The sequence below is a fragment of the Tenebrio molitor genome, chromosome 5 (genome assembly GCF_963966145.1).
Source record: "Tenebrio molitor chromosome 5, icTenMoli1.1, whole genome shotgun sequence".
Lineage (NCBI taxonomy): Eukaryota > Metazoa > Arthropoda > Insecta > Coleoptera > Tenebrionidae > Tenebrio > Tenebrio molitor.
In genome coordinates, this window is record NC_091050.1 from 25,584,233 (window position 1) to 25,656,321 (window position 72,089).

The following is a 72,089-nucleotide window of genomic DNA, read 5'->3' on the forward strand; positions in this document are numbered from 1 at the left end:
CTGAGGCTAGCTAATGTATTCTGGGCGCCAGCATGTAACAGTTTCTGATATAATCAATTTTGTGACGGGATCTTCAGCGGGCAAAATAATAAGAAACCGTTGATTGAATGAAACAGTTGAATTTTTGAATCGGCCATCGACCCGTAGAACACCTTCAGGATCGATAAACGGATTTAAATACTTTAGCTTGCTGAAGCTCAAATCAACGCATATCGTCGGATTATCCTTGACTTAACGCAGTAACGCTATTTCTCTAGGAAAATAATGATTTTGTAAAATTCTAGCAGTCAAACTTATAGCAGCATTGAGTTCAACGGTACTTAAGGGTCTTACGCTTGTGATTGCATGAGTGAGATTGTTCAATGAAGATTTAGGCAAATCGCGAATGTTCTCTTTACAAATGCGAACCTTGACTATGGAGGTAAAACGTAGGACAAAGGCTGGAGTGCGTTGCAGACGTGGCCATTTGGAAAACGAGTGAAGTTTCTCCAAGAGATACGATTTGTTAGTAGACTTGACAGTGGTTGAATGTGAGACGACTTTCTTCTCGGGTAGGTCTATAACTTTCGTAGACATTTGGGTGGTTTGCCACAATTCTTCTGGTTTCGATAACCATGCAGGTCTTCCCACCATAAGCTACAGCGATCTAGTGATTTTGAGGTTAGTCCTCGACTGACAAGAACAGCTGGGTTGTCGGTTGATGAGACATGGCGCCAGGACCGTTTATCGGTTAAATCTTGAATCTCGGCAACTCGATTTGCCACGAACACGTTCCACCAAGCAGGATCCGACTGTATCCAAGATAGTGCAATCGTAGAATCTGTCCAGCAAATGTGTGATGTCACGGTCATATGAAGTTCGCGTAACGCAGTCTGCATGAGTCTAGCTAGCAAGAGGCTTGCGCATAGTTCTAAACGGGGCAAACTAGTGGGCTTTAGGGGCGCAACTCTTGACTTAGAGCATATGAGGCGAACCATTGACGTTTTGTTGCTCTTATTTGTAGCTCTAAGATATATGGCGCAACCATAGGCTTTCGTTGAGCTGTCTGCAAAACCGTGACATTGAAAATCATCATAATCTTGATGAAATATGACCCGTGGTATTTTTACTTCTCTCAGTAGAGTTATTGTTTCGACAAACGAATTCCAAGCTATGGTGATGTGATCGGGTACTGGCGAGTCCCAATCCAGTTCCTCTTTCCACAAGGATTGCATAATAATTTTGGCCTTTATTACAACTACACTTACCAGTCCGAGTGGATCATAGATTTTCGAGATGTTCATAATTTCACCCGGAACTGTAACTTGAAACACGTCCGATGTCGGATTCCAAAACAACCCAAGAGTTTTCAATGTGGATGAGCCGTCTGGAAACTGAAAATTGCAACTTTCTCTCTTTTCGTCTGATATACGGTTCAAGACTCCTTGATTGTTTGAATGCCACTTGTGCAATATGAAACCGCCCTTACCAAGTAGGGAGATCAGCTCGTCTTGAACTTGGACTGCAGAGCTTAAATCATTAGCACCGGTAATTATGTCGTCCACATACGAATTGAGTTCCAGGTCTTTCGAGGCGAGAGGAAATTGTTCTCCTTCGTCGGTAACGAGTTGCATTAGCGTACGAGTCGCTTCATAGCTTGCTGAGGCAGTGCCGTAGGTAACGGTACTTAGTTGAAAACATTTCAGGTCGGGTTAGCCCAGTTTTCTCCACAATATTCGTTGCAATGATTGATATTTTGGTTTCACATTAATCATTCTGTACATCATGGCGATGTCAGTAGTGATGCCGATCAAATATGTCCTGAACCTTAGGAGAATGGCAAATAGCGTCGGTTGTACGACAGGTCCAACGAAGGAAACGTCCTTGAATGATAGTCCTGTGTCGCTTTTGGCTGATCCATTGAAAACGACTCTAAGTTTGGTGGTGGATGAGCTTTCCTTCATGACGGCGTGATGTGGCAGGTAGTACTCTAAGTCGTGGCTGGGAAAATTCTTGACCTCATGGGCATGACCTAGTGCTATGAATTCGTCTATAAACTTGCTGTAATTTCTATAGAATTCAGGGTCCCTGTGAAATCTTCTCCCCAGGGAGCGAACACATTTGTAGACATGACCGTAAGAATTCCCTAAACTTTGAAACTTTATGGACGTCTATTGGCAGGTCGACTTCGTATCTAGCGGTCTTGGTTCTAGGTACTTAATTTTGATACAGTTCCTCGCAAAGTCGTTCTTCGTAGGTAAGAATTTTCCTGGTAGCTACTTCTTCGAGTCTCCAAAACTTTGTCAAACTTCCGTTTAAATTTTCTTCTTCGGCGGAAGCGATTGTACAGGTAGAAATGACGTTGTTCGAGACGTTGCGTTTGGCCCGATCGTTCAACAAACCACCAAAAATCCAACCTAGAGCTGTGTTTTGCAGAACCAGGTCGCCATCGAGTAAATTTATTTTTCCCTTTTCTAAAATCTTGTAAAATACTTCGGTCCTAAGAAGCATATCAATCTCAGAACAAGTGTTGAAATTTGGATCAGCCAGACGTACAAATGAAGGCCATTTCAAAATATTTTTTTCAAATGATGACTTGGGGAGCTTCTCAGTGATGTGGTCAATTACTCCAAAACTGGCTTTGAACTTAAAATTACTTACTCGGGATTCAGTGTTTAGATCTACAATTTCAGAAATAGGAACTGATTTACCACCAACTCCGCTTATCTTCCAGTTGGACTTGTAACCACTTACATTCATCGATCTCAAGAATTCGTTAGTGATAAAATTCCTTTCGCTAGCATTGTCTAATAGAACGCGGCACGGGAACTGAAAACAATTGGGATCTAACACATGAATCAATGCTGTTGATAACAACACGATATCCCGATCATAGTTTGCAATCGTATTGTGACAATTATATCGAGTGTTCAAATGAAATCCTGGGCTGGGAAGGCGTTTGGAAACCGTCAATTGTTATGCTTTTTTAAAGTGTAGATTGACAGTTATAATTCAGTAATTAGAGCATGTTGACAGCTAACCTAAAATGTATAAACAAAAAAATATTTCTGTTTTTGTTCGTTCTTTGCAATGTTGTTCACTAAAAATAGCGTAACAAACGATTCCAATTCTCAAAGCAAATATCTAAGGACATCCTTTACTGAAAACAAACATGTTCAATTATGTTCCGAATAAACAGATCTGATGTTCCAATTAGGGCATTTTCAAGCACAGTGTCTGGGATTTTATGAAATTGTTCATCTTAATGCATATGATGGTACCCATGAAACGAAACTTTGAAATGCCAAAACTGTACCTACACGTGCACAGCGTTTCCTTTCCAGTGGTTCACCATGTAAATTGTCGCGTTTTAAAATTGGATAGTAACCCACGAAGTCAGAAATTATAAACATCAAATACGCGTCTGGAGATTATTTCAGCAAGATTTTACGAATTTTGGGAAGTGGAGAACTTTTTGGTAAATTAATTACCTGGAAAAATGTTCAGATCTAAATAAAGCACAACTTGACATAAATATGAGTTTTTATTGCAGACGTTCACAATAAATGCTGAAAATGTGCACCCTCTTGTTGTAAGCATAGCGTAGCCCGCCTTCTAACTCCATTTCTGATGACATGCTCAAGAACCACTGGATCTTCATTTATTTGATCCATTCTCATCCGTATTCTGTTTGGAAGTTCTGCCAGATCATTTATGGGGGTGTTATAAATGGAATTTTTCAGAAATGGCCACAAAAAAAATTCGCAGGGTGTGAGATCACAAGATCTGGGAGGCCAGTTATTGAGTGTGTTTCGACTAATAAGCCTGTCAGCGTAGAAATTGGATAAGAAGTTTATTGTAGCGCCAGTTGTATGCGCTGTTGCGCCATCTTGTTGAAAATACCCATAAATTAGTTCATCATCATGAAGTTCATTTAAAAACGGTGTTAAAATTTCAGCACGATATCTTTCTCCATTGATATTGCCTGCAAATATGTTTGAGATAATAAACATGAGTAACAAATGATTACAGTAATTTACCTTGGAAAAAATATGGGCCAATAATCCTACGTTGTCTAATAGCAGCCCAAACTCCAATTTTTTGGGGGTAATGTGGAGCTTCAGTAAAAAAATGTGGATTTTGTGAACTCCACATTCTCATGTTTTGTGAGTTTACGTAGCTTGACAAATGAAAATATGCTTCATCTGTAAAGAATGTTTTTTCTAAAACATCATCAGCTATTGTGTTTAAAAACCATTGACAATAGTTTAGTCTTTGGGGCAAGTCATTTACATGTAACTCTTGGACAGCGGTAAGCCGATATGAAAATAAATGCAGATCTTCTTTTAAAATTTTTTGACAAGTTCCAACAGAAAGATCAACCTGTTGTGACAAATGCCGAATTGAAGTTGTAGGTGAATCTTCCATTATTTGTTGAACATTCCCAATTACTTCCTGAGTACGTTTCTTTACTTGGCCACTTCCTTCTTTTCGTACAATAGTACCACTTTCTCGAAAATTATTTAAACAAAGATGGAGAGTTTGTCGAAATTGCTCATACACAATTGCAACAATCGGAAATCGTTCCTGGAACTCCTCAAAACATGCACTGACAGAATATTCCCAGTTGCCATCAACTTTTGTTCCGTTTCGAAAGTAGGCTTCCACCATGAAAACTTTATGTTCTCGTAACAAAACCATTGTAAACACACCTTGGCTGGGTTTTAAAAAAACCGAAAATCAAACTATTGAAATTCTCGAAAGCACTGGGAGACCACAAAAGACGAAGTTCGAAAAACCACAAACGTAGGTCAATGACATAAACAAATGTCATTCATGTCAAATGGCGGGAAATTCAGACTACACTGTTATACAAACGGTTTGATTTTTCCAACGCCTACTCAGCCCAGGATTTCATTTGAACACACGATACTCTGGATCCGCACTGTCCTTGGAGTTTCGTTCGACGCCGTTTGTAGTGATTTTAGAACTTTGACCAACACAAGCGGTTAAAGAAGGAACTTCAGGTTTGTCGCAATTTACATGAAGCAGTTCATGATGCTTTAGGCTGCACCGATTGCATCCGCGGTAGGAGCTGTTGCACTTGTCAACTTTGTGTTTCGTGCTTAAACAAAAGAAGCAGAGCTGCGACTTGTTTACGAATGACCGACGGTCCGATACGTTCAGCTTTTTGAAATTGAAACATTTATACAAGGGGTGAGGCTCCTTGCATTACAAACATTTTAATGAATTTTGGCTAGCGTTAGATTTGTCGTTCGTAGTACACGATACAGATCTTTTTTGGTCTTTGTTATTTAACAGCAGGTCGCCACGAGAAACAGTTTCTAAGGCACGGCATTTGTTGTTCAAATATTTTTTAAATGAATTCACGGTAGGGAACTCTTCATCTCCCCTTTGAAGTTCAAATTCTTTCATCGTTTCGATGTCCACCTTTTGGGACAAAATATACACTAAGAGAAGATCATGCATGTCCGGGATGTTTAGCACGTCTAAACAATCATGATGTTGTGAGAATTCATTTAATAGTGTTCTAAGACTCGACACGGAATTTTTCGTAACGTATTTTATTTCATACTAAAAGTCTCTTGTGCATCATTATTTTATTTCAAAAATTAAAAAATCGCATTATATTGTGACAATAGCATCACCTTTTTTCCTGTGGCAACGGCCGTTGCTATTGTTTTTTTAGATCGAATATTTTTTGACTTTTTCACTTTTCAATGTCAGATTTGATGTATAAAAGGAAAACAGTCCGGTAGGTGTTGCTAAGTGACACTTTCCGGCTCTGATACTGTTATAACTCACCTACCGGGCTCAAATTGATGATGCAATCGAGCATCTACCGGACAGTATGAAATAAAATAATATTTTTTTTTGATGTCCGACAATTCTTGATTATTATGCACTAAACTGACGTATAAATCTTTGACGCGGAGCCATTTAGTATAATCTGAAGAAAACGTAGGTAAATTTATTTTTGGCAATGATCACGACTGATTGTGACATGCGTTTGAATTGTGCGCGGGCAAGGGCCTGGTGAGATCGGTTTCCGCTTTGTCCGCCTTTAGCTTAGACATGACTGAATGTATTCTTTTGTATAATTCATAGTGCTTATTAAGAATTGCAACACCCTCTGCAGCATATTCTTCTTTCTCAATTTCTAACTGAATTTGAACGGGTTCAAATTTGGCAAGAGCGTCATCTAGTGATTTGATCGCGACTGCAAGTTTCGATAAATCAGAAACTGACTCTATATCTCCTAATGAATTTTCCACGACCTTATAACCGGCCTGTTCAAAAGTGTAATTTGAGTGATCCCCGCAGAGCGCTAGTGTACGGGCGCTTTTTGGGGATATTATTCATCTTAAGTTTTTGTCACCGAGAGTTTTTCTCAAAACAAAAACACAAAGATACAATTGTATTCAGTATTGTTTTAGAAAGAAAATATGAACTTACTGTGCTCAATCTTAACTCTAAAATCATGTCTAAACCTACTTTTCCGCATTTTTATTCTTCAGAAGCGCCCGTACTGTGGCGCCCTCATCGGCGAAAATTGGCTCTTTCTCGGAAACATTTTCGCAGTGCTTTTTTAATGAAATGAACAGGCCGGTTATTATACAGCAGGTTGCGGAATTTTCAATTTGAGTTATTCTACCCTTTAAATATTTTCTGGTACCCTACAATGATTTGATATCCGCCATTTTGGATGAACAAACGATTTTTGAATTGTTGAATAAAGTCCGTGAACTTATAATGAGACGATCAAATAAATCGCCTAACAAACGACAATAAAAACAACGAAATAATCAATCCGATCTTACTACTAGCAAAATTTCACTTTTCACATGCACTTTAGGAATGAACTTACTTTGCACACTCCGCTAACACTTGACGACGATGTCGAATTTGGCCTGGACTCCTGGAGACTGGAACGTTGTCGGCTTGCCGGAAGTTCCTGGGAGAAGACGCTATATCTTCTAGTTTTCACTCTCCAGTAGATTGAACGATGCACTTTGCGTCGAAATGGATTTGCGGTTCATGTGGTGTTGCGGCTAGCACGTGGTGAATTTCCGTCCACGTGATATTGGGTTTGCACGTGGTTTTACACTTTGCACGTGGTGCTTTTCTGTCCACGTGGTATTGGATTTGCACGCGATGATTTACTTGTACACTACTTTCACAGCTTATTTAACTTAAAAGTGTTGACTCACAGTCCGGTTCGAAGATGACCAAAAAATGTGTGGTACTTGGCGGGGCCCAATTTGGTGATGCCGTTGCCACTTTCTGGGGTTTGATTTTGTGAACTGTATTTTGGGTTTTTAATTAAAACTATAGCTTCTAACACACTGTTATATTAATTTTAAAATTTAACAACTTACACTGAAACAACACTTAAACTAACATGTGGGAAGTAAATCGACTTGGGCAAAAACAAAACGGCAAAGAGGCCGAGGCCTGGGTTGAGGTGCTATTTATAGCGTTGAGGGCGCATTTTGGAAAATAGTTTTGCGCATTGGCGACTTCGAGAAACTGTAGGGTGGTGCTGACATCTGATAGGGGTAGTTACAGTTGCTCGAAGCCGCCAAGATTTAAACGAGACGCTACAATAATGTTAATAAAAGTGGCCTTAAAATCAAATTTGACACTTATATCTAGTATGAGAATTGGTAGTTTTCGACATTTTTTGATCATCAATTTTGAAAAATTGCAGTAGGCGTATGAAACGTAAATAAAATGTCACTAATAGCGCAAAAATTCGGCCCCATCTTTGGAAATTCAGTAAAAAAAATCAATTACCTATTTCCAATGGTTCAGGAGCTATACATTTTTCATGAAGCTCTGCAACCCCGCTTTTTTGCGAAAAAAATGACATACCTTAGGTCAAAAATCATGATAGATAAGAAGGACGTTCTGAACTCAGAAATTAACGTAAAATCCAAATATGAAATCAAAATGGGGTCTTTCCATTTAAAAAAACAAATGTGGCGTCGATTTCCGGTATTTCCGGAAGTGTCGCTATTTTGAAAATATTTTATTTGAACTTGGAGCAGTCAACTGTAGTCGGCTACCAATTTTCTATTATAATCGACGTGTTACCTGAAACACCACTCGATCTACGATCTCATGGTGTTTCCGGGCAACACGTCTCGTATAATAGAGAATTTTCAATCCTCTAGTTGTATAATAACGGGTGTTTTTTTTAATTTGGCGTCGAAGTAGTCGTTGAACTGTTGATTGTGAACGCACTATACAGGTTACGGATCACGGAGCAGCTGTTTAAATCTTACGCTTTTATACGAGTGGTGCGATCTCAATCGACTCTCCAACGCCTACTTGGACGCCAAATTTAAAAAAAACACGCTTTATATGACTATATCATTCATTACTTTATAAACCAATAAGAATCTTTGATTTTCTTTAGTTACCATGTATTACAGCGGTTATTATTTTAGTAACCAGGGAGATTTCGAATATACGAACCTTTGTATATTCGAATAATATACCACCTTTGTATTTTCGCTCGCCGCGCTGCCTTAATTTACAAATTTTTTTGCGCTAGCCGTTACATCAACGTCACATCAAATCGCTCTGCTACTGAATGCGCCCAGTCGGTTTCGGAAACCTGTTTATTTATTTTTTATTTATCTATTTTTTTTATTTATGATATAGTCTTAGAAATTGAGTTGTAATTGATTTCCACTGTTTTTGTTGGTGTAGCGGGAATAAATGTATTATAACCTTAATAGTTATGAATTTCAAAGGCAAAGGTTAATAACACTTGTTATGGCCTTGTCGCCATTTAATCTAAAACAAAAAGCATTTCGTTTAATTTTTAATCTTTTATTTTTTTTCCTACTACGTATCTAGAAAGTTTCATCTACTGTCCTAGCAGCAGACTTGTAATCGAAAGTGAAACCTATCCTGCGTGTGGTTGCTAGCTACGAAAGTAAAATACTTACGCGACTAGGAGATTCCTTACGGAACGAGGAGGATTTTATTTTATTTTGTGACAATTTCGATTGAGCTACCCAAATCATCAAATAGAAAACAGCAACACATTTTATGATAATATGTAGTTTAATTAGTCCAATTGAATACAACAAAGGAAAATTAATCTACTTATTCACATTTATTGTGATTTATGAATTGTTGGAAAGTTAGGTTATATAGCTCACTCAACTTGACAGGCAACAATGAGCCTAACGTAATTCCGGCGGCTCTTTCAATTCCGTCACATTCCATATTTTGCATAAATACCAATAACCACAAACTATCAAACTAACATTATTACGGATTACACGCACTTACACAATTCACGCCGTTTGAAGACGAAAAATAAAATGTTTGTAAAAGCCGTTGCTATGATTTTTGCTTCCAAGATCCAAGGACGGTCGCGATACGGCACGATTTTTGCTATTCTTTTAACATTATAAAATGTTGGTGCTTCGTAGTAGGAAAAATGTAATACAATACACGATGCGTAAGTTTCTTCTGTAACCTCGGAGGTTTCACGGCCCTCGGCTGCAGCCTCGGGTCTTGAACTACCTCCTTGCCAAAAAAAGTTCACTTACGCATCTGGTAATGTAAATAACTATTAATGAGTAAGTATGAAATAGCATTAAACAAATCCAAAAAGTTTAATTGGTTCAAGTTTAAATCGTGCCCTGTTAATTTCAATTCAGTTAGGGTTAATTTCATAACATTTCCTGGTCCACTAGTTTCTCCTTTTGCAATATTAATAATATCATATTCTTTATTTACCACTAAATCCAATAATTCCATTATTTATAGAGCAAAAAATCTTTTCTCCTTTTTAAACTACACGGTATCTGTTTAGAAGAATATAATATATCATAAAAATCTTTGCCTTTATTTACGTTAATTATTACATTTATATTCAGTAATGACCACATAAAACAGAAGAATTCATTTGTAATTGTGTGCGATTCTTAATTAATATGTTTTAACTTTTTCTGATGGAGAAATTCCAAAATATCATTGTTTTGATAAAATTATCGTTTCGTTCAGCTCTAGAAAAAAAATATAAAAACTGTAGATATTTTATTTTGATTATTTACAACGCGCCAGTTTCCATTTCCAGAAGACCACATTGTGCATTCGATCCACAAAGAGAGTTAGATTTGTTAACTAATAATGCAGATAATATTTTTTCAGTTTCTAGTGAGGGTTTTGCTATTGGGATCCACAAAACTAATATCAGATATTTCATAATCATAGTTACCCACCGTTGACTTTAGCATGTAGTATATTTTTCACTCGATTTTTACGTAATTCAATGCAAATTTTTCCATTCAAAACTATGTTACAGTCTCGTAGAAATCGAAAAATTTTAGATAAAGGAATAAATTTTGTAACAGTTTTTCCATCTTTTGCTAACAACCACCTCTATGCTTTATTGAATTCAGAATTATTGGTAATTTTTGAAACGGTTTTTATATCAACGTCTAAATCTTTAAATTTTTCAGATTTATATTGAGATGAATCTGCTGTGTCTAGATGCTCAAGTATCAGACACATCACCTGAAAATTCAAGCAAATTTGAAATTAAAGTAGCAACACCTACATAATTTGTTTCTTCTATACCTCTTCATAGAATAACCTCACATAGTCAAAATCATTTATCCCATTTTTTGATATAGTTGCATAATTATTTGGATTGTTTTTAATTTTAAATTTAACAAAAATATAAGCACCTGATACATAAATGTTTCCATCCACTGATGTTAGTTTCAAGCGTAAAGTCTATTCAAAAAACATCTGGACTGTCAAAATCAAAATTGGAGTTGTTGTGTTGGTTAAATCACTAGTTATTATCTGGTCGGTATCTATGATTTTTTGATTTTTCAAACTAATCATCTGTTTAAATTGACATTGTCAAATAAATTACAAAATTATTTAAGTATATTTTGTAAAAAGGTCAAAATGGGAAATTCAAAACGAACTATGGTGGCGCGAAGAAGAGGGCCATAACAAATTATTAAATTATAAAGCCATACCTTCAACAAAAAAAACGTTTTTTTATTTTAAACCAACTGTGGAGAAACAGCATTTTGCATTGTGAAAATAAAAACCTAATTAAAGCTGATTGGTTAACTATGTGGGTATTAGAGATGTTCCACCTAATATATCCTTAGCGGAATCTGACTCAGACAGGTATGGGAAGCGATTTTCAATTTTGGTTATTGTTTAGTTTTTACCTGTTTTCAGTTTGTCTTGATTAAATTGCTCCAGTTCTTTTAGTTGCTTCATTTCGTTTCAAGTATTCAAAACATTTTTTATTCAATGATTAAAAAGGAAAAGATAACCTAAATATATTTTGTAACTAGATTTTGACGTGGGTACACTCTAGTGAAACATTTTTATACCCAAGTACGGTCAAAACAAGCATTTTATTTAAAATTTAATTTTGATAATCCAGGAGTTTTTTGAATTTACTATACAACGTGTAACAGAAATAAGTATATTAATTTTAACTGGTAATAGAACTCATCAAAAGAGACAACTTTCCTCTCTGCCATTTTGGCGAAAAACGTTGCGTAATGGCTTAAAAAATAGGAAAGATTTTCCTAAAACCGTTCATATCTCCAAAACTAAGCTACCTAAAAACCTGAAACAACCAGATTCTTACGAAGTGGATTTTTTGCTATACGGGTAGATTCCTTTGAATTTCGATTTCTGCGTTAAAACACGTTTTCTGGATGAAAATGGACGTTTTTTTCATATTAGCGCTGATCTCAATTAGCCATTGCAGTAGTTAGTAGCCTAGGGCTATTTTAGTGAAAAATCTCTCCAATTTTTTTTTGGAATTAAACATCGTTTTTCGGCAAAATGGTAGATAGAAAAGTTGTTCCTTTTGACGAGTTCTATCCAGTTAAAATTAATGTATCTATTTCAGAAACACCCTGTATACTGTTCAAGTTCTTTCACATTGATATTACTTTCTCTTATTTCATTGTACCTAAGTATAATTTTTTTTGCGCGATTGTACTTTATTTGGTTGTTTACCACGTCTGTTTCCAAGACGGTAAGCTATGTTTACCCGTTGCTAACGATAAACTCGACGGTAAGTAATTTTTGGTGTTTTAGAACGGTACCTAAGTAAATTTATTCAAAATTAATCAATTATTATAATAATTTTTATGTAGACAGAAGTTGAAGACAAGAAGTGTCTAGGAAGTGTCGAAAGTGTAATATGGTTTGATAAATCGACAAAAGTTCTCGATCGTAGGCGTTGTACGTCTTTTCGGTACTGGTGAGCTTCCTTGAGAAGAATGCTATTGGCTTTTGCTGTCCATCTTCGAACTGTTGCGTCTGTCGCGATGCTGAGAGGGTTGCTGTGGCTGGGGTATGTTAACCTGGTTGCTTGCATCAGGTCCTCTTTGCATTTCTCAAAAGCTGTTTTGTCTCTTCAGTTGGTTCGATAGGGACCTCTCGTCGTGTGCAGCCGTTCAGGAGGGGGTTTAAGGGTGCTTGGGTTTTTGCTGCTTGTGGGATCCACCTCCGATAGTAATTCACCATGCCCAAGAAACGTTGCAATTGTTTCGATGTCGTTGGGAACGTCAAGTTGCAGATGGCCTCGACCTTGTCTGGTAAGGGTTCTATTCCTTCTGGCGTGACCTTTACCCCCAAGAAGTTGATCTCTGATGCTCCGAAAGTGCATTATTACATTATTTATTACAACGTAATGGAGATGAAGTTTTTCTAGTACTTGTTGTAGATGACGGAAGTGTTTCTCTTCTGTGTGGGACGCTACTAAAATGTCGTCTAAGTAGACGTACACAAAATCCAATCCCTGAAACAGTTCAATCATAAATCTTTGGAACGTCTGGGCTGCGTTCCGGAGACCAAATAACCCAAATGGTGCAGTTACTGCTGTTTTTGGTTGGTCGGCTGGGTTAACCGGAATCTGGTAATGGGCTCTTACCAGATCGATGGTGGAGAAAATGGTTCTCCCTCGGAGGTGTTGGCTGAAGTCTTGTATGTGCGGGATCGGGTACCGATCAGGTACAGTTTGGGCGTTGAGCGTCCGGAAATCTCCACATGCTCTCCAAGTTTTGTCAGCTTTCTGTACCAAGTGGAGTGGGCTTGCCTACGGCGATGAGGAAGGTTTGATGATGCCCTGTCGTTGGAGGTTTTCAAATTCTTTTTTGGCGAGATGATATTTCTCCGGGGGCAACCTCCGTGGTCTGTGGTGTGCTGGGGGACCTTTTGTTTCAATGTAATGCAGGACTGTGTGATGCGGTTCGGTTGGCACGTTCGACGACCTGAGTACGTTGGGGGAACTGCCGTAGCAGTTTTTGGTACCTACGTGTCAGCTGCGTTTGTAAACACTGCCCGTATTATCTGTGGGTTCGTTTGTTTCAGGGGACACTGCACTGCTAGCCATGTTTCCGAGTCAATTAACCTTTTACCACTGATGTCCACTAATAATTTGAAATTGTCAAAAAAGTCTCTGCCCCGATGATGGCGTCTGTCACGTCCGCGATTAAAAACGTCCACGTGAATTCTCGTCTTAACCCGATATTCAGATGAAGCACTCTTTCACCTAACACTTTAATACCGGATCCGTTTGCCGTTTGCAAGTTAAACCGCGGAACGTAATGTTTTTGGTCTTTGAACTTCGCGGGCAAAATGCTGAAGTCCGCACCCGTATCCACCAAAAAGTGTATCTTTGACTGTTTGCCACTTACATAGAGGCGACGGGCTGTACATCGTGTGGCAGGAGCTGACTTTACTGATTATCCCTGCTCCGACGTGGCGTTTTTTGGATACGCGCAGGGGTCATTGCATTGCCGTGCTCGGTCTCCGAATTTGTAGTGATACGAACAGTATTTGCCCGTGTCCGTGTCGGGGGTTTCTCGGCTGCGACTTTGGCTGCGCCCTCTGCTTCGCTCCCGCTCGTGACGTTGGTTGCCTAGCTGCTTCAATTGTTGCTCCATCTTCTCCAACCTTCGTATGACCGCCCCTAGAGTGTCGCCCTCTGACGTTGATGTGGACTGGCCTTGCGGGGTGGACGATGTGTTGCGTGTGGTGGCTGCAATGGCGGCCGTTGGGGTGGCTTCCAGGATTTTGTCCGCCACCATAGCTACATGGTCGATCGATCTCCATTACCGCTACGAGGATGGGTTGTATGCTGCTGGGCATCTGTTGCAGGAACAACTCCCGCAAAACGGATTCGTTGACGTACTGCGTGTCCGTCACCAGGGTCCTCATGTCCCTGAGAAGTTGCGAGGGTTTCCGGGTGCCTAACTCCTGTCCTGAAAGGAGTTGCTTCAGTTTCTGGGTCTCCGTTAGCGTCGTCCGGCTCAGAATATCGGCCTTCAACTTGCTGTACAGGGCGTCTGCATCGGGTTTGAGTATGAGGTCGGCTACCTCCCTGTCGAGGTCGGGACCGAGCGCGGCGACCACGTGGTTGAACTTCGTCTCTTCCCTGGTGATCTTGGGTGTCGCCAGGTTGAATTTGGCCTCCACCATGGCGAACCAAAGCTCCGGTTTGTGTGTCCAGCACGGAGGTAGCATGAGCTACGAGGCTTCGACTTGGGGCTCATTCGCGTCGATTCCGTCAGGCATTTTGGCGTTGCTAGACTTCTCTCTAGTCGAGTCAATAAAGCCGAAAAATCGCCGAAACTTCTTAATCCTCAGAAACAGCTCCGATTTTGATGATTTTTTTTTTTTAAATGTGTGTATTTATGTATTATTTGAAATCAGAAACATTTTGTTTGGGGCACGTAAATATTTATATTGTTTAAACAATAATTTGCTATTTATGGAAAAAAATCCGTTTTCCACGATATTTATTTCAAAGGTTTTTTTTATATGGAAACTGAAGTATAAAGAGTAGTTGTTAAGTTAAAATTTCTAGTAAAAAAACAATTTTTACAACAAAAAAACCAAATTCAAATAACATTTCTTACCCATTCGTGTCTTTCTGTCATGGAACAGCTTAAACAATGACATAGTTGAATCAAACAGTGTAGTTGTTTTTAAAAATAAATTACAAAAATATCCTCGGGAAATTCATAGCCATAATTACAATTAAGTAAGTAGTGCTTATAGGCGGCCCGCGGCCCGGCCGCGATTCGAACGGAGCAAACAGTGAAATACATCTGTTGGAAATCCTACACTAAAGCTTGCTAAGTTAATTTCTGGGAATAAAACAGGCTAATGCCTCTATTCCTCCAATTAATAATAATTATTATTATTATTAAAAAAAAAGGCTATATTCTATCTCGTGATTCGGAAGTCACGTTAAGCCATTGGTCCCGGTCTATTGAGTTGGTCATCACGCCCCTCATATTTGTAAACCAGTCCTAGACTGTGTAACAACATTTTGGATATTATTATTATTATTATTATTACATCTTAACCCTCCACCACCCGGCGGCACGGCAATTTTGCCGGAGTACATACACTATTACACTATTAATAGTGCAGTGCTTATCAACATAATTACCGGCGTCTCGCCTCCACATTTTGACTTTTTTGTGTTTTATGTTCTGGGTCAATGTTAAGGAATTTCCTCACGATATGACATAAGTATTATAATATACCTTTTTGAATTTCAACCACCAATGTGTTCTCTAAGTCCAAAATTTTTACATTTTTAAAAAGAGATTGCGGTACTATTCCCGTTGCTGAAATTACATATTATTAATTGGAGGAATAATAATTATTATTATTTTTATTATTAATTGGAGGAATAGAGGCATTAGCCTGTTTTATTCCCACAAGGATTTCCAACAGATGTATTTCACTGTTTGCTCCGTTCGAGTCGCGGCCGGGCCGTCTGTAAGCACTACTTAATTGTAATTATGGCTATGAATTTCCAGAGGATATTTTTGTAATTTATTTTTAAAAACAACTACACTGTTTGATTCAACTATGTCATTGTTTAAGCTGTTCAGAAAGACACGAATGGGTAACAAATGTTCTCTGAATTTGGTTTTATGTTGCATTTTAATTATGTTTTTTGTTGTAAAAACTGTTTTTTTACTAGAAATTTTAACTTAACAACTACTCTTTATACGTCAATTTCCATATAAAAAAAATCTTTGAAATAAATATCGTGGAAAACGGAATTTTTTCCAAAAATAGCAAATTATTGTTTAAACAAAATAAATACACTTCTGGACAAAATTAAGGGACCACCAATAAAAATTACAATTACTTGATGAAAGTGTCATTGATCTTAATAAAATTCACACATGTAATAGTTAAGTGTATATTACATTATTTTTATAGCATGCCATGAAGAAATGAACAAAGGTAATGCACTTTTTTCCAAAATAACAAATGTCAACAAAAAATTGTACTTGTTAAAGATTCAATTTTGAGTTATTACTGTATTAAAGCGTTGATTTTATCATTATAAAAGTAGAAAATCAGTTTTCCGTCACACATTAAACCAAAAGTATGCCTAGACGGCATCTTAGAGTTGAGGAAGTATCTCAAATCATTATTCTTCTTCGCGAAGGATATTCGCAGAGAGAAGTTGCTCAAATTTTGAATACCAACAAATCTGTGGTACAAAGAGCTGCTGCAACACATAGAACCACTGGCAGTTTAAAAAGAATAAGAGGACAAGGGGCCAACAGGAAAACAACCGCCAGGGAAGATCACTACATTGAACTGCAAGCTTTAAGGAAGCGTTTTGTAACCTCTCGGGAGTTAAAAAATGACCTTTGTTTAGCTACTGGAAAAGAAATTTCAACAAAAACTGTAAGAAGGAGGCTGAAAGAAGTCAATCTGATTGCCAGAAAACCTGCAACTGGTCCAATTTTGACAGCCTTACATAAAATAAATCGTTTGTCTTTTTGTTTAAACCACCAGGAATGGAATGAAAGACAGTGGGATTCAGTTCTATTCACTGATGAGTCCAGATTTCACATTTCCAATAACGATCGTCGTGTTCTCGTTTTGCGCATACCTGGTGAAAGGTACGCACAGTGTAACATTCGTGGAGTTGATAAATTTGGTGGAGGATGTTTGATGGTATGGGGCGGAATAAGTTTCAATGGTCGTACACAATTAGTTATAGATGACGGCAGCAAGATATAGGGACGATATTATTGTACCTCATGTACTGCCATACGCTGAAAATTTTGGTCCGAACTTTATTTTTATGCACTATAACGCAAGACCACACATTGCTCATACTGTAACAACTGCTTTGAGAGATGCAAATATTGACTGTCTAGAATGGCCAGCGAAAAGCCCTGATCTAAATCCTATTGAGCACCTGTGGGATCACTTAAACCGACGAGTTAGAAGTGCTCATGCATCTCCAATAAATCTTGAAGAGCTGTCCAACTTGCTCATACAAGAGTGGCATCAGATACCACAACAGATCATTCAAAGCCTCATTAGCAGTATGCCAAGAAAGATACAAGAGTGCATAACAGCCAGAGGCGGAAACACAAGTTATTAGTTTACGTTAATAATTTTTTAGAGTTACATTAATTTCTTAATTAATTGTTTTTCGAATTTTTGTCTATTTTTAGTTTTTTAGCTAGATTAAGTTGAATTTGTATATTTTTTTGACATTCATACCAATTAAATAACGTAAAGTACACTTAACTATTACATGTGTGAATTTTATTAAGATCAATGAGACTTTCAGCAAGTAATTTTAATTTTTATTGGTGGTCCCTTAATTTTGTCCAGAAGTGTATTTACGTGCCCCAGACAAAATGTTTCTGATTTCAAATATAAGTACACACATTAAAAAAAAAAACATCAAAATCGGAGCTGTTTCTGAGGATTAAGAAGTAAAAACCTTCATTGTCTCGACTACTCGTTCGTTTCGCGGTCGATGTCTGCGTGATCACGTCGGGGTCACCAATATTGCGTTAACTGACGTGTAGGGGATACACAGAGGCGATTTAACTTACATACAATGTGTATTTTGCTGTTGAATATTACATTTGTTCACACCTTATGACTACGAGCACGAGCTGCTTCTTACTTCGACGATTGGAGGACGAGAGAGAGAGATTTTTCTCATTCGCCCTCATCTCTTGATCGTCACTGAGTGTGGGGGTAGGGATAGCGCCAGATTAAACCTATAGAACGCAAACTCCCATAGTTTTTTGTGTCCCGACGCCATCTACTGGCTTGTGGTAGGTGCAAAATAACACACAGCCAGCTGGATATCCTGGCTTTTTTATTTATTTTAATTTTCAAAATAATTTATTTATGAAATTGAAAGACTACATTTATTTTGAAGTTTTTATTTTCAATTTTTTTCAATACATTTCCATTGCATTTTTATAAATTTTGATTTGGTGTTTCTTTTCCTCAGTTGCGACAAACAGAGATTATGGCTTCCTCACCTTCAAAATTTTGCTCTTTATTTTGACATCGAATTTTGCATGTAACGTTTTCGGTACATTGCAGCCCGTAGTTGCAGCCCGAATTTTGGATTAACATTCTGGCTTTTTATAATTTTGATTATGCTCAACTTTTATTATTTTCTTTTTGAAACTTTCACAAGAATTTATATCTTTATTACTACATAAAACAGGATTTACTTATAGCGTCTTCAGTAGAAATATCGTAGATCAGTAGATCGGATGAAAATTCTATAAAAAATAGTTTTCAGTTAAAATATACTCGTAATTATCAATATTTTTTTACTATTACTGGAAGTAAGTCTGGACTGGAAAATGAGGGAAGTTGTATTGAGTCGAGGGTACGGCCACATTCAGCAATCTATTGTTCGTGCTGGTAAAATGAAGTCCACACACAGTTTAGCTACAGGGTGAGCAACAATAACTGATTCAGTTGGCAAAAAAAAATTTACATAAAATTTTCAAGACTGTGAATTGTACCTATTTCGGTTTGTTTTATTGACATTATTGACAGCTGGTATACATTTCAAATTTAAAACTCTTGGTTTTTGTAATCGTTTATTAATAAAATGGTTTTCTCGTTGGAACATGACATAAAAGTCACCAAAAATCACCAGAATTTATTGCCAACTCAATCAGTACTTGTTGCTCACACGGTATTATACCTACACTTTAATAGGCTACAAAGTTGATAACTGTTTTTTATCCATTCCATAAAATGCCCAGGATATTTAATTGGATTTGAAAATCTATGGCGAGTTCCACATGGTTTAAATACCTTTGCACTCTGCAAATTTTCGTAACAGTAGATTTATTATTTATGACTTAATATGTCAAAATATATATATTTTTTTAATTTTGGCATAAGTTTCCGCGATTTTTATTTTTATAAAACGGCAGCGTCCCCTGACGGTTTGTGGTGGGTGCGTTTCCAAAAAAAAAAAACGATAAAATGCATAGGAGTTTGCGTTCTATAGGTTTACTGTGTTGTCTATCGTCATTACCGTTCTTTATACTTAATATACGATTTCCATTTCCATTTATTTATTATAAAAACCTTTAAAGAAACGTTAGTAAGATTCGATCTTCGGTCCTCAGATGGCCTGCGGAGCAGCCAAATTTTTAATAATTTTCTTTGATTTTATATTTATTCGATTCTTTGGCTTTACCAACTCGTGAATCTTTGATAAAGTTTTCTTTTCTAATCCGTCGCCTCGTAAATATTCATCCAACGATTTTTCATCCATTTTGTTTAGAATAGGATTTATAATTTCCTCTTTATATGTATGTAGAAAACGGCGGTGATTTTACATACGTAGACGCTATATCTTTAAGACCTGAAGTTACACCTTGAATGGTATCATCTTTATTATTTTTCCAAAAAGGTTTTAGTATATTGCAATTTTTTTATAGCCTTTCCCTTTTCACCGTACTGGTCTATCAGGTACCTTGCGGTCGGCTTTTTTCCTCTTTTTTCTTTTTATGTACGGCGGGGCTCCAGGGTACTTTCCCCGGCGACCCACACCCACCCTCTCTTCTCCTTTTTTCTTTCTGGACAACACAACATGAAATACAGCACAAACATCCATCGGAGGCCCATCCGGCCTGGGATTTGAACCCTGCTGACCTCGCGGTGGTGTCGGGAGAGTGTCGCTCTTCCTTCCACCACCCTACCGTCAGTCCCTACTAGACATACACACAAATCCATGGCCCGGCGGAGGAAACTCCTTCGAAAAAATCCTCCCCCTTCGGTGGGATTCGAACCCACTAGCGCCGGGATCGCGACCTCGGACACTGTCTCCGACAGCCATGCGGCCACCGAGCTACCATATTGCAATATAAAAAGACTAATGCTGGTAGAGCAAATTTATTTATTGATTGAAAAATATTTTCGCCCGTGAATTAATTCAATTAAAATAAATTGTAGAAACATGAACATAAAATCCAACTACCAAAAATTTCCGCTTGAACATAAAACCGAACTACATAAAGTCAACGCTACCTGCGATGGGACAATCATTTATAATAACCCTGTATTTTGCAAGGAAAAAACAAGTTGATAGTGGTTATCTATGTAACTAGCGCATTCTTGCTGATGTATATTTTACAGTTGCTTACCTTTATCAAAACTCTTAACAAGTAGTTTCCAAATTTGCACTAGCAGAACGCACCAGATATGTTCGGTAAATAAAAACCAACGTTTATTCAAAATGCAAGAGACATTTTTCAGAATCCTTGACGTGTCAGCGAATACTGTCGTTTATGGTCTTCTTGAGCTTCATGATCCACCACATGTTGCGCATCAACATATCAATAGCTATAGTCGAGATGGTGGCAAAGAATAACACAACTTCCGCGACCACTGCCCCTCGCTACGACTGGGACGAAGCTCAGAAAAACAACATTCTGGGCTGCTTCTTCTGGGGCTACCTTTTAACTCAGATCCCAGGCGGACGACTGTCGGAATTGTTCGGACCAAAGAGAATTATCGGAGGCGGTCTCTTAACCGCTAGTCTTTTAACCATTCTAACACCTCTGGCTAGCTATTCTAACTACTACTGCCTGTTGGTCATCAGAGTCGTACTTGGTGTTGTGATGGGAATACACTGGCCCTCGACACCACCAATAGCGACCAGATGGATCCCCCCCACAGATACTTCAAGGTTTTTATCACACATGGCAGCAGCTTCTTTGGGAGTAGTAATAACTCTACCTATGTGCGGGTATTTGATAGACAGTTATGGTTGGCCGAGCGTCTTCTACGTCACGGGTACTATAGTATTGACGTGGACATTATGTTGGTTGTATTTAGTTTACGACACACCAGACCAACACCCTAGAATAACTGAGGACGAGAAACAAAAGTTACGAGAGATGATTCAGAGAGATCTAGATCTGCCGAGCAAAACTAGGACACCTTGGGCAAAAATTTTGACTTCCGGTCCCGTTTGGGCTTTCATTGTGGCGAATGCGTGTTCGTCATTTACATTTTTCGTTTGTTTCATGCAGTTACCAACTTACATGGATCAAATTCTTCATTTCAACATCAAGCAAAATGGGTTGTTGTCTAGTATACCACATTTAGGTGTGTAGATTCATAATTAGTCCTGTTAACTCAATAATATCAGTATTGTGTATATAGCAAGATATTTATCAGCCCTAACTTCCTCGTGCATTGCCGACAAACTCAAGAAAACTGGAAATCTTTCAACCACTTGTATCAGAAAATTTTTATGTTCAACGTTGTTCGGAGGGACAAGCGTGCTCTTCGTCATACAAGCTTTTTGGGGCCAAAGTAGTGTCGTTTCCGTTGTGATCTTTACAAGCTCCATGGGTCTACATGGTTTGGCTACTTCTGGTGTCTACGTAAATTCTCTCGATTTGGCATCATCATATTCTGGAACTATTTTCGGCATGAGTCAAGTTCTAGTTGCCATGACAGGTTACCTAGTAACTAAACTAGTTGCTCTGTTAACCATAGAAGATCAAAGTTTTCAACAATGGGTGTACATGTTTTGGATTTTGGTAGGAGTAAATCTGTTTGCTATGGTGTATTTTATCGTTTTTGGATCTGGAGAGGAACAGAATTGGAACAGCAGAAGTAGCAAAGTGGAAATGGAACAATTACGAAATGAGACGTCAAAAAATGAATTGACCAACAAGGCATTAAATTATGAGCAGTAATTAGTTTTTAAAATTGCATTTAAAAAATTGCAACGTTTTAAGTGAACATTCTACAACTTGCGGCACATTCTTGAAACATTTAAAAAAATATGTATTATACGTACAAGAACACCCATATAATTTCATGGCTGGGACTATTATAATATTTGTTATCTAAACTATTGTTATTCACTTTAATTGCATAGTGTGATGCAACGGCATAAATTAAAATGGAACACGTTTTATGTATACTAGTACTCTAAAACAGTTTGCTGTACTTCATAATGCCTAACAGGAACTCTTTTTCTGGTAAGTTGTTCCTTTTATACAATTGTAGGAAAGTTTTTCTTTTGGTTCATTAGTACGAGTACTATCATATGGGCCATAGAGTTTTGTTCCATTTCGCATAATGCAGTACAATTCACTGCCAAGAGAATTAATTAAAATTCCCTGTACCTAATAATAATAAATTTGATAGGACACCAAAAACTCTTGTGGTTATGACTACACCCAATAACTTTCACAAGAAATAAATGAAATATATTTCGTGCAAGAATTGTTCACAGAAAAAGCTATACTACAATGATATTAATTAAATAATTACTTTGTTCTGACCCATCACAAATACAGTGGCACAGTATTCAGGCCGAATTAAATTAATTTTAATTCAGAAGAAACCGAATAAAGTTGAACTTAAGGAATCGAGAGGGGCGTTCACCCACCCAAACACTAACCACTTTGAGTATGGATCTTTCACTTGGTTCTCGAAAAATGATTTCTAGAGTACTTTACGTGCAAGAGGATTCTGTCATGCATCGTCATCCTAGCCTTCATGATTCACCACATGCCGCGCTTGAACATATCCATAGCCATCGTGGAAATGACCGTCCACAACAACTCCAACAACTCTGTTCAAGGCCCTCGGTACCACTGGAACGAGGAAAAAAGAACGAAATCCTGGGCAGCTTCTTCTGGGGCTACTTCGTCATACAGATTCCCGAAGGACGCCTTTCAGAATCGTTTTAGGAACTGGTCTGTTCATCGCAGCGCTGATGATCATCTTGACACCAGCGACCTGCAAGTGGGGCTTCTATTGGGTGGTACTGGCGAGATTTGGCCTGGGAGTGTCGTTGGGGGTACAGTGGGCGTCGGTATCGCCATTGACCGCCAAATCTGTCTCTTCCACGGATACTTCCAAGTTTATGGCGCACATGATGGCAAGTTTTTTAGGTGCTGCTTTGGCCCTCCCGATGTGCGGACATTTGGTACCGCAGTTCGCCTGGCCAAGCGTCTTATACGTCACCGGTACTGTAACTTTTCGACTTCCTTGACCTTTCCTCGATGATTTTTTTCCCTCATTTGTTGTATTGTTGGTTGCCGCATTCCCTCGGATGTTATTTTTGCGGAAAAATACGAAACAAAAAATAATGAGAAAAGAAATATTTATGGATCCTACGTTGTGTTTTATTGTTCATTTTGTTTACTTAGGTTCTAACGAGAGGCCGTACCTTTGGAAGGTTTTTCCAAATAGAATTAAAACGATTGAGCACACTTCACTTAAATTTTATTTAACAAATAATCGAGTGTGGTGGTGTTTGGTCCCAACAAATTATAGAAATAAATAAATGAATTTAATAACAGAAGTTGGTGGAAATTTGACCCAATGAAATTTGACTCTCGGCCCACGAATTGAGATCTGACTCATGAATAAATGACTAAGCTGGGCAAATATATGAGTTTGTGGCGCGAACAGCATTATACGAGTTTGAGATGCGAACTATGTGAATCCGATTTAGATTTCAATTATTTCCCCAATTAAATTTAACCCGACGCGATGCCCTGGAATCTCATAGCTCACCCCGGTCTACTCCGGTGGTCGAAAATAAAAGGGAAAAAAGGTTCTAACAGGGCCAAAGGGTACCTCTCTTCACGTGTCAGCTGGCCTAGTTTGGTCACTGTCCCGTTTACGGGTGACATGGCGGTTTGTGCACTTATGCCGGACCACAGCTAATTGAGTGCGACGGACACTGGCGGTAGCTTCCCGATCTCGAGACTCCAAAACTTACATAATAAGTAAAAATGTTTTATAATGAATTTATACTAGTTCCCCTTGATGAAAGCACGGTTCCCCAATCGGTAAATGCAAGAAGATCACATACTTCGCGATAAAGAAATTAATACAAGATTCTAAAGAGTCACGTGGTCATCCGATACTCACGAAAATAATATAATCTTTACTTTAGAACGATAAAGAACTAAATGCTGGTTGACTAATTAAATCACGACTACAAATAATGTACCAGAATTAGAGAAATAATTTACCTTGTAAATGTTAAGCACGTGGTCACAAAATGGCTGCTGGAAGTACTGAACGTACCTCCGGCTACTTTGGAGATCAAACCCCGAGTGAATCGAAAAAGCCCTCTTTCCCGTTCCGCAATTGGTTTTATCATTTCTGGCGCACCCCACTTTCGCAAACCCTACTTGACCAAAATGACCAATCAGCTCGGTTCTACTTTACGCCGATCGCGACGCCTTTTCGATATCTCTAGAACTTTTGAAATTACAGTCTCCGTTTTCCACCATTAATTTAAATCACAGACAATTAAACTATAGTAAGACACTTCAATCCCATATAATAACGTTGGAATAGCTTCGACGGTGCTGCTCCGCACGCAGTTGGCCAAAACACTCCGTCGTATTTATTCGTAAAATTTCGATTATTACCGTTGTATGGACAATAGCATGGTTTTACCTTGCCTATGACTCACCAGAACAGCACCCGAGGATTAGCGACAAAGAAAGGGAAGCTTTGAAAGTCGAAGTAAATTACAACCAGGTCGAAAAAATAAAAAAACCGGTGTGGCCGGATTGCGGCCGTGGTCATACTTTACCTGTACATGGAGGGCCGTATTGCGGCGGAATTGTAGCTGTAAAGGTAGGGGCCGGATTGCGGCCGGTCGGCGAAATTACTATGCATCTTTTTATTTAATCCGAAAACGTCTATTACTTAGCATAAAAGCCCTGTTATAAATATCCAGCTTTTCAAAACTATGGTTGGTTTTATATCGGGTGTTTTTTAAATTTCACCTCACAGTAGGCGTTGAGTCGATAGTGGACGCACCACTCGTGTAAAACGTAAGATTTAAACAGCTAATCCGTGATCCGTAACCTGTAGAGTGCGTTCACAATCGACTCTTCAACGCCTACTATGAGGTGAAAAAAAAAACGATATTATTTAACCACACAAGTGGGGAAGTGAAGGTGGAAGTGATATTTAGTAAACGTGGTGAAGAGTTCTTTCTTTTAGAGGCTTTTAAATACATACTCCGAAAAAAGTACTACCAATCAAGATGTGAACTGATGTTGCAGATTGAAGAGCTGCAATGTCAAAATCTATGTAAACGCAAGTCGAAAAGTTTTATCACTTTTTCAGGTGCATTTTAAACGGAAGAGTCCATCGCCGCAATCCGGCCCTGCCCCTTTTTACCCGAATGCTATCGCTGTCGCAATCCGGCCATCACCTTTCCAGGTACATTTTAAACGGGAGATTTAAAAGGTGACCATCGCCGCAATCCGGCCCTGCCCAAAAAAACACCTTGGGTAAAAATGTTTACTTCTAGACCGGTTTGGGCATTGATAGTGGGCTACACTTTTTCGTCTTTTACTGTGTTCATTGCGCTATTGCAGATGCCCAGCTACATCAGTCAAGTGTTACACATGGACATCATGGTAAACGGGTGGCTTTCTGGTCTACTCCACGTAACTAGGTAGTACCCCTTTTTCCTTTGTAATTTTATTTTTCAATAGTAAGATACACGTTTGCGGTTATCTGGTCGTATTTGGCTGACAAAGCGATAAAAAGGGAGCGATTTTCAAGAACCACCATTAGAAAAGCGTGCAACACCATTGCATTTTTGGGATCAGCTTCGTTCTTCACGATTCAAGCAATCTGGGGCTACAGTTGGATCGTGTCAGTCATTGTTTTCACTGGTTCTTTGGTTGTGTTGAGTTTCACAACTCCCGGAATTTTAGCAAATTGCATCCACATTGCTCCTGTCTACTCTGGGACTCTCCTGGAAATAAACCACATACCTGCGTGTGTGTTGGGACACTTTTCTATGAAAATAGTAGGTCTCTTTACGAAACACGAGCAGAATTTTCAACAGTGGTCTTATATTTTTTGGATCGTTGTGGGAATGCATTTGTTTGCGTCGATATTTTTTTTATCGTTTTTGGATCTGGTGAAGTGCAGAGCCGGCTTCTGAAAATTGTGAAAGAGGCAGAAATGGACCAGATAAGAAATGAGGAAGGCCAGCCGTTAAAGTTAAAGTTAAATTATACTTAATATGATTAATACCTATGTAGAGCGTGATCAAGAATGAATTAATCTGTTGGTCACAATGAAAATTTGAATGATTTTGGTACCATTGTAATCTAAACGCATTTCCGGTTGTCAGCTTTGACAGGGAAGTTTGAAATTTACCATCAAAGGTTCATTTTTGTGATAGTTTATTTATTAAAATGGTTTTTGGCTTCCTCAACTCTAAATGACATGTTAGTTTATCATAAATAAAGTTCAGTTATTCTGAGACAAGATACCGCTACCATTAATCCGTTCAGTTATCGAAAATGAACATAATTCAATTGTTTTCATATATAATATACCAAGGGACAGATATAAGGTACCTGTTCCAAATAAGGCCCGCTCGAAAATAAGGCCCACTAATGATATTGACTTAGTTATAGAAATCTCCAAATATACGACAACATAAGGGCTTCGTTTAGCATGAGTGCATAAAATTCGTACAAATAACCGTACCAGATATGTTCAAATTTCGCGGTAAAATAACATTGCAAAGTTCACCCACCAGTGTTGTTAAAAAGCGGGAAAAGTAAATGTAAGATTTTAAGGTATTTACCACAAATTTCTGTTTGAAAATGGCATTGCAGTATTCCTTGAAAAGTTCTTTTTCATTGCATGCATTTATTTCAAATCTGCTTTTAGCTTCTTTTCGTATCATATCTTATACCCTTTAATGTGAGCTGGTTTTAATAAGGCCCGGCAAAGGAGTGGGCCTTATTAACACCATAGTGGGCTTTATTCTTGAATTATTATTTTGACAGAAAATCAAATAAAGGAAGTTGGTATCGTCCCTGATGTGACACCTGTGAAATGATAAGTATGCGTATGTGCAAGAATTGTTCCGTTTGGTACCACGAAACTTGTATAGGCCTAATAAAAGATAATGATTTGGATTATTTGTGTGGTTCATGCAAGTGAAAGTTGTTTTTATTTAAGTATTCTAGAAGAAAATGGTGTTTTATTAACTTTTATCGAAAATTTAATGGGTGGGCCTTATTAAGCACATCGTACGCAATAAGGCCCACAAGCAATATTTTTTTGAAAAAGGAATTACTTCTTTGTTATTATTTTTTTTATTTATATGTTTATGCTGTTATGTTAAGAAAAGAATAAACTTTCATTTACAACCCGCATCCAAATTTCTTACTTGTTTTTACTAACCGATATTTGAAAACAAAAATTAGGTGGGCCTTATTTGGATCAGGTACCTTATTGCCGGAAATTTTTTCGAGCAGTCCTGACATACGAGTGTTTGTAGCGAGAAAATTACGCGAGGGCGCTAGCCCGAGGGTAATTTTGAGCGACCAACACGAGTGTTGGACTGCAAGAAAAAATTTCTGGCGATATATATCTGTCCCGAGGCATATTCGGAAGAGAATCGACCGAAAAAACTTTTCCCTAGATAAATTATATCGGAAATTTTCCCTAGGGAAAATTTCCGCTTAATTAAATTGTGATTGGTTGCTATTCAAACAATTCGGAGTTGTGATTTGTCAATATAAATCATGTGACATTTGAGGGCGATTCTCTTCTGAAAAATTGTGAAATCTGATGGTGCCATCTTGTAGTATAAATCGTAAGCATGTCAGTTATCGTTATAATAGATAACTTTCTGGTATTTCATTAATCAAATGTCCGTGACAGGTTTTGCAAAATTATTGGTTACAACAAATTTCAAATTTGAGAAAACGAGTCGTCGACCAAAAAGATTAATATGTACTATCGCGGCCATCCAAAAGTGAACGGTTTTTTTTAATAGTTTGATTTTTACTTTAAATCATAGGCGTCCTAAAATGTCAAAGTTTGACACTAGCGTTAAAAAAATTATTGAAACTATTTTTTTAAAATGCCACATCTCACTCCGATTCAGACAGCTAGGGCTATTGCAAAGCTAGAAGAAAATTGGTCGTTGGCGGCTGTGGCGAGAGAATTACATTGCAGTAAGACTTGCATCTTCAATATAAAGAGGCGTTGGCAAGAAAACAGGCTTGAGAGGTCAATACGAATAGGTGTTGGAAAGGTTTCTTTACTAACGTTTACTTTCATTTTAATAATGTATTAATTACTTCTCAGCCTCATTTTTATTAAAAATTATTTATTACAACTTTTTATTATTAAAATAGTAACGCCTGCTGCACGAACGCCAATGAATACAGCCTGATTTAATCTAACGAAAAATACGGAAATTTCGCAAGCTATCGTTCACTTTTGGATGGCTGCGATTGTACATTACTAATGCGGTAGCTATTTTACATCGCTCGGTTTTTGTTAAAACACTCCCACTGCGCGGTCGTGTTTCAGTCTAAAAACCTCGCGCTGTAAAATGTAGTCTACCGCATTTGTAATGTAAATAACTATTTTAGACTGGAACAAGACATTTTTATTGGGGTGGCGTAATCTCGTACCGGAATTTATGATGTCAATAACGGTTGGCAGTACAAATTCTACCAGTGCCTAATTTTTTTTAATGTGTTGTCAAATTAAAACTCCCTCTCAGTGCCAATCACGAGACAAAAAAGCACCAATATTTTTCAATTGTTTCATTGCCAACAGACTCAGTCATTGTTGATCACCCCGTATATCTTTAATTCTTTATTTTTTACCTTAGTATTTTTTCACCCACGCCTTACATTTTGTAGATTTTCTTGCGAAATGATTGTGAAATTCAAATTTTGTCCTTTAAAGTCGCACATGTAAATTTTATTGTAATTAACTAATTAAATTTTAATAAATAAATAATTTCAATAAAATCGTCTCCCAGACTGGCAAATCCTCAACCATTCTAGTCACAGTTAAATGCCAGATTAAGTGCAGCAGATAAAATAGAGAGCAGGTATAATCTACTATTGTCAAAAAGTTGCACGGCATTTAGTCAAATGTCCACTTGGTAGAGATTGACGAAGAAAGTTTATCCGATTAAGTATTATTTGCAAGATGAAAGGTCTCACATGGATAAATTTTAATATTAGTTTATTTAACGAGTTCGCGTGTAAATTGGACTTTTTTTGGCATGAGTGGGCCTACGAGTGCCAAAAAAGCTCAATTTACACAAGAACGAGTTGAATACAACGTTTTTTTGTTTGACGAGCCTTTACAATTAGCTTGACGTTTCGTTTTGACAAGTTGTGACATTTATCAAAATCGTTCACTCAGGAGAAAATTCTCAAATTCTGACAGTGTCGAACAAAAAATATTTTTTTTTAGATTTACACTAAAACTCTCCGGAACGGAGTTCTTTTGGCTAAAGTATCCACAACCTTATTGTGGGCGTTGTTAAACTGTGACTATTTTGATCATTTTTATGAACACTACTCTTTGGTTTCTTTACATGTTTTTGGTACTTAAAGTAAAACAAAAAAATGTTGATAGATAATCAATAATAGACAAGTTACAGTCTAAGAAGATATACCGCTAGTACCATAGCATTGACGTGGACATTATGTTGGTTGTATTTAATTTACGACACACCAGACTAACACCCTAGAATAACTGAGGACGAGAAACAAAAGTTACGAGAGATGATTCGGTGAAAAACAGAACTAGTACACCTTGGGCAAAAATTTTGACTTCTGGTCCCGTCTGGGCTTTCATCGTGGCAAATGCGTGTTCGTCATTTACATTTTTCGTTTGTTTCATACAGTTACCAACTTACATGCACCAAATTCTTCATTTCAACATCAAGCAAACTGGGTTGTTGTCCTGTATACCACATTTAGGTGTGTAGGTTCTTAATTATTCCTGGTAACTAATATCAGGGTTATGTATATAGTAAAATACTATATCAGCCCTAACTTCCTCGTGCATTGCCGACAAACTAAAGAAAATTGGAAATCTTTCAACCACTTGTATCAAATTTTTTTTATGTTCAACGTTGTTCGGAGGGACAAGTGTGTTCTTCCTCATACAAGCTTTTTGGGGCCAAAGTAGCATGTTATCCGTCGTGATCTTTACAAGCTCCATAGGTCTACATGGGTTGGCTGCTTCTGGTGTCTACGTAAATTCTATCGAGTTGGCCTCATCATATTCTGGAACTATTTTCGGCATGAGTCAAGTTCTAGTTGCCATGACAGGTTATGTAGCAACTAAACTAGTTGCACTGTTGACCAAAGAAGATCAAAGTTTTCAACAATGGGCGTACATGTTTTGGATCTTGGTAGGAGTAAATCTGTTTGCTATGGCATATTTTGTCGTTTTCGGATCTGGAGAGGAAAAGAGTCGGAACGGCAGAAGCAGCAGAGTGGAAATGGAACAATTAGGAAATAAGTCGTCAAAAAATGAATGTTCAGCTGACAACGAACAAGGCGTTAAGTATATTAGGAGCATTAAATAGTTTTTAAAATTGCATTTAAAAGATGACAACGTTGTTACGAGTAAAATAGTGTTTTGTAAAAATAAGAAATGGGACAGATGTGGCTTACAATAGCAGATGTCCTGAGTCCGGGAGAGTCCTGACTAAAGTATTATTCTACTTTCCACTATCTTTATGTGTGCATTGTTAGCTTGCGACCTGTTCTACTTTGTGAACCTAGCGTTTATCTACGCTTTAGTTGATTTACATATTTTTGGTATTTAAAACAAACCAACAAAATATACATGTAAAACTAACAATAAACAAGTTGCAGTTGACTTCTAAGGAGATATGCCGCTAGTACTGGGTACGTAAGCTCTGATTAACTTAGCACAAAAATTACTAAAGTTGGTATTGCTGTTTTTAAAAATTACTAGTTTTGTAGCTCTTTTTAAAATTTTAATTTTTTTTTGATTTTGTAACTACATACTAATTTTTTTGCTGTTACACGGCTTAACTTCACTCGTCGAATGATGAGTGAAGTAGTATAATTGTAAACAAAAATAATTAAAATTTTAGGAAAACAGAAAATTATTATGTGTCTATGAAAACACCCAAACCCTACTCCAGTTTGACTACTATATTGTGACTGTTAAACTGTCCAGGAGACTTAAAAATAATAAAACAGAACTAACAAATGTTCGTTTGCTAAAGGAAACTGTCAAAATCTGCTTCTTACTTTATTTTTGTGATACAAAGTGTACGCAGACCATTCATTTATGCGGAAATTATTGATACAGTTATTCAATGGGAACATCAAGAAGTTGACTCACATTCTTTTAACAAAACACCAAAAACAAGTAAAATGTCTTCCATCATTTCCAGAATTTATAACATGCAAACGGGTCTTGTCACTCATGATAATCCTAGGCTTCATGATCCACCACATGTTGCGATTGAACATATCGATAACCATCGTCGAAATGGCCACCAGCAAGAAGTCTAACGCTACTCGGATGTCCCATGGACCTCGTTACAATTGGAATGAAGAAGAAAAAAACGATATCTTGGGTTACTTCTTCTGCGGCTTTTTCGTAACCCCAGTTCCAGGAGGACGTCTTTCTGAAATGTACGGAACACGAATCGTTTTCGGAGTGAGTCTCCTCTGTGCAGCACTTATAACAGTCTTGATACCACTTGCTTGCCGTTTGCACTATTATTGGGTACTGTTCGCAAGATTTGTTCTTGGAATGGCGCTGGGAATGCAATGGCCATCCATACCACCGATGGCGGCCAAATGGGTGTCTCCTTCCGACACTTCAAAATTTATGTCGCACATGAAAGCAAGCGCTTTAGGAGCTGCTTTGACTTACCCGGTTTGCGGATATTTGATAGCTTCTCTTGGTTGGCCAAGCGTCTTCTATTTTTCTGGTGGCATTACGCTACTGTGGACGATGGCTTGGTTCTACTTGGTTTATGACTCACCGGAACAACATCCAAGAATCAGTCGAGAAGAAAAGGAACAACTTATAAATGCCAGAATCGTTAATTGTACGGCAAAGAAGTCTAAAACTCCTTGGATTAAAATTCTTACTTCGGCGCCTGTATGGGCGTTTGTCGTATGTAATTTAATCTTTTGCTTTACAACTTATCTTCTTTTGCACCAAGTACCCAGCTATATCAGTCAAGTTTTACACTTGAATATCAAACAGAATGGGTGGTTGTCTAGTTTACCCCATCTAGGTAATTGCTGTAAGAATTCAACAACGTTGCCCTAATGTCGTATTTCGATAGGAAAATATGCAGCAGCCGTCATCTCGTCGTATCTTGCTGATAGAGCGTTGAAAGCCACGAAATTTTCCAGAACCACCGTCAGAAAAGTGTGCACGACCATATCATTTTGGGGACCGTGCATACTGTTCTCAATCCAGGCTATTTGGGGTGACAACTACACGGTCTCAGTGGTAGTTTTTACCAGTGCTTTCGCTTTCATGAGTTTTTCCACTCCTGGAATTCTAGCAAATTGTGTTGACATTGCTCCCGCTTATTCCGGAACCATCCTCGGAATAAGTCAAGCTCTGGCTGGAGCTAGTGGATATGTATCAACGAAAGTAGTCGGTTTAATTACTAAAGAAGAGCAAAGTTTTCGACAGTGGGGATACATTTTTTGGATCGCTGTGGGAGTCAATATGGTGGCGTCAGTGATTTTTCTTATTTTTGCTTCTGGCGAGGTACAAAGCTGGAACTCCACCGACAGTAAACAAATTGAGGAAGCAGACCGGGAACAAAACTTACCCCTGAGAGGTTAAAATTGTAAAAACAGAATGTAATTATTTTAAATTACATTTTAGTTACATGCGTTTGTACTGTCTCTTGTTTGAATAAATGTTAAACTGGTTATACAATGACCCTTCTTTCTTATCCTGATTCTAACTTTAAATTGTTCTTGAATATAGAGAATTGGAGACTTATATCGAATATTCAAACTGGGACATAATATTTATTTTATACAGTGCCTTTTTTTTAACGCTGGCCATAGGGATTTACATGCTTAAAAGTTTAGGGTCTGTTAATGAGCTTTTTAGTAGTAATTTTTAAGTGAAATTGGGTAGGATATTAGATTAGTATTTTATAAATCAATTTCAGTTCGGTCCATCGTACAAAACAAAATAATCACGGAGTTAGAGCAAAAATAAATTTATTAAATTTACTACGTGGCTTGCTAATGTAAACTCAACAAGCGTCAAAGAGTAATAATTTTCAATGGACACCTTTTCAAATCAAGAAATGATTGAATGGGAGAGATTTTGAAAAATGGGCAGTTTTATTTCATAAACATAAAACATAGGACATCATAATTACATCAAAATAAATAAAATTCTACTTCAACAATTTTAAACTATGTACTTTAATTATTTTTGAATTTTTATTACATAAATTGTTCAAACTGTCTTCCATAGGCTGTAAGACTGTAACTGTCTAACGATTATAAAACCTTCTGGGCAAGAAATAATGTAATGTAATGTAATGTAAAAGCTCGTGTAAAAGTTAAAAGTAGTTTTTTTTAAATTAATTCCGTAATTATTTTATTCTGTAGTATAAAATAAACTTAAATTGATTTATAAAATACTAATCTAATATTCTGCAAAATTTCAATTAAAAATTCCTGCTAAAAAGCTTATTAACACGATCCAAAGTTTTTGTCATGTAAATCCCTATGGCCAGCGTTAAAAAAAAGGCACTGTATAATTTAAAAGTAGAATATTGACAAATAAAAGTTGCATAATTTATTTCCAAGAATACTACATTCTTCAACGAGCGAATAATGATGGCTATTATTCAAGAAAACGAACATTCCAACACGAGCCGTAGACGAGTGGTGGAATGGTACGATTGAGTAATAGCCATTATACGCGAGTTGAAGATAATACTTTCTCCACGATTATACCAAGAAAAAACAACCTTTGAGTTTTTGACTTTTAATATTTGACAATTAAAATTGTGCCTCGTTTAGCGGTTGCTACGCGATGGCGACTTATTGTTTATAAACGCATCCGATTGGCGATCTACCGGTGAATACGAGGGATGGATTGGCCGACAGACCTAGGTTTTAGGAGTACTATTTTCTATCACTGGGTGTGGAACTGATATCATTCTTTCCTTGAATATCCAACAAGAATGCAAGAATGTAAGAATTCTTTAATAATCGTGCAGAAACATACTTCACAAAGATTATAACCAAATTTCTTGACACATTCATTGTTTTTAAATTGCTTTACGAACATTTTTAAAGTTGTTACAAGAGAAACGCAGTTTCCAGATTTCTTCAAACTGCTATTGTTCATCTTAAAATGTTATAACACCAAATAATTTAAAAATTCGTTTTACATGGTGTCTGTGTGACAAACAAACAACTTTACAAAAATATACACTCCATTGCAGCATGCACGAGGAATGGAGATTGTTAAAGTGTCATTTAAGTTCATTCGAATTTTTTTTTCATAAACGGAAATTTGAACTAACCCACATTAAATGGACGTGACGTCTCTGATGAGAAGATTTCATCCGATTAATTATTACTTGCTTGACGACTATTTTTCTATTTAATGTCAGTCGAAAAAATGCAAGTGGGCAAACAGTTTTTACCGGTTTCATTATAGTAAGCCTTGGTTTACATTCACAAAAGTCGGATGGTAGGTGAGTCATAACTGTACTAGTACAGTTATGCTGTAGGGTAATATTGCCATAGTGACATGTCAACAACAATCAACAAATGAAGACAATATATAACTTTATTCATTATTAATTGAAACAGACGGAACTAAAGACAACAATAATTACTTAGACAGACGGAACTCTGCCATAGTAAAAATGAACTGCACTTCGTAGCATCGGGCTTCGGGTATTCGCGTAGTACCAGTGCGTCCATAATGATGAGGGATGCGGGGCTACAGGCTGTTTGATGAAAAACGCCTCAACCCATAACTTTGTTATTTATTACCCGATTTCAATGAACAAAAAAATCAAAGATATGGTTTTTCAAGCGCTACAAAACAGTCATAAAACGTTTTTTTTTTGGCGTTATCTTCAATAGCTAACGATAGTCAATTTTTTTTTTTTTTAGATGGACACATGTAGTTTTTTTAGGCTTGGTCTGGTAAGGTTTTTTTCTCTGGATCTAATGATGTATTGAAAGTTATCATTTGGTTCATAGCTAACTGAAAAAAAAATAAAACATTTTTTTGTGGTTCAGCTTATTATAAAATTTTAAAAGTGCCGTGAAACACAATCGGAATACAAAGTACGATAAATGTCATCTAAACGTTAGCTTAGAAGTTTTCTTCTGCTTTTTTAAACTTTTTTTTATTTAACTATAAAATAACATTGTCAGTCATGCAGGATAGCAGTCATTTGACTATTATTTTATGTTCGAGTGTAATAAAAATCGTAATTAGTCAAAAACAAAAAGTTAATAGAAAAAATAATAATAATAATTATTATTATTTATGTTTTCCAAGAAAATAATAATAAAACTCTTCAAGATTGCACCTGAAAATTTTCAAACTCACACTTGACATTTGTTGCTATTTGTATTCCAATTGTTTTTCACGGCAAAATTTCATAATAAACTGAACCACAATTAAAAATTGTTTTATTTTTTTTCAGTCAGCTATGGACCAAACGATAACTTTTAATACATTGTTAGATTCAGAAAAAAAACTTTATCAGACTGAGCCTAAAAAACTACATGTGTCCATTTAAAAAAAAAAAGTTGACTATCGTTAGTTACTGAAAATAACGCCAAAAAAAATATTTTTATGGCTGCTTCGTAGCGCATGAAAAACCATATCTTCGTTTTTTTTGTTTATTGAAATCGGATAATAAATAAAAAAGTTATGGGTTGAGGCGTTTTTTATCAAACAGCCTGTATATTTCTTCGACTCTATAAACAAAAAGATAAATACGTTACGGAACTAACACTATGAGCACTTACTTGGATTTTCCTTCAAGGTCAAATAATTTAACTTTTTGGCTCTGTAATTATGTTTTGTAAATAGTGACATGCTAACCAACACAATGCGATTTAGCAATCTAACGTGAACGGTGTTTACATGCATGCCAGTATTTACAAAACAAAATTACAGGGCCAAAAAATTAAATTATTTGACCTTGAAGGAAAATCCAACGTGAATGGACTTTACTTGCCTTTTAATTTTTACGGTATTAAGCTATTTTTTGCGCGATTGTACTCTATTTGGTTGTTTACCACGTCTGTTTCCAAGATGGTAAGCTCTGTTTACTCGTTGCTAACGATAAACTCGATGGTAAGTAATTTTTGGTGTTCTAGAACGGTAAGTAAAGTTTATTCAAAATTAATCGATTATTATAATAATTTTTATGTAGACAGAAGTTGAAGCCAAGATGTGGGGGCACTTTCTGGAAACTCATAAAGCTCTTGTAGTCGGCTTTCCTTGGCGCTGCAATGAAAAAGCATTAGCAAACTTGCCGCGACATTGGCATTGTCAAAATTTTCATACCCCGCATTTTCCTTGTCTTCTTGATTAGGTACACATTGAGGTTGTTGGTTTCGAAAATAATTCTTCATTTATGTAGACAGAAGTTGAAGACAAGATGTTAGCACTTTCTGGAAACTCACACGGCTCTTGTAGTCAGCTTTCCTTGCTGCTGCAACGAAATAGCATTAGCAAACTTGCCGCGACATTGGCATTGTCAAAATTTTCATACCCCGCATTTTCCTTGTCTTCTTGATTACACATTGAGATCGTTGGTTTCGAAAATTCTTCATTTATGTAGACGGAAGTTGAAGACAAGATGTTAGCACTATCTGGAAACTCGCACGGCTCTTGTAGTCGGCCTACCTTGCCGCTGCAATGAAATAATTTTGTTAACAGACTTGCCGCGACATTAGAATTGTCAAAATGTTCATACCCCGGATTTTCCTTGTCTTCTTGAATACATATTGAGTTCGCTGGTTTCGAAAATTCTTGATTTATGTAGACAGAAGTTGAAGACAAGATGTTAGCACTTTCTGGAAACTCACATGGCTCTTGTGGTCGGCATTCCTTGCCGCTGTAATGAAATAATATTAGCGAACTTGCCGCGACATTAGTATTATCAAAATTTTCATACCCCAAATTTTCCGTGTCTTCATAATTACACGTTGAGGTCGTTAGTTTCAAAAATTCTTTATTTGTGACGCACCCCACACTCAAAGTTTCTTCTACAATATCCACTTCGTTTTCGGAATCACTAATATCACTCATTTTACTGCTTGTTTTTCAACACAACTGGCGATATTTGCGCACAAAAACTGCAATGGCGGTAGTTGTTTGCAAATTGCCTTAGAAACGCGATACAAAAATCGACATTGTGGCAACACGATGTGAAGGGCGTCGTATCGCATTGCATTCTAGTTAGGAATGTTTTGTAATAAATATTCAATCGCGCAAAAAATCTCATAAGCATGACGAACGTTAATGACAATGTACGGATCTCAGACAATATTGGAGTCGTCGCAAGCTCCTCCTCCAAACAATTGTCTTCGATCCGTACATTGTCATTACCGTTCTTTATACTTAATATACTATAAAGCTTGTTCTGCTTAATGAAGCAGAAACCGGAAATTATCTTAAATGTTTTCCAGTAAAACACTCATTCAAACTCATTTTGCGAAATGTCTGTTTGTATACACAACCAAATGTATACATGACTAAACATATCATGCAAACGCGATCAACTCAATCTATTTTAAAACGAGTTTTTGGATTTAATTGTTTTAAATTCTCTCTAATTATTCTGAAACCGGTAAACTATTGAACAAACCACGGATGTTATGAATCATAACAACCTTAGATGTCTTAAAATTCTCGTTCTACGAGCTCGGATTTCAAACCGACATCTGCGGTAGTTATGATAGTCATATCATAACATTGGTAGGTATGTATACCGGGTGTCCACTCTCAAAGTCGAACATAGGTAATTAACACTATGCATTCAGTTTATAGATATTATGTCATTATTTCGATACATCAATAAAATAAATAATTAAATTATAATATTAAAGTAATTAACAGTTTAAGCAGTTTTTATTACAAATTCTTTGAAAAAATTACAATGCAGTTCCTACCTTAGTAATAATAAATCTAAATAATTTGCTGAATTTAAATTTCCTTTTATTTCAAATGTTATTAAAAATCCCAGCCCAGATATGAATTTTTTGAGGATACTGAGTTCTAGTAGGAATATTTACTCGAGGGTTTTCTTGAGCCCAATATCGCATGTTTTGAACATTTGGTTCGTTATTTAGTGTAAAAGTAGATTCGTCTGTGAAGCAAATTGTCGACAGAAAGCGACGATCATTAGCACGCCCTGTATTTCATAACAGGTTTCACTCTTAGTTTCTTCACCAACAGCAAAAATCTGTTGATGACACTGTGTCTTGTAGGGATGATATTTGTACTTCCTGAGGATATTCAGTATTCGCGATTTACATAAACTTACTTCAAGAGAAATTTGTCTTAATCTGTATGGAGTAACTATTCATTTTTCCGCAAATAATTTTGACAGTAATTTACCGAAATTCGTTGACTTAACCCAACAAATTACTAAATTTTTTGACAAATGCTCTCCAATTTGAAAATCATGGCATGTCATATTTAAAAATCGCCAAGTTTTAAATTAGTATTTTAAAATAAAAATAGCACCTTTAATCTTATTATTAGTATTATTTCAAGCGCAATAAATTTATCTTTCTATTGATAACATTACCTTACCTGTAAGTTCAATTGGCGAGCAGGAATCAGCAAAAACGTTCAATACAATGTTAATTGCCTATGTTCGAGTTTGAGAATGCACAGGCTGTATAGCTAAAGTCTGTCTCAATTCTAAATTTACACCAACACTGCATTCTACGTTGGACATACAACCGACAACACTGTTTGGTGAAAAATGCGTCAAATTGTATTTGTTAGGTTATCTGTCAATATCCGTTTTTACAACTCAAAATTTTAGAATAAAGGAAAAGAACGAAAAGCTTTTTTAAAATGCAGTAAGTAAGTAGGTAGAAAATCAAATTCTAAAAGCAAAATAAACTTATGAACTAATTTTAATGTTTTCGAATTATGTTTGTGAAATAATTATATTGCCAACTTTGGTTATTAAGAATCCCCAATTTAGAAATATTTTTATTTTGCCAACATAATTCAACAGGTGGTGGAAATTTAGAATTGAGACAAACTATATAAATATTGTTATAAAAACTGCAAGGAAAATCGTCAAATTTCTATGGTTATATAAAGTTTTTCGAAGAAAGAAATTGAGCTATGCCAATTATGTGTACAGTTGCGGAATTAAAATTTCGGACACTATTGTCAATGTCATGATATAAACTCTAAAACAACCTTTACGTTAATAAACTTATTTTTTACTCTTGTCATGTTTTTGTCTTTTTGGCATTCAAAAATTGTCATTTGTGGCATAATAATGGGTAGGCAACATATCAACGCGATGATTTAATTACACTCAGTGCAACTAACTGAAATCTCAAAATTCAAAATTGATTGGGTGACTGACACAGAAAAGTTTAATTTTTGAATGTCAGTCATGATGACAGTAAAAGATGCTTTACAGAGATTTTGTTGAAGTGACAGAAAAATAGTGCCCGAAATTTTAATTCCGCAACTGTACGAGTATATTCCTTCCGGCTCGATGGCATTTTAGCTAACATGTTATACCCATTGTATTTTCCACTGGTGCGTTAAAAGTTTTCGACCTGTTTTAATTTGATAATGTGTATCAGTATTACTTTTATCTACACTTTTTTTAGTCATAAAAAGTGTTTTCCACGCTTATGGTAAAATAAAAATGATATAAATTGGAAACCAACAACAGACAAGCTACGATCAACGTCTAATTAAAGATATGCCAATTGTGTCCGGTACGTATACTGGGTGCCCCAAAATTCGCAGAACAACTTAGCAGTACGTTGTTAAGTAGTCATTAAAATATCAGGTAAAAATGTTTAAAAATCAATCTTCGTTTTTATCGAAGATATGGACCTATTCGTTACACTAAATGTGGCAAAATTTAAAAACATTCTATGTACCCCAATTGTCTGCAAATATTTCATTTTTGTTGTATCCATGGAAATAGGGGAGAAAAATCAAAGCCATGTTGCCGTACGTTATTTTAGGTAAAACGGACATAAAATTACTATTTGGAAATGCTGGATGCAATGAAGAAAATAATTGCAAACCTGATCACAATCGTTCAGAATTATTATGCCAATGGTTAGGAAAAGACAAAAATGAAAATATTTTTTGTTCGATACCTCCCTAGAAAGTGGGTTTGTATCCATGGTTACCAGTGAGTGAAGGTTCCACTTTCGCTCACGCACTTTCGCTCACGTACTTTCGCTCACGCACTTTCGCTCACGCATAATTGAAATTCTATTTTATGAAAAAGAATTTGTATATTGAAAATAGTTACATACCAATAATAAAATCAAAATTAAACGGTAATAATTTAATTAAAGCAGTTAATACATATGCTGTTCCATTGTTGACCTATTCTTTTGGTATTATAAAATGGTCCAAAACTAATTTACAGAATATAAATATTCAAACTAGAGTTCTCTTTACAAAATTTTGTAAACATCACCCCAAATCTGCTATTGAAAGATTTAATTTACCACGCGAAAATGGTGGTAGGGGTTTTTCAAATCTAGAAATTCTACAACATAATCAAATTGCTTCACTAAAAAATTATTTTCTCAATAGAGCTCGTGATAACACTTTTTTTAATGCTTTGGTTTCAGCGGATAAAGGTTACACACCTTTAAATTTAAGTGATAATATAATTTCAGATATTGTTAAGCCAAATATATCTGACACTATAGCAAATATAAAACAAAAGTCTTTACATGGGAGATATTTTAAAGAGCTAGAACAGCCAGAAATTAATATTCAAGCTTCTCATGCATGGCTTAAAAAATCAAATATTCATCCTGAGACTGAGGGTTTTATATTTGCAATACAAGATCGTGTTATAAATACAAGAAATTATAAAAAACACATATGCGGTTTACAATCGATCATTGATAAATGTAGGATTTGCGGAACTGAAGGGGAAACCATTGAACATATCATTTCTTCTTGCACCGTTTTGGCTCAAAGCGAATATAAAAAACGTCATGATATATTCGCAAAAATTATACACATGAATTTAGCAGTTAAATTCAATTTATTAAAGGATACACAACCACATTACATTTATAAACCAGAAAGTTGTTTAGAAAATGACAATTACAAATTATATTTTGATCGGACAGTTTTAACTGACATTCACATTCAGCATAACAGACCAGACATTATTATTTTAAATAAACAACAAAAGCAAGCATATCTTTTAGATATAGCTGTTCCAAATTCACACAATATAACACAGACATATAATACAAAAATTAATAAATATTTAGAACACTCCGTTGCTATGAGAAATCTTTGGTGTTTAGAAAAAATTTCGATTTTACCATTTATAATTTCAGCAACAGGAATAGTACCCCAAGCTCTTTTTAAAAATTTAAAAATTTTGGACTTAGAGAACACATTGGTGGTTGAAATTCAAAAAGGTATATTATTATACTCATGTCACATCGTTAGGAAATTCCTTAACATTGACACAGAACATAAAACACAAAAAAGTCAAAATGCGGAGGCGAGACGCCGGTAATTATGTTGATAAGCACTGCACTATTATTTGATAGTATTATCCGTAATAGTGTATGTACTCCGGCAAAATTGCCGTGCCGCCGGGTGGAGGTGGGATACGAAAATAACTAAACGTTATTCACATGGAGTTGAACATTTCAAGGTCAAATAATTGTATTTTTTGGCTCTGTAATTATGTTTTGTAAATAGTGACATGCAGCTAACCAACATAATGCGAATTTAGCAATGCTCAATCCATCGTGAACGGTATTTACCTGCATGTCACTGTTTGCTAAATTATTTGACCTTGAAATGTTCAATTCAACGTGAATAACGTATATAGTGCGTTTTTTTAAGACTGGCCAGAGAGTTTTACATGCTAATTTTTCAACCTCCTGTTAATTTTGTATTTGTAATACCTAAATGGTTGTAATAGACAATTTACAAATAAAATGTTGTTTGCAAAAAATAGTGTGAACATTAATATTTTACATTTTATAACGATAGATTCATTATTTATGTTATAACAAGTTTCTTTACTTTAATAGAAATTAAATGAAATGTTCAAAATGGCCTCCAGAGGCAGTTAAGCAATCACATAATCAATTACATATCAAAATTACAAATGTCAGGTGAAATTTTAGCCTACTGAAAATTTAAAATTAGAGCAAACGGAATTCAAAAAATGTCTTTTTGCTATAACTTATTCCTTGATTCTGGTTATTAAATTGAAATTGTTTCAATACATTATCATATCCCACAACTTTACTACAAAACTGGGTTGAATATTTTCATGAGGACAAAAGTTAACAGGGGGTTGAAAAATGTAGCTTGTAAAACCCTATGGCCAGTCTTAAAAAAAACGCACTGTATAACAATTCATCACTTTACATAATTAATCACGGCGGCCACCGAATATGCCCATCATCAGTACAACTTTCTGAAGGATCCACTCTTGGTCCGCCGCTTCCAGTAAAAACTTGCAAACATCGTTTCTTGAAGAAGTTGTAGCTTTTTTCGGCTGATAGTTTCTACATTTTGTTTTCAAAAAGGAGGTGAGACTGTTGAACCTGTACAATTTATTATATTAAAACAACTAATAGCTTATTAAAAAAACCTCGAAAAAAACCTCTTACCTGGATACCTGGAGATATAAACGTTTTGAAATACAAACAGTGTACTCTTCAACATTGAATAACCGCGCTGATGCTGCTTTCGTCTTTTCCCTTGATCTGCCATTGTGTAAATATTTCCAATTCTTTCTGGTATCGTAATTTTGATTTCGTAGGCACCATTTGGTACTTCGCGGCACTTGCCTCTTCCAGGACGTCATCAGGAACACAGAATTCTTCGTCATCCATTTCCACAACGTGGTGTGCACAATCACTTTATTGACATTGCAAAACTTTGTTTATTTTGTATTTTATTTTTTTCCATAGCAACAGATCTCTCCGAAAATGTGACTTATTTATTTTATTTTAATTTTATTTAAAATTTTGACTATAAAGTTACAGACTCATTTTCTAAGGAGTTGAATTGCATCGACCACTCCGCTGCGCGTCGTGGCCGAACATGCAATTCGCGTGAACAAAAGCTTTACCTTCCTCTCTCGTAGTGTAAATAACTATTAACATTTAAAATAAATGAGATCAAAGCTGCTTTTGAGCCCCCATATCTTCAAATCTAAGAGGTATTGAGTTTTTTAATTATTTTTGTCATTATTTTCTAACATGAGTTGACATTGCCCCATTGAGTTGTTCCGCGAATTTTGGGGCACCCAGTATACGGTGTAATTAAGTCAATTGCGCTAACAAGTCAACAATATAATGAAGCTAAAGGTCGTATTGACTCATAACAATTTTTAAGTGTGGGGTAATAATAAAAATAATTTCATTGCTCACACAGAAAGCACTTATACAGGGTGTCTCAGCTAAGACTTTCGAGCCTAATATCTCAGTTATTTGCCAACGGAATGAAATTTAAAATACAGATATTTTAGACGGTGAAGGTTCAATTAGTAATAATAGAATTACCTCAAGTTAAAAACTGTAATTTTAACACATGTTTTCCGACGACCACTATGAAAAATGCGTAAATTCGCACAAATAACTATTATTGAAAGTTGGCTATTGCATGCAAATAGCGAACCCGTGTGCAATGAAACTGGTTAACCAATCAGATACCTTCTAGCCTGTGCGCAATGAAATCATTGCACACAGTTGTAGTAACCATGGCCACCAATGTATGTTTTGTCCGCAGCTCTGTCGAATAATATTTGAAGTTTGAAGGAATACCGAATATTAGCGTTTTTTTTGTGGTCGTCGGAAAAATATCGTGTATACCACGTGTTGAAAATTCGATTTCATTTTCAACTCTTGATATACAATATACTATTCCTTTATTGAAAATTAAGCGCAATTATTATTAGATTGTTAAACATTAAAAAATAGGTGTCTACACACACGGTTAACTAAATCATTCGTCTGATTCAACGAAAAGATTAGATTTAGTTGTTAAAAATGTAATCTAAATTTTGAAGGTATTTGAGCAGTTACCTTTTGAAACAATTGATGAAAAATTGCCAAGCAATATTTTGTACACCCCTTAAAATCTGTCAAAAGTGGGTGTGCTTTATTAGAAATGTCAAATTGTGTAAATTTATTGAAAATACTCTAAAAATATACTATAATTGAAGAAATTTCAATATTTTTGAAAAAGGAAACAATTTTTGCCTATTAGTCCAATCAATAGGGAGTTTTACCTTGCAAAAGGTACAGAAAAGTTTATACTTGGCAGGTATCTTCTATCAAGCATATTATTAATATTGTTGAGTTTGCGACCTTGGGGGGTTGCCGCTCGCCCCGCCATACTGGAGAATAGGGGTGCAAAATCACATTTTTGCGATTATTTCATTATCCGTGCGAGATACCTCTATCTAAATTATTATACAGTGAGCGGCAAAAGTATGGAATAAATTTCTTAAAAATTAAACAAAATTTTTTTCAAAAAAATCTTTGGACAGGTCAATTTTAGTTTATAAAAATACATATTTTAATACAAAATAAAATTTCAAGCAGTCATTTGTTTTCGAGTTATGACGTCATCGATACTTTTTTTAAATGGAAACCACCTATTTTTTTTCTTAACTCTGATAGCCCTTTTAATTGTCTAAACGCCAGTATAGAAATTTTGTTACCTTACATAAGGAAATTATTGAGAAAAAAAAAATAACAAAATTGGAAAAAATAAATTTTATAAGGAACAAAAACAAGTCAAAAACTGTGTTAGTAAGTACTTAAAGCTTGTTGACAATAAGCAAGTTTATGAAGAAATTCTCCCTGTTTTACTTTTATTCCAGCACCCAATCAAAATTAAAATTTCTATAGGTTGTGTTTTTGTTAAATGAGTCTTTTTCGAAAACGTTTTGTAAAACAAATAACACATACGAATGAAATTGACAGTAACATTTGACTGTTTGATTTACCTACTTGATTTTTTGACTTGTTTTTGTTCGTTATAAAATTAATCTTTTTCCAAATTTATTTTTTTTTTCAAAAATTTCCTTATGTAAGGTAACAAAACTTTTATATTGTCATTTAGACAATTAAAGGGGCTATTAGAATCAAGAAAAAAAGTAGGGGGTTTCCATTTAAAAAAAGTATCGATGACGTCATCAAGCGAAAACAAATGACTGCTGGGAATTTTCTTTGGTACTAAAACATGTATTTTTATAAACTAAAATTGACTTGTCCAAAGATTTTTTTGAAAAAACTTTTGTTTAATTTTTAAGGAATTTATTCCATACTTTTGCCGCTCACTGTATAAAATGTAGAGCATGTAATTCTCTACAATTTTTGTTCTTTATGTTTTTTTGTCAGATCAATAGTTTCGTAGTTACAGCGTGTAGAAATCGAGAATTTCGTTTTCGTTTTTTTTTTTACGTGGTGTCCCCAGTGGGCATAGTCCACGGTGCAGTAGAAGTTTACTGTTTTACACTTTTTGATCTCTTTGTAACGTAGACGGACCCGAATGATCTGGATCGAACGGTATAGATGAGCTGAATTCATCAGAGTTTATGAATTCGGGAATTCCTCTTGAGAATTTTCCTCTTGTTCCTCAGGGTTATCATCATCATCATCAAGATCATCTGGCGTTTGCCAAAATAGAAATTCATTGATTTCAGGTATTTGTTCGTCTTGATCTTGTATACTAATGAAACAGGTAAACGCCAAATGATCCTGATGATGATGATGATGACCCTGAGGGACAAGAGGAAAATTCTCAAGAGGAATTCTCGAATTCATAAACTCTGATGAATTCAGAATACCGATCAATCCAGATCATTTGGATCCGTTTACGTTACAAAGAGATCAAAAAGAGTAAAACAGTAAAAAAACGATACCTCGAGTTACTTCTTCTGCGGCTTTATCTTAACACAAGTTCCAGGAGGACGTCTTTCTGAAATGTACGGAACACGAATCGTTGTCCGAGTGGGTCTCCTCTGTGTAGCACTTGTAACAATCTTGGTACCACTTGCTTGCCACATACACTACTATTGGATATTGTTCGCAAGATTTGCTCTTGGACTGGCGCTGGGAGTGCAATAACCTTCCATACCACCGATGACGGCCAAATGGGTGTCTTCTTCAGACACTTCAAAATTTATGTCGCACATGACAGCAAGCGCTTAAGGAGGGGCTTTGACTTACCCAGTCTGGGGATACTTGATGGCTTCTTTAGGTTGGCCAAGTGTCTTCTATATTTCTGGTAGCATTATGCTACTTTGGACGATAGCTTGGTTCTACTTTGTTTATAACTCGCCGAAACAACACCGAAGGATCAGTCGAGAAGAAAAGGAACAACTCATAAATGCCAGAATCGTTAAAACTCCTTGGATTTACATTTTTATTTCGGCGCCTGCATGGGCTTTTGTCATGGGTAATGTAATGTTTTGCTTTACCACTTATCTGGCTTTGTACCAACTACCCAGCTACATCAGTCAAGTTTTACACTTGAACGTCAAACAGAATGGATGGTTGTCTAGTTTACCCTATCTTGGTAATTGCTGCAAGAATTCAATAAATTTTGATCTAATCTCATATTTCGTTAGGAAAATATGCGGCAGCCGTCATCTCGTCGTATCTTGCTGATAGAGCTTTGAAAGCCAAGAAGTTTTCCAAGACCACCGTCATAAAAGTATGTACCACCATATCATTTTGAGGACCGAGCATACTCTTCTCTGTCCAGACTATTTGGGGTGACAACTACACCGTCTCCGTGGTAGTTTTCGCCAGTGCTTTTGCTTTTATGAATTTTGGTACTCCTGGAGTTCTAGCAAATTGCGTTGGCATTGCTCCCGCTTATTCCGGAACCATCCTCGGAATTAGTCAAGTTCTGGCTGGCGCTGGTGGATATGTATTCACAAAAATAGTCGGTTTAATTAATAAAGAAGAGCAAAGCTTTCAACAGTAGAGATACATTTTTTGGATCGCTGTGGGTGTTAATTTGGTGGCGCCAGTCATTTTGATTATTTTGTTTCTGGCGAGGTACAAAGCTGGAATTCTAGCGACAGTAAACAATTTGAGGAAATAGAGCGGGAACAAAACGTACCACTGAGAGAATGAAATTGTTAAGTGTGAGGTTAGAATCTTATTATGTTCGATTAAATTATGTGTTTATGTTTTCGTATTGAATAAATGCTTAAATTTTCTATTACAATTTCTCTGTTTTCATTTCCTTTTTAGAAAACTTTTCTGTAAGAAACGTTATTGTCAAACCGAAAAAGTTGAGATTTTCATAAAAACTACCAGGAAATGATTTTTTTGACTAAAGTAATATTGTACTTCCAGCTACATATACAGGGTGTAAGAGAAATAAGTACCTACATTAATTTTAACTGGTAATAGAACTCATCAAAAGGAACAACTTTTCTCTCTGCCATTTTGGCGAAAAATGTTGCGTAATGGCTTAAAAAAGTAGGAAAGATTTTCCTAAAACCGTTCATATCTCCAAAACTAAGCTACCTAAAAACGTGAAACAACCAGATTCTTACGAAGTGGATTTTTTGCTATACGGGTGGATTTGTTTGAATTTCGATTTCTGCGTTAAATAGTAGTTTATTTGACGAGTTTGTGTGTAAATTGGGCCTTTTTTGGCACGCGTGGGCCATTTTAAAATGCGAGTGAAACGAGCGTTTTAAAGGCCCACGAGTGCCAAAAAAGACCCAATTTACACACGAACGAGTTGAATACAACGTTTTTTTGTTCGACGAGCCCCTTAAAGGTTCCAAATCGCTTAAAACCTTTAAAATTAGCTTGACGTTTCGTTTTGACAAGTTATGACATTTATCAAAATCCGTTCACATAGGAGAAAATTCTCAAATTCTGACAGTGTCGAACAAAAAACATGTTTTCTGGATGAAAATGGACGTTTTTTTCATATTAGCAATGATCTCAATTAGCCATTGCAGTATTTAGTGGCGTAGGACTATTTTAGTGAAAAATCTCTCCAATTTTTTTTTTGAATTAAACATCGTTTTTCAGCAAAATGTTAGATAGAAAAGTTGTTCCTCTTGACGAGTTCTATTACCAGTTAAAATTAATGTACTTATTTCTGTTACACGTTGTATGTTTGCATTGCAAGCTTGCAGCTCGTTCTATTTTGATAATTTAGAGTTTTCTTTCGCTTTCTACTTTCTACTTTGAAAATCAACAACAAACAAGTTACAGTTAACGCCTAATTAAAAATATACCAACCACCCTGGACACTTAAGATCTGATTTTTAGCACAAAAGTGACTAAAGTTTGTATCGCTGTTTTTAAAAGTTACTAGTTTCTCATTTCATTTTTTTAAATGGAAAAAATTGACAAGCCTTGTAGGTACATCATCCAATGAAATTAAAGACAGACCGTAATTGCTTTTTTATCAACCATGCACTAAATTATACGTTTCTTTATGGATTATTTTTAACGATAAGAAACAAAACTTGTAATAATTTAGGTATTTAAAAAAAAGAAACATTTCGAAACCGGTGTACTTGTCCTACTCGCCTGCATGTGGTGGCACTGTATACTTAATCAGAAATAAACAAGGTATTTCTATATTCTACATTCAAAAATATTTTACACTCAATATAACTTTGCAGAATTCTTGACTTGTCGACGCATCCTCGTTATCTTCGTAATCATGAGGTTCCTGTTGCAGCAGATGTTGAGAACCAACATGTCGACATGGTAATCACAAACCACACCAACACCACCGAACCGGTGCGCTTCCATTGGACCGAATACCAAAAGAACAAAATCCTGGGTTGCATCTTTTGGGGATACTATCTCTGTTGGTTTGTGGGGTTGTTGTTGTCGACCATCTAGGTTGGTCTGCTATTTTCTACGTCACTGGAGGCTTAACACTAGTGTGGGGTCTAGCTTGGTTTTATTTCGTGTACGACTCTCCCAGACAACATCCCTGAATAATCCAAAAGGAGCGGGAGGAAATTAAAAAGACAGTTGGAGAGACTCCTTGGACCAAAATCTTGACGTCGGGTCCAGTTAGGGCTATTGTTTCGGCACAAATCTGCCTCTTGTTCAACGTGAATACCTCCGTCAACCACGTCCCCTCGTACATGGACCAAGTTCTTCATTTTAACATCAAACAAAATGGGTTGTTGTCAAGTTTACCCTACATTGGTGAGCTCTGCCTTCATATCTGGATGACCCTGATCATAAATTATGTTACAGGTTTGTACTCCATGGGTGTTGTTGTAGCCCGCATAGCAGACAAATGCCGAAATTTCTCTAATCTTCTTCAGAAGGATCTTCTCGGGACTCCCTTTCTTCCTTTCGATGCTACTTCTCACCGTCAAATTCTTTTGGGGTTACGACCCAGTAGTTTCCATTTTTGTTTTCACTTTGTGGCAGGCTGTTACGAATATTGGTATCAGTGAGTATATTAGCAAATGTTCTGGACCTTTCTCCAACATATTCTGCTACCATCTATGGTATGGGAGTTGGATGTGGAAGTCTGATAAGTTATCTGGCAACCGGACTGGTTTCTTACTTTACGGATAAAGAACAGAACTTTGAACAGTGGCGATGTATTTTTGGGTTTTGATCGGAGTGAATGCTATGGGCTTTGTTGTTTATTTAGTATTTAGCTCTGCTGATGTTCAAAACTGGGATCCTCAACTGGACAAGGCAGAAATGGTGCAGTTTAAAGACAAAGAATAAATAACATGCAGGTGAAACAAATAACCTTTCGTTGCAACAAAAACACAAGAAAAAAATCTTTGTATATTTTTTTCTTAATTTATCACTTCTTATTCTACCGTATGTTTCAAAAAATTTTTGGTCAAGTAGGTCCTGCAAAACAAAAGCATTAAAAACGTAGGGCGCAGCTTGTCAAATAAAAATTGAACTGTCAAATACGTCATTACCTTGGAAGTCAAGAAACGACTTCCAATAGAGTTGCCAAAACGAGCCTTGACTAACATAGATTTGAAAAAACATGCAAAGATTTTAAAAATTCATAATTTTAGGTTAGTGTTTATGAAGGATTTTTTATCCAGATTGAACGTTAGTGCGAATGAATATGGCATTATAAATTTAGATGATGAAACAGGAGACGGGACACACTGGACAGCTTACAAAAAAGTTGGAAATGGTGCAGTGTATTTCGATAGTTTCGGAAATTTGCAACCTCCATTAGAATTAACTGAATATTTAAACAGCAGAGGTTCTTGTAAAATAGTTTATAATCATCAAAATTTGCAATCATTTAGGGCGGTGAACTGTGGACATTTATCTTTAAAGTTTTTATATAACAATAATAATTAACAATAGTAATATCCAGCACGCTCATTGTAATTGTTTAGTATATTTGCGGCTTTCTTCTTGACAGCATCATGTCAACAACATTTACACTAACAGGAACGAATTCGGTCCTTACACATAAATTGTATCCGCCTATTGTATTAGATGACGAGAGTGAATAAAAATTTGTTACACAGTCTAGGACTGGTGTACAAATCTATGAGGGGCATGATGACCAACTCAATAGACCGGGACCAATGGCTTAACGTGACTTCCGAATCACGAGACAGAATATAGCCTTTTTTTTTTAATTTCGCCCTGGGTCGGAATTGAACCCGCGACCCTCGCGACCCTGAGCCAAAACGGACTCCCTTAGGCTATATTCTGCCTAAAAATTATTATTATTATTATTATTATTATTATTATTACCCAACAGAAGAATTCCAATTATAGGGTTCGGTTAAAATTTAATGACATCAAGAGAATAGAAAAGTATCTGTATAGCCTGAATGCTCTAGATTGACATCAGTTGCATATGCAAATGTATCGGATACTGCTAAAGTTTCTCGATTTGACGCAGTTCAAGGTACTAGAAAATAGGTCCAATTGGCAATGCAGGCCATTTGCCAATCTGCACATGTTGCACAACGGTGAAAATTTGCCTACGTCTGTTGTATGAGCTGGCAGATAAAAGAGTCTATAATGCCGCGATTTCGTACCTCGAGATCCACCAATGCAAATATTGCTAACGCTTTTTTGCAAGAAGTAGCAAAGCTGACATAGTCAAAACGATTTAACAGATATGTCTGCGCAATACATATTATTATTATTATTAAATTAAATTAACTTGCGGAGGCAAACCTTTTACGCAATTTTTGTTTAAGCAATTAAGAAGTAAAATTTAATTAATTAGTATTGTCGGATGAACTAAAGCGGAGGCCGGTATATTCAAATTTTAGTCATAACGCTTTTTAAACTGGCTAACATTTTCAGCATTGACAATCAAACTTGGAAGAGCGTTTCAATTTCCAAAAGCATGGTTTGTTAAGAAATGTTGCCTGATGCTAGTTGTTTTAAATGATTCGTTGGCAATTTTAAATTCATGCCCACGTAATCGTCTTCCTTCACTAAATAAACAAAAGTTTTCCACATTTTCAGGAAAAAGATTATGCGTTAATCGAAACATTTGAATCAAATCAGCTCTATCGAATCTCTCTTCAAGTTGCGGAATTTTTAATATTTTTAAACGTTCTTCGTATGGGAGGTGTGATAAATTGGGCGACCATCTAGTTATTGCATGTTGCACTCTTCCTAATAAAAGTTGGTCTTTCTTGTAAAGGGGACGCCAGACTGATATAGCAATAGTTATTTGGACAACTAGTCCAGAAAATGATATTTTGCGAGTGTGAATGGTATTGCGTAGCCAAGGCGCTAGCCGCGGCGGAGCCACACGACCACTAGCAAACCACTAGTAACTTCCATGTCAAACTTTATTGACATTTAAGAATCAATGCTGCCAGCCCATTCTCTCGCGAATTTTTAACCAAGGTCACTTTTGTAAGTACTAGGCCGGAAATTTAACGTTCCCGGCGGATTTTGAATCATGCAAAACCGTCGACAACGGCCGGCGGCATGAAAAGTCCATTTGAGGTCGTATATAGGTGCTATATAAATTACTCCTAAACTGTGTGAAGGGGAAGGAAAAATTTTCTTCAAAAGGTACAAGGTGCCAACAGCTTTCCTAGCGGCTTTATTTGTTTGCTCTGTCCAAGAAATATCCTGCGTTACCGTCACTCCAAGATCAACTTGTGATGCTACTATTGGAATATCAGTGTTGTCTATGTTATATGTGATCTTTGGATTTTTTTTTGCCAAAATGCATCACTGTACATTTGTTTGTATTAAGTGGGAGTTTCCAGTTTATGCACCACTCGTGAAGTATATTCACTTTATGCTGTAGGTCACACTCCTTGTCTGTTAGACAACCAAATAATTTAAGATCATCAGCATATGCTGAATAACCAGTTTGCTGTGACAGTAACAAATCAGACGTATAAGTAAGGAATTATATTGGACCTAAAACTGAGCCTTGGGGAACGCCGCTGGCAACACTCTTTTATAAAGGAAAATGACTACCAACACGAACTACAAATGTTCTCACCGACACAAAGAGCTTGCAATTTGTGCAGCAACAGGATGTGGGAAACTTTGTCAAACGCCTTGCTAAAGTCCAAATATACGACATCAAGAGAGCCTTTTTGATCCAAGATCTTAGTCCAACTATTAAGTGAAGGTACAAGATTAGTGATAACGGATCGATTAGACAGGAATCCGTGCTGGTAAGTTGGAATATGACTGTTATCATGAAAATGCTGAAGCAAATAATGAGTTATTATTCTTTCCAGTAACTTACAAACAAGGCAAGTCAAGCAATGGGTCGATAGTTACTGACATCGAGTTTGTCAGCTTTTTTGAAAATTGGAGTAACTATAGCTTGTTGCCACAGCTTGGGAAGTCTACCAGTAGGAAATGACGTTTGCACTATTTTTGTTAATGGTTCCAAAATTTGGTCGCAATTTGTTTTTAAAACTTTAAAAATCAATTTATCCGGGCCAGGAGCTACATTTTCAGACAAGTTGTTTATTTGTTGTCTAACCATCTCTTTAGTTATACTTATGTCAGTTAATAAATTCTTATATTTGAAACTACTGATATTAGGCAGCAATAAAGTTGAGTCTGATGAGTACACAAATGCGAAAAAATCTGCAAATGCATTTATTGTTTCTGAAAAATTAGAGCACAACACGTTGTCTTTGTTTCGAATGATAGGTATAGCTGGGTAAAAATCACCAAGGTGGCAAATTACAAGTTTGGGTTTATGGTGAAAAAACTTGGAAGCTATGATTATGAAAATTAGCTTAAATCGTCACTAAACTTGTGTATAAATAATATTTAAATTGGGCAAGCACAAAACACATTATTTTTTTTCTAATTTGTTTTTCAAAAAAGCCATCGCAAAAAATCGTCATTTCGAGAACTTTCTTTTTTTAGCATTAGCTTTTTTTCTTCGGCGCAAATTAGCGCAAATAAGACGAACTATCATTTTTTAGTAACTTTTTCGGCCTTGTTTTGGTATTTTCAGCCTCGTGGTGCCATATTATTTTTTTTCGTATCCCACCTCCACCCGGCGGCACGGCAATTTTGCCGGAGTACATACACTATTACGGATAATACTATCAAGTAATAGTGCAGTGCTTATCAACATAATTACCGGCGTCTCGCCTCCGCATTTTGACTTTTTTGTGTTTTATGTTCTGTGTCAATGTTAAGGAATTTCCTCACGATGTGACATGAGTATAATAATATACCTTTTTGAATTTCAACCACCAATGTGTTCTCTAAGTCCAAAATTTTTAAATTTTTAAAAAGAAATTGGGGTACTATTCCTGTTGCTGAAATTATAAATGGTAAAATCGAAATTTTTTCTAAACACCAAAGATTTCTCATAGCAACGGAGAGTTCTAAATATTTATTAATTTTTGTATTATATGTCTGTGTTATATTGTGTGAATTTGGAACAGCTATATCAAAAGATATGCTTGCTTTTGTTGTTTATTTAAAATAATAATGTCTGGTCTGTTATGCTGAATGTGAATGTCAGTTAAAACTGTCCGATCAAAATATAATTTGTAATTGTCATTTTCTAAACAACTTTCTGGTTTATAAATGTAATGTGGTTGTGTATCCTTTAATAAATTGAATTTAACTGCTAAATTCATGTGTATAATTTTTGCGAATATATCATGACGTTTTTTATATTCGCTTTGAGCCAAAACGGTGCAAGAAGAAAGGATGTGTTCAATGGTTTCCCCTTCGGTTCCGCAAATCCTACATTTATCAATGATCGATTGTAAACCGCATATGTGTTTTTTATAATTTCTTGTATTTATAACACGATCTTGTATTGCAAATATAAAACCCTCAGTCTCAGGATGAATATTTGATTTTTTAAGCCATGCATGAGATGCTTGAATATTAATTTCTGGCTGTTCTAGCTCTTTAAAATATCTCCCATGTAAAGACTTTTGTTTTATATTTGCTATAGTGTCAGGTATATTTGGCTCAACAATATCTGAAATTACATTATCACTTAAATTTAAAGGTGTGTAACCTTTATCCGCTGAAACCAAAGCATTAAAAAAAGTGTTATCACGAGCTCTATTGAGAAAATAATTTTTTAGTGAAGCAATTTGATTGTGTTGTAGAATTTCTAGATTTGAAAAACCCCTACCACCATTTTCGCGTGGTAAATTAAGTCTTTCAACAGCAGATTTGGGGTGATGTTTACAAAATTTTGTAAAGAGAACTCTAGTTTGAATATTTATATTCTGTAAATTAGTTTTGGACCATTTTATAACACCAAAAGAATAGGTCAACAATGGAACAGCATATGTATTAACTGCTTTAATTAAATTATTACCGTTTAATTTTGATTTTAGAATAGATTTAGTTCTTAAATAAAATTGTTTTTCTAAATTTTCTTTTATTATTGAATGTTGAATATGATTTGATTGATTAATACCTAAATATTTATAAAATTCTCCTTTATTTAAATTTTTAATGATTTCTCCTTCTTTAGTTATATATTCTAAATTTTCGTAATGACCACGACATATTGATTGCGTTTTACACTTATCAATACCAAAACTCATGCCAATATCATTTGAGAAATTTTCAGTTATTGTTAGTAAAGATAAAATGTGATTCTTTTTAGATGCATAAAGTTTTATGTCATCCATATAAAGAAGGTGATTTAATTTGGATAGTGAGGTATTACTAACTCTAATATTGAAACCATATCCAGTGCTATTTAATAGATTTGTCAAAGGATTGATGGCTAGACAAAACCATAAAGGACTTAAAGAATCTCCTTGATAAATTCCCCGTTTAATTTGAATAGGCTCGGATTTTAATTTAGTATTGTTTATTGATAAATTTAAAGTAGTTTTCCAAAATGTCATAACATGTGATAAAAAGTTAATCAAATCCAAATTAATTTTATAAATTTTAAGAATTTTAATTAACCATGAATGTGGTACTGAATCATAGGCTTTTTTGTAGTCTATGAATGCGGTACAAATATTTCTATTATTTTTTCTAGCTTGTTCCATTATTACCGTATCTATTATGAGTTGTTCTTTACAACCAAAACACTCCTTAACACAACCTTTTTGTTCTTCATTAAGTATATTTAATTTTTGACAATGATCGTAAATTATTACTTTAATGCAAGATGTCATAATTTTATAAATTGTAGGCAGACATGTGATTGGCCTATATTTTGATGGATTTTTAGTATCGGAATCTTTTGGTTTCAGATATGTTATACCATGGGCCAAAAACTCTGGAAATGTGTTAGGTTCACTAATAAATCCGTTAAAGTGATCAAGTAAGCATTTATGAATGCAAGTAAATTTTTTTAACCAAAAGTTATGAATTTGGTCACCTCCAGGGGATTTCCAATTATGTGAACTATTAATATTTTTAACTAAAATTTCAAGGCTAATTTGAATATGATGTGGATTATTACTATCTGGTATCTCATTTTCTAAATTAGGAATCCATTCTGCCTGATTATTAAATTGAACTTCATTTGACCATATGTTTGACCAGAATTCTTTAATTTCATTTATCTAATCCCGTGGGATAAATGACACTTATCCCACTCATTTGAGTGGAATAAGGAACTTCATTACCGGACGCATTGCATTACTCCACTCAGTGGGATAAGTGAGCTTCATTACCCCACTCAGTGGGATAAGTAAGTCATTATTCCACTGAGTGGTGTAATGAAACTGGCGGAAATAAATTAGATTTATACTTTTTTTTTTTAATTCGGGGCGGTCTTAGATAAAATTTTGTACATAACACGTGGGCTAAAGCATATTACAGGAAACTCGTGTGATTACAGATGAACTCGGGCTAACGCCCTCGTCATCTGCAATCTTCACACTCGAATCCTGTAATATTGCTTTTATCCCACTAATTGTGTAAATAACTATTATATTTGGTAGACCATTATTATTTTGAGTTTTATTATCTGCTAAATTTTTGTAAAACAACTTCTCATTATTTCTAAATAATTTATTTTCAAATTTCCGTTGTTTATTATTTTTATATCTTTTTAATCGTTTAGAATAAATATTCAATTTTTGTAATAAAGTGTCTTTAATTTCTATTAATGTTTCATTATATTCGTTATATTTTAAACAATGTATTCTGTTTTTATTTAAAATCGATTTAATACAGTTATTTAGATGATTAGAATTTATACCCTTTAAATATTGAGTTATTCTACCTAAATCTCGTCTGATATTGTTAATGCGTTTATTTAGTCTTCGTTCCCATTTTGGTAATTCTTTAGCTTTTATATTATTTGTCTGGTCAATTTCTGTTGAACCATTTAATCTGATAATTGTTAAAGCTCCACTATATATGATACTGTGTAATTTTCTAAAACTTGTCGTGTTATTTACAAATTTAGGTAAAATGAATTGATTTAAAATTTCAATCATTGCAAAGAATTTTTTGGAGCTTTGTTGTTTAGGTAATAGTGGTCTATTAAATGGTTCTATATGTTCAAATTCGTTCAGAGTTCTATTAAATTCATCTTCAATTTGTTCTTTAAAATTTTGATGGTAGTAAAAATTTTGATTAATAACATGTATATCATTATAACTCAAGTCTAAATTATTTATGTCGTTTTGTATCGTGTTGTTTGGTGTTGAATTACTTTGATAACAGAAAGAGTCATTATGATTTGGTAAACTTTGTAAACTTTGCGGTTCAACAGAATTTTCAACTAAATTATTAGAAACTTCATTATTGTCAGAATAATTAATTGACAATTCTAACTTTACATCATTTTTGATCTTTTCTAAAATTGCCGAAGGGATATAGTTTTTCTTCATAATGGCTCTCCTCTGGTCAGCTAAATTTTGAATAGTAACAGGAAACTGGGGGTACTTACTTTGGAATGCTTTAAATAAATCAAGCCTGTAAGTACTCACAACATCCTGTAGTTTCGTGATCCGAAAATATTCCCGTATAATGAAAATATTCATTTCCATAGTCCATTTTTTGCGTTGCACCATTGGATTGCAGTGAAGCACTTGCAACAACATTTGGCGCGTTTTTATTAGAGAGCGAATTTATTGACATTTAGACAGTTGTCACGGCACTCTCTCAATATTATTATTATTATTATTATTATTATTATTATTATTATTATTTGGTATGTTGGTTAACAGGTTGTACACCCAAACAAAAACCAACAGTAAACAGCGTTATACAATGCAACAGCTCAAAAAGCGACTGTGTACCCGTTGCGGGAAACGCTCAATTAAACCTCTGAAATGCAGGTAATGAATCTCTTAAATTGTCCAAGACTAATCACAAAAATATCGCACTCACTACAGTTGCTATTGAATAATGTGCAGGCAGTATAAAGAGGGGAACGATGCAGTATATTAGTAACTGCTCGCGGAACATAAAAAAACGACCAGATCTAAGATTTGCCCGAGGCACATTGAAATAAATTTGGGATAACAAGAAGGGAGAATTAATAATGCCGTGTATGATCTTATATAGAAATATCAGAAAGCTATCATTACGTCTCATATTGAGAGAACGCAGATTTGCCATATCATAAAGAACAGAATTAGGAGTACCTCTTGGAGGAAATTCCGCAATTAACTTTAACAGAAGATACTTGGCAAACTTCCTCTGAACCGAGTCCAAAGCATCAACACCTCTTCGATAGATCGGCGACCATACAATTGAACAGTAAATCCTTGAAAGTGAAACACTTAGTCAATAAAGCATTCCCAATTCTATAATCGAACATAAGCGGCTTGGTCTTACGAGAGAACGAGAGAATGTAGCATTTGTCACGATTCAAGGGGAGACCATTACTGCGACACCAACCATAAAGCACATCAACATTTGATTGCAAACGCATACAGTCAGAAATATCTCTAATAGTAGAATACAGCTTAACATCATCAGCAAACAAAAGCACATTTAAATTAAATATTTCAACGATATCGTTAATAAACAAAAGGAAAAGCAAGGGACCTAAATTAGACCCTTGGGGAACACCGAGCAGAATAGAAACCTAAAACATTTACGTAACAAAAACGATCCGATAAATAAGACTCGAATAGATTTAAAAGAGAGTCACTGAATCCGAAGTGTCTGAGTTTATTTAATAAGATGTTATGATCGATGCGATCAAATGCTTTTGAAAAGTCGGTGTAGATGACATCAACCTGAGTATTTTTATCCAACGCAGCTGAAATGAAATGCGAGATGCAAGATAAATTGGTGGACGTAGACCTACCCCTAAAAAATCCATGCTGATGTTCAGAGATAACATTTTGTACATTAGTATATATATAAGAGTAAATAATAGACTCAAATACCTTGGAAATATGCGGTAGAGTGGTGACAGGTCTATAATTTGAGATAATATTCTTTTTACCCGACTTGAATATAGGACATATCTTACCAACCTTCCATAAGCAAGGATAAACTGAGGTTGTTAAAATTAAATTGTATAAAAAATTCAAAGGCGTAACCAGTATTTGAGCACAATCCTTAAGGATAAAACCAGGAAGGGCATCATCACCGCTGGCAGAAGACGGCTTCAGTTTTAAAAGATGCCTTAGGATATCATCAGTAGAAATACTTCGCAAATGAATATAATTGTTGTTACAAGGATTATTAAACTGAAAATCCGTCATTGATGGTGACGAAAAATTCTTTTCGAAGTAGGATAGAAAGGCGTTAGCGATAGTATGCGGGGTGGAGTACTCGACCTCATCTAATTGCATAACTGAAGGAATAGTACTAGATTTTCTTTTATGGTTCACAAATGACCAAAAACAACGAGGGTCGTGAGTTAGTTGCTGTTCAACCGTAGAAATATACCCATGGTATGCTGCATTAATGCTGATCTTAAGATCACGTCTCAAGGTCCTAAATTCAATTAATGTAGAGCGTGACTTAGTTTTTTTGTATCTTTTAAAAACCTTAAACTTGTGTTTTAATTTCCTGATAATGTCGGTTGTATACCAGACCGGATAATGTGAAGAATTCGCTCTGTTCAGCGGTACAAACTGCCGAAACATGTCATAGAACTTTTCATAAAATAAACCGACTGCCACATTCACATCGTTCACAGCATGCAGAAAACTCCAGTCACAATTCGCAATACAATCGTAGAGACCCAACAGGTTAGCTTTACGGAAATTAAATCGTTCTTCCCCGCGGCAACTTTTGGAACTTTTGAAAAACTTGCGACAAGGCGACTTCAGGGAACAAATACAAAATAAAGGAGGATGAAGCGCACTCCCAATTAACAGGGGAGCGGAATCGAGCATAACACTGCAATCAAAATTTGATAGTATCAGATCTAAACAACGATTATCGCAATTCGTAATATAATTGAATTGTTTAAGATTTAAAATACTACAAAAATTAAGTAAAAGTTCGTTTTTAGAGTCTATTCTGCAACCATTATTATTGATATAATTAGGCACATTAAAATCACCTATAAACAGTACATCGTGTTCATACAAGTAATCCAAGACCTCCAAAAACTCCATCAGGGTGGCAAAGTCATCAACAGAGGTTTGAGGTGGTATATAAATAACAAAAACGAACACAAAAGATTGGGAATTCAATACAACTTTACAACCTATTATGTCAATAATAGGCAAATGGGCAATAATATGGTCAAGATTCAGTTGAAAGACCCGATAAGATTTGTGAATTAGCAGCAAAACGCCACCACCACGCACGAGGCCAAGATCAGTAAAGTTTCTGTCCTTTCTGTAGATGTCGTAAATGCTGTTATCAGCAATTTCCAAGGATGAAACATTATCAGATAGCCAAGTCTCGGACATGGCAATGACGTCACTCTGAGAACCACCAGTTGATTCAAAAAAATCAGATATCTTAGTATTCATACCACCGGCATTTAGGTACTGAACCAAGAATGAGATCTGCTCAGGCTTACGTACACTATTGGAGGCAGACGCAACAGAGGAGCCAAGGTCTAAAGGACTTATCAGACGGTCACCTCCAGTTAGGGTGATATTACTATCAACAAACAAAGACAACGATTCAATATTAACTGCCTCTTGATATAATAGTGAATCCGAATTTAGTTGCTATGAAGGTAAAGTAGCATCACCAAATAAATCTTTCTTTATATTAGCTATTAGATTTAAATAATACTGACATTCGTTAGTGTCCCAACATGCATGAGCAGCGTTTACACTAGTCAGATTGGTCTTTGAATTGAGGGATACACAGTTTATGCATCTCAAAACAGTAGATTTGCACTCCTTTACCTCATGGGATTCACCACATCTAGGACAACTAAGATTACGTTTGCAAAAAGTATGAGAGTGGTGATAGCCGTTGCAGCGATAACAGCGAATTACATCAATAGCATCAAATATATAACAGTTGTCTAATCCAATCAAACAGTGTTTCGAATTTAAAGCTTTAATATAAGTATTGACGTCAACTTGCAAGATGAACTGAAAAACATCAGGTTTCTTCTTAGTGGGAAAATATTTAAGGATTTTCAGCTGAGAAGGATTACTAAATACAGAGCTATTCTGCTTTACCAAAAATGATATAATATGTTCTTTTCCTAAATCACTAGAAACCCGTGAAATGCGTAATCTAGGCGAAATGTTTTTTAAGTCTTTAATTTCGTACGAGTCCACTAATTTATTATCCAAAGCAAATTTTTTGAACTCGGAAGGATCATGGCATTTCAGAATAAGACCGCCATTTTTCGTTGAACGTACACCCGATATATCAACATTTGATTTAGAAGGATCAATTTTGTTAATTATGTCAGATTTGGTTTTAGAGACTGCTTGAGAAGATTCTTTTGGCATGACAACCACAGATGCACATCGCTTAATAGTGTCAGCATAAGATAATACGTTGGATAAGGGTAAATCTTGAGATTTATTCTGCAGCAATTCCTTCTGGGATAATTTATCAGTTAGTTTCTGAATTTCAGTTCGTAGTAGAGAATTCTCTTTTCTTAGATCCGCAAGTTGTCCGTTTAGAGAATTAAAATGATTCCTCATAGATGCACCGAAAATTTCAAAATATTTATAAATAGTTCCAGAGAATTCACTGAAAACATTTTTGAAGGCGTCAGGAACATTGTTTAAAGTGTTACTGTCAGGCAGGAAAGGTGGTAGTAAGACGTCGGTTTTTATTGTATTACCAGCAGTATCAGACAAAACGGTAGAAGTAAGGTTAAACATATTGTCAACAGACTGCTCTATATTAGGAATAGGTGAGGTTACGTCTGAAGAGCAACCTACACATACCCAACTGCGAACTTTGTCCTCAGTTTTCATAACTGCAAATAAAGCCTTTGAAACTCGGACACATGCCAAGTGAAAAACACCCGCACAGTCTTTATTTTTTTATTTTATATTGCTATGATAAAAACAACAAGTACAGCGTGATCAACAAGGACTGAAGCTGTTGGCAGCAAATGACAGCAAAATATTCCCAAAGTATGAGAATTTTTTGTGCGTCAGTGTTGGCACCCGCTGCAAGTTGTGAATGTCAAAAAATTTAGGTTATGTTACGGGTTGGTAGTTTTAAAACACGATACGTACAAAACGACCAAAAACAGTATAAAAAGTAATTAGCCATACTTAATTAAATGGCCCACTGTTTCGATATTTATAAAAGCGACAGGCCGTGCCCGCATGCCTCTCCTGAGAAACAGAAACATGTTTTATGCGTTATTATTTTCGAACTGAAAGTCTGCGGGATGCAGGGATTGGATCCGGGAAAATTTGTAAGGGTGGAACTTTAATTTCTTCTTTAAAATGGTTAGGCAACTTCCATATGACAAGCCTGTAAAGTAAGGAAAAGGAATGACGGGATTTTTAATGGTAAGAATTATTAGGCCCTGCATTAAACGTGCCCAACAAAGAACTTTGGATGCGTGTGTTTTAAATAAGAATCACACCCTTTTGGAGTGAAAGTTTTCGCTTTGTTCCATTCTACCTCGAACGTTCTCGACTACATCTTCTGTGAGTGTAGATGTTCTACCTGTAGGTTTTGCCTTTTTCACATCACCTGTTTGAAGGTAACGTTGCACCAATCTCGTGCAATGCTGCCTAAACGCAACTAAGGTATATATAGTCCATTTTTTAATCAAAGAACCACAACACCGCAATTTACACCCAAAATAGAGCTGACAACATTGTACACTTTTGACATAGGGTGAAAAATCTCATCATATAAAAATTAAGGTTATTAGAGATATTAGTAGGGCAGCATGTTAATAAAGTTAATAATAACTAACAACAACTAATTTGAGAGTTTAATAAATGTCTTACTTTGCGAGGCATTTTTAATAACATGTTCAAATTTTAGCTGCGAGTTTGCGTACTTTCAAGGACATTAAAAATGACAGACGTTGGCTGGTATAGCCAATAGATATCATTAAATTCCCTACATTTAGTAAAATTTTATATTTACAAACCTAAATCAACAGGTCGTGGTTCTTTGATTAAAAAATAGACTATAACAACTGGCTCGGGAAACATTTGTTGAAATTGGTGAAATGCATCATCCGTGCTCCGTGGAATACTGCCAACCGTTAGCAGCATCAAAATTTCCAGTCCGAAAGTACGCCATACCAATAAAAATGTCTTGCTCTAGTTGTAAAAACCATTTTAATTAATAAATTGATACCAAAATGACACTTGATTTTGAAGTCTGAATTTGCCCGTCAAAATTGACAACTGAAAATGTAATGCTACCAACTTCACTGAAATTTTTATCATGTTGTCATTGTTGCCAACAGCTTCAGTCCTTGTTGATCGCTGTGTATAATATCTTGTTGAAAATTGTGTAAACACAACATAAACAATAAATTTATTGAGAATTTGCAATAGCGGATATCACTCCAGGAATGAAACAGTCATCCTGGGAACATCATTATTATTTTGAGAACATGCCATCATGTCCGGGAACGTTCCCGAAATGACCGTTCACGAAATGACGTTTTCAACTAAACGCTGTTTTTTTTTGACGGCAGCCATTTTCGACGCGGTCTGACATGGTTAGTGTAAAATATTTCAGGTTATTGTTTTAATGTTGTAATCTAAAAGGATTTTTTTCAATATTCCAAACTTATAAACGCATTCCCGGAATGATGACCTATTGATGTACGCTCTGTAAATAGTGAATTGAAAGGTAGGTACTTCTCACTTAATTATAATTAATTTGGCGAAAAACACTTATGACGGCCGGTTATAATATCATCTCCTACCACAAACTGCGGCTAGCACTTAAAAGCTGTGTTCATTATAAATTCTTTTCAGCTAGTTACAACTGCGTTCACTGAAATGATGCATACTTTGTCGGACAAAATATTTAAGCATATTTCTATTTAAATTAATTAATTGAATAATAGTTAAAAAAATTACATGTTAAATAAAATTGGCCGCTGATAAGTAGTGGAAACTGTTAAATATCATTTATTTCATGGGAATTCGTGGTGTATATTTCTAAGGATCGATCCTTGGGACGCGTTCTCGAAATGATTTTCCATACATATATCTTGAGATAATATTAAATATTATTTACTTTTGAAGTATATTGTATGATGTACAGTTAAAACAAATGAATTTTAGTATTTACTAATGTTCACTTGTGCAATAAAATGGTAATTTTTGTAATTTATTTGCTAGCGAAGCAAATTTGCCACCTTGGTGATTTTGAGCCAGCTACTTTTGAGGAGGTATGCTTTCGAACATACGAGTAGAATGATTGAGGTTTTTTAAGTAGTTTAGCTTCGTATTTACTTCTTGCATTTCTTATTTCAAAGCTCAAATTGTTTGAAAATTTTTGGTGGATATTATAATCATGGTTATTCTTACTTTGTTTACATTTATTCCAGAGTTTTTTCTTTAAATTTACTTTGTTAAGCAGGTCGTTTGTAATCCATGGTTTCATAAATAAACGTTTACTTACTACTGTTTTTGTGTTTTTGGTGGTTAAACTGTTATTACATTTAGAGTAAAGAATAACCTGCAAATATATTTCAATTGTGCAATGATCAGATAAACCGATGCGATCAGAGATGCTAAGATTAGAAATAAGATTACAATCTGATATTAAGACAAGATCTAAGAGAGAGAATTTTTGGTTATGTCTAAATCGTGTAAAGTCTGAAACAGCTTGAGAAATATTGTTGTCATTTAACATATCAGTAAAAAGTGGATCAGAAAAAGAGCTAGAGGAGTAACAGTCTGCTTTCCATTTGATATTGAGATAATTAAAATCTCCTACAATTATTAAATTTGAGAGGTTTTTAAATTGATCTTCTATAACGTTGAAGGTCTGTAAACGCATGCTATTACAAAAGAAAATAAATTACTGGAAAATTTAATCCAGAGCGTATCATACGGTTCAACTAATATATCTAAAACAGTTATCTGAAACTTATTTTTTTATGAGATTTTTATTTACGTATATACATACGCCTCCTCCCCTGCCATTTATTCTATCTTTTCGAAAAAGTTTATAGTTGTTTAATCCAATCATATTATTACTTACATCAGAATTAAGCTTTCAGTTTCAGTCAAAGCAATTATGTTAGGTTTAGAGTTAGCTATTTCCATTGAAAAATCATTAAACTTAGCCATGAGAGAAGCGATATTAGTATACATTATTTTACAAGTAAAAGGTTTGCCAGTGATTAGTTTTTTTTTTCTACTATTTTTGGTGTCTTATTCACGTATTTTATGGTTAAATTATTTTCACCCTTTCCAACGCGGTCTGCCAACTCATCACGTAATTGCTTCAAGTAAGATTGTTGCTGCTTTGTTTTATCATGGCTAATATACAGAGTGTTTCTGAAATACGTGTGTTAATTTTAACCAGTGAAAGAACTCGCCAATTTATGAAACTTTTCTCTATAACATTTTGTAAAATTCGTAAAAGTAGTCCAAGATTTTTTGCCCCACAATTTTTACCAAACGAGTCGTTTTTTGTGAGTAACTAGTTTCTATTTTTTGTAACCATGAGAATCTAAATTTTGATTATTTATTTTTTTCTATAACAATGGAACTTTTTAACAAAGCTCTGTTTCTATCACAACAGAATATTTTCGCCCTTACCCATAGGCGGATATACACTTTGATGGTTAATTTATTCCAAATTTTAAATTAATTTGTATTGCGTTCTTCCACTGGTTAAAATTAACACACGTATTTCAGAAACACCCTGTATATCTTATAAAAAATTTTGTTACCTAAGAGCACTGATTTTTTTCTCAAACATAATCTGGCCATGTCAGCATTCTTGAATCTAATCTTTAATAATCGCGGTTTATTACTTTTTGAGCTTCCAATTCTGGACACATCATCTGGCATAACAGCCAGAGATGGATCCAGAACTTCCAAAATATCGTTTGTCAGATTGAAATCGTCATCAGAGGTAGATTCTGGAACGTTGTAAAAAATCACATTGCAAGAGCGTATCGATCTTTCAACCGATTCATTGATTGTATCTTCTTTTTGATCTAAAGTCTGAAGAGCATTAGATTTTATCAGAGACTCTAAATTTTCTAAACGGGTATCAAATGATTGTTTCAAGTCGTTAATCATGGTTTTTACCTCAGAAACAGCAAAGATCGTCACATTGCAGCGATTACAAAAATTTTTAATATTATTGGAACCAAATGATGGTAGAACTTTTTTCTCTATTTCTGTTAAAGTTAAACAGTCAACATGTAATTGTAATTATGTTCTGGGATTTGAACCCATTTGGTTCGGCCGCACGATTGTTGTAAGACTCCTACGAGTGAGGTCGCTGTTCTGGCCCATAAGGCACCATGCAAATCAACGCGCGCAGTCCCTTCTCGATGACAGATTCGCGACCGCCATTAACCAGTCAATTAACACCTACCGCTCCAAACGGTCGACTCACACGTGGGTGGCACACACCTTTGTCCACCATTTCTCTATTTCACATTATCTCCTTCAAGTAAACTCATCTACCATTGTACATATGTTAATCTTATAGTTCACGTTTCGTTTAATCCAGAAGTGTAATCAGTTCAGTTATTTCATGTGTTTAAAGCGAGTAAACGCCATTAAGTTAAACTGACCGTTGCATCAGTAATCCCACGCCACGCCACTTACCTACACCTAACATCCATGGATCCAATACACAAAACATAATGGTCCTTCGAGCCGGATTCCAGCTTAATATCGTGTCGTGAGTGACCTTTGCTAATAGTTAGTTTCTGAGTGTCGTTTGCTAAACATTGTGCAACGTGAGCGACGCGTCATCGGCCGCCATCTTGTCCGCCAGTACCGGTACCAAGTATCAAGTCTCGAGGGAAGATCTCCTCTAGTCAAGGTACATGGGGCCAGAGATCCAGGTAACCGATAGCACGGCGTCGAAACGGCCCGTAGAGATACTGGCTTCATCGTCTTGCACCAGGAGGTAAAGCGCTCTACAGGTGCACAATCCAGGTATTTGAGAACCGCAATATCAGTAATATAGATATAGTACGTCCACATCGACTGGCCGAAAAATCTATACAGCGTTCAGAGTAGTTGGTCGTAGCAATTCAGATATAGGGCGTCCACTTCAACGGGGCGAACAGATCTATAGAGCGTTCACAGGAGCTAGACTAGCAGTTCAGATATAGGGCGTCCACTTCAACTGGCCGAATATATCTATACAGCGTTCATGGTAGCTAGACTAGCAGTTCAGATATAGGCGTCCACATCGACTGGCCGAATATATCCACGAGCGCTCATGGCAGCTGGACCAGCAATCAAGAGACAGAGCGTACACGGTAGACGGGAGCAACTTCGCCATAGGGGGCCACATACCTGGTGGTCAACTTCGCCATAGGGGGCCATATACCTGGTGGTCAACTTCGCCATAGGGGGCCACATTCCTGGTGGTCAACTTCGCCATAGGGGGCCACATACCTGGTGGTCAACTTCTCTTCAAGCGATCACATCCAAGTGGTCAACCTCTTCAAGCGATTGCATCCAAGTGGTCAACTGCTCCTCAGCGATCACATCCAAGTGGTCATCATCCCCGCAACAGACACCTGGTGGTCATCTCTGTAGTAGATCACACCTGGTGGATATCCCCGCAACAGACACCTGGTGGTCATCTCCGTAGTAGATCACACCTGGTGGATATCCCCGCAACAGACACCTGGTGGTCATCTCCGTAGTAGATCACACCTGGTGGTTATCCCCGCAACAGACACCTGGTGGTCATCTGCTCCCTAGTGGATCACATCCAAGTGGTCATCTTCTCAGCGGTTCACATCCAGGTGGACATCTTCTTCTTAGTGGTTCACATCCAAGTGGACATCTTCGCCTTAGAAGACCGCACCTGGTGGTCATCTTCTTCAAGGTTCACCTGCGACGATCATCCTTTCTAATAGGGCTGCTCGTGTGGTCATCATCTTCAGAGGATCACACCTGGTGGTCACCTTCTTCACAGTGAATTCACCTGCGGTGGTCATCTTTTCTAGCAGCGCAGCACTTCCCGCTGCCTTCTTCAGAAATTCACATTGAGTGACATCTTCCGGGTTTCGTTCCATACAATCAAGATGGCTGCGCGTCTTCTAGCGAAGCAGGCCAAGCTCATCACTCGCTTGACGAATTGGCCTCAGACCGTAGCAGAAAGCCTGAATTACGACAATCCACGGGAAGTCAACGAGATCATAGACAGAGGGCTCGAAACTCTAGTGAACGATTGGGAAGACTTTCGAACCAATCACCGCCACCTGGAGGACGATCCAGGTATCGAATCCACAACGTATTATGTCAACGACGACTACGATGTCGCCAACCTAGCCCATGTGAGGGGAGCTGGCAGACTCGAAGCTCTTCGATCGCGACCAGCCCCCAAGCCAGACAAGAGAACGTGCCCACTATGCAAGGAAGATCACACGATCTATCGTTGTGAGACATTCAAGGGACACACCCCTATGGAACGCAGAGAGCAGGTATTTCGTTTCCAACTATGTCTCAACTGTTTAGGGAACCATCGGGCACTGAGCTGCAAATCGACCGTCGCCTGTCATACCTGTGCCCCGAGACATCATACGCTGCTCCATGACTGCTACTGTCCGAACCCGACAAGGAAGGCCCCAGCGCCCGACTGTCCACAAGTGTAAGCACGATTCGTCTTCTCCATCCGACCCGTGTCATGTTGCCAGCGACAACACAGGTAACGTGTGCTCTCCTGCCGAGAATCAGACGCAGACGCGAGCCCTGCTCGATTCTGGGCCTGAGACCAACCTCATCGCGGAACAGTTGCCGCGAATGAGCTAGCCATTGAACATTTCCGAGATCGGAGAGACTGCCGCCGCGATAGCCAGTCTCCAACTGACATTCTCGCGATACATCACGCGCAATGTTACTGCCTAAGTTGACCGGTCGTTCACCGCGACAACAGATCGCGCCGGTTGACCCGTTCCCGATCGATTCGAACAAGCTCGCCAATCCGAATAATATCCGCGAGTACAAGAAGCTGGGACACGTCGATTGTTCCACCTCACCGTTACAGACCAACCTTGTTGGTACCTTCGTCCCCATGACGTGCAACAACAAGGTCCGCGTAGTACCAAGCTTCGAGTTGTCTTCGATGCCACGCGCAAGCAACACATCAGGATGCGCACGGAATGCATCACTTCTACCAGGCCCTTCTCGTCTGGGCGATTTCCTCCTTGTTGTACCACGATGGCGAAACGATTGCTGTCTTCACGAGCGACGTCGTGAAGATGTTCAGGAATCTCCAAGATATGTGGTTATCCCACACCGGATGGGATGAACACATCAGCCGTTCGATGCTCCGTTGCTGGCGAGAGTATGTCGACGCTCTTGAACTCTACCCGTGCTACGAATCCCCAAGGGGACCTCCCTGTCCGCAGATACTACAGGGGTAGAGCTCCATGTATTCAGCGACGCTACCACGAAAGCGTGCGCCGCTGAACCAGTTCGTTTCCAAGTATCGAATGACTGTCAAACACACCTTGTTGACCTCGAAAGGCAAGAGGGTCTCCCCACTTCAGACTGTGACAGTGCCGCGACTCGAGTGTGCGCCGCGCAATTCGGAGTCCGCTTGTTACTTCACGTACTGAAGGAGAATCGTTCTCCAAGTGTCCGAGTACCGCCTGGTCTCATAACCAGGTCGCGATAGCTTGGATACACGGGCATCCAAATCGGTGAAGACTTTCGCGCCGAACCGTGTATCCTACAAACAGACTTCGTTACCGTCTCTCAGATAGAGATATGTACCGATCATGACAACCTGCAGACACAGCCTCGCGCGCGACAACCTTCCTCGAGTGATCGTGTTGTGCGTGCGGTTCTACAGACCTACTCGTTCGCGTGCCGCGACAGACTTCTCGCACGTAGCCGAGATTCGGGACGCGAACCCCCCTGATACCACGTAACCACGTAGTGTTAAATTACCATTTCTGCTTTCCACTTACGCATATAAGGCCGGTTAAATTTGGTTGTGGCTGATCTGGACTTTTTACAGTTTGTCGTAAGACAATGAATTAAATGGATGATTTAACAATTAATCAATAACATCTTCGCAATTTCTTTAATTTCCATATCTTTCTTCATTTTATTAAACAATATAAAAATAAATTAAAACACGGACTTTTGACCAGGGACCAATAACACCATTCCAAATCAAAAACAAAAACAAACGAGCACCTAGAATCTACACTTGTAAACGCACACCGGTGCGTGGTCAAGAGTCAAGACTCGTTAGAGCTCGGCTACAGTTCGAGAGCCAACAGCGTTCGTTCCCGCGATGGTCATATGTACATGAATCGTGACGTCTGTAAACAAGGCAAGCCTCCGGCCGAAGTCATTTCTCGGGCACAAAACGATTTATTCCGAGAGCCTCGATGCTAGTTAGGCGCATTTCCATGCATTTTCGTCCGCTTAGCGGCGAAGAATGCTGCGCTAAATTAAACTCTGCCTCCGGCCGACAAAAGCAACAAATGCTAACCGCTAAAATCTTCTTGTAACTCATTTTTAAGAGAATAATTATCATTTATAAGCAAATATCTTCATAAATAATATGATTTAATATAATATTTAATTAAGTATTATATTTTTTATTTTCTTTTTATTTAATTTTATTTGGGGAGGCACTGCCTCCGTTGCCTCCTCGGAGGAGCCGCCACTGCCGCGCAGTGCGTGCGATTTGATAGACGCTGTCGTTCGTGTGACGCGCCAGACTTCTCGCACGTAGTCGAGATTCGGGACGTGAAACTCCGCCTGTTTCACTGCAAACAGCGACGTTGTAACCCCGATGAACTTTCCTCCTTGCTAATAAAGGTTCAGTTTCTAGGAGATCTTCTCTACTGAAGCTGTACCACTTCCGGACCCAGCAGGAACCATGCTTGCTGGAGGACATCTGGTCCACCCATACGTTCTGCCCCAGAGCGTCATTTCCCGATCCTGAGGAAGACTCCGCCGACAGCAGAGCTCTTCCCACGAAACGCCCAGGCTGCTATACTGCATGCTAGCGCCACCGTGACCACATCGTTACTACTGCTTCAGGTGTGGATTCCCGGGACCTTGTCAACGGTGGAGACGTCCATCAGGCACTGCGTTCCTTGCTTCCGCCTCCTACCGCGTCATGGTGGGCAGTTGATGGGTCAAACACCCCCCAGCTCGAGTCACACCAGCTCGACCTTCCTCATGAACAGGCCACATCCATGCTGGCCCTGTAACGTGCCGTACGACAGCCGGACGAGGTTATAAGTCGTACCAGGCCTACATAGTCCTCTTCGTGTCATCCTCTGGACACAGCTCCTGACGGTGGGCAGCAACCACTTCCGGCCCCCCAAGGAGTTTCCGACGAAGCTTTCATTCGCGGTCGCGTCAGTAATTGTCCGACCGCACCAGTTTTTGTACATAGTTTTAGCGTTCTTCCGCGGTCGCGTCTTGTATGCCCGATCGCACTAGAATTGTTCACTTAGTAGAGGAATTTCAGATCATTTTGAATTTAGTTTGCTCATCTCCATTCGCAGGTGGGCAGTATGTTCTGGGATTTGAACCCATTTGGTTCGGCCCCACGATTGTTGTAAGACTCCTACGAGTGAGGTCGCTGTTCTGGCCCATAAGGCACCATGCAAATCAACGCGCGCAGTCCCTTCTCGATGAGAGATTCGCGACCGCCATTAACCAGTCAATTAACACCTACCGCTCCAAACGGTCGACTCACACGTGG

The 72,089-nt window shown here is 36.7% G+C and overlaps 3 protein-coding genes, 2 long non-coding RNA genes and 1 pseudogene across 9 annotated transcripts; 4 read left to right on the top strand and 2 right to left on the bottom strand.

The window, feature by feature from the left end:
• Positions 1–3,504: 3,504 nt before the first annotated feature.
• LOC138131808 (uncharacterized) lies at positions 3,505–5,054 on the bottom strand. The gene is made up of 2 exons (XM_069049024.1): positions 4,020–5,054; positions 3,505–3,964 (listed from the first exon to the last, which is right to left on the bottom strand). Exons 1-2 carry the CDS (start codon positions 4,678–4,680, stop codon positions 3,537–3,539), a joined length of 1,089 nt encoding a protein of 362 aa, XP_068905125.1. The 5' UTR covers positions 4,681–5,054; the 3' UTR covers positions 3,505–3,536.
• A 15,333-nt stretch (positions 5,055–20,387) lies between these two features.
• Positions 20,388–22,877, top strand: LOC138131706 (sialin-like). Of its 2 annotated transcripts, XM_069048881.1 has the most exons (3): positions 20,388–20,554; positions 20,602–21,456; positions 21,514–22,877. In XM_069048881.1, the coding sequence occupies exons 1-3, from the start codon at positions 20,548–20,550 to the stop codon at positions 22,053–22,055; spliced, it is 1,404 nt and encodes a 467-aa protein (XP_068904982.1). In that variant the 5' UTR covers positions 20,388–20,547; the 3' UTR covers positions 22,056–22,877. The 2 variants fall into 2 exon arrangements, with proteins under 2 accessions (XP_068904982.1, XP_068904983.1); XM_069048882.1 differs by having other exon boundaries at positions 20,602–21,612.
• On the top strand, positions 22,319–26,926 carry LOC138130455 (vesicular glutamate transporter 3-like; annotated as a pseudogene).
• Positions 26,927–30,246: 3,320 nt separating this feature from the next.
• LOC138131368 (sialin-like) lies at positions 30,247–33,079 on the top strand. 2 transcript variants are annotated; one of them, XM_069048332.1, is made up of 3 exons: positions 30,247–31,055; positions 31,574–32,431; positions 32,483–33,079. In XM_069048332.1, exons 1-3 carry the CDS (start codon positions 31,040–31,042, stop codon positions 32,995–32,997), a joined length of 1,389 nt encoding a protein of 462 aa, XP_068904433.1. In that variant the 5' UTR covers positions 30,247–31,039; the 3' UTR covers positions 32,998–33,079. The 2 variants fall into 2 exon arrangements, with proteins under 2 accessions (XP_068904433.1, XP_068904432.1); XM_069048331.1 differs by having other exon boundaries at positions 30,247–32,431.
• A 3,451-nt stretch (positions 33,080–36,530) lies between these two features.
• LOC138131714 (uncharacterized) lies at positions 36,531–37,780 on the bottom strand. Of its 3 annotated transcripts, XR_011159877.1 has the most exons (5): positions 37,340–37,779; positions 37,139–37,279; positions 36,935–37,075; positions 36,727–36,871; positions 36,531–36,666 (listed from the first exon to the last, which is right to left on the bottom strand). It is a non-coding gene; the product is annotated as an uncharacterized lncRNA (long non-coding RNA). The 3 variants fall into 3 exon arrangements; XR_011159878.1 differs by having other exon boundaries at positions 36,727–36,874; positions 37,139–37,780; XR_011159876.1 differs by having other exon boundaries at positions 37,139–37,774.
• Positions 37,781–48,934: 11,154 nt separating this feature from the next.
• On the top strand, positions 48,935–51,115 carry LOC138131825 (uncharacterized). The gene is made up of 3 exons (XR_011159918.1): positions 48,935–49,007; positions 49,061–49,601; positions 49,653–51,115. It is a non-coding gene; the product is annotated as an uncharacterized lncRNA (long non-coding RNA).
• Positions 51,116–72,089: the final 20,974 nt, after the last annotated feature.

Excerpts from the sequence above, each read along its gene's own strand:
- LOC138131706 (XM_069048881.1), top strand. Across the intron at positions 21,457-21,513 it reads GTCTAGTATACCACATTTAG|CAAGATATTTATCAGCCCTA; the intron begins GTGTGTAGATTC and ends TTGTGTATATAG.
- LOC138131368 (XM_069048331.1), top strand. The coding sequence starts at position 31,468 with ATGCGGAAATTATTGATACAGTTATTCAATGGGAACATCAAGAAGTTG. Across the intron at positions 32,432-32,482 it reads GTCTAGTTTACCCCATCTAG|GAAAATATGCAGCAGCCGTC; the intron begins GTAATTGCTGTA and ends GTATTTCGATAG.
- LOC138131808 (XM_069049024.1), bottom strand. The coding sequence starts at position 4,680 with ATGGTTTTGTTACGAGAACATAAAGTTTTCATGGTGGAAGCCTACTTT. Across the intron at positions 3,965-4,019 it reads TGGCCCATATTTTTTCCAAG|GCAATATCAATGGAGAAAGA; the intron begins GTAAATTACTGT and ends ACATATTTGCAG.